At 33.8% G+C, this 72089-nt stretch overlaps 4 protein-coding genes and 2 pseudogenes across 5 annotated transcripts; 5 read left to right on the top strand and 1 right to left on the bottom strand.

Moving 5' to 3' along the window:
* Positions 1-1101: 1101 nt before the first annotated feature.
* LOC120070635 (zinc finger CCCH domain-containing protein 32-like) lies at positions 1102-4643 on the top strand. Of its 2 annotated transcripts, XM_039022459.2 has the most exons (4): positions 1172-1414; positions 1847-1957; positions 2739-3782; positions 3887-4643. In XM_039022459.2, exons 1-4 carry the CDS (start codon positions 1343-1345, stop codon positions 3980-3982), a joined length of 1323 nt encoding a protein of 440 aa, XP_038878387.2. In that variant the 5' UTR covers positions 1172-1342; the 3' UTR covers positions 3983-4643. The 2 variants fall into 2 exon arrangements, with proteins under 2 accessions (XP_038878386.2, XP_038878387.2); XM_039022458.2 differs by having other exon boundaries at positions 1102-1414; positions 2739-4643.
* Positions 4644-8789: 4146 nt separating this feature from the next.
* On the top strand, positions 8790-9471 carry LOC150037761 (uncharacterized protein At1g15400-like). Its single transcript, XM_090311202.1, has one exon. The coding sequence runs from the start codon at positions 8936-8938 to the stop codon at positions 9293-9295; it is 360 nt and encodes a 119-aa protein (XP_090167328.1). The 5' UTR covers positions 8790-8935; the 3' UTR covers positions 9296-9471.
* Positions 9472-22333: 12862 nt separating this feature from the next.
* LOC150037762 (uncharacterized) lies at positions 22334-23240 on the top strand. Its single transcript, XM_090311008.1, has 3 exons — positions 22334-22366; positions 22462-22547; positions 22640-23240. The coding sequence occupies exons 1-3, from the start codon at positions 22334-22336 to the stop codon at positions 23238-23240; spliced, it is 720 nt and encodes a 239-aa protein (XP_090167134.1).
* Positions 23241-38384: 15144 nt separating this feature from the next.
* LOC150037763 (uncharacterized) lies at positions 38385-39454 on the top strand (annotated as a pseudogene).
* A 5100-nt stretch (positions 39455-44554) lies between these two features.
* Positions 44555-49095, top strand: LOC150037764 (uncharacterized; annotated as a pseudogene).
* Positions 49096-52643: 3548 nt separating this feature from the next.
* On the bottom strand, positions 52644-54754 carry LOC120072266 (glyoxylase I 4-like). Its single transcript, XM_039024698.2, has 3 exons — positions 54513-54754; positions 54279-54384; positions 52644-53261 (listed from the first exon to the last, which is right to left on the bottom strand). The coding sequence occupies exons 1-3, from the start codon at positions 54653-54655 to the stop codon at positions 52935-52937; spliced, it is 576 nt and encodes a 191-aa protein (XP_038880626.1). The 5' UTR covers positions 54656-54754; the 3' UTR covers positions 52644-52934.
* Between the last annotated feature and the right edge of the window lie 17335 nt (positions 54755-72089).

Here is a 72089-nt window from a genome sequence, read left to right on the forward strand (position 1 = left end):
TAATCTAAAAAACTTATAGATATATGTATTATTTAAATTATATGGGTAGAGAGGCTGATTTAAAGAATGCCTGGTAGGATGAATGTGCATTTTTGGGCTTTTTTTTTTAAGTGGAGTCTAATCAACATATAATTGACAAAATTTGGTGGCAAAAATCCATTGATGCTTATAAAGATATACTGTAAATTAAGTTTCTATTATGTTCCTTTTTTTAAAAAATTAAATATTATATTCCATAGTTGTGTGTCAGTTCACATATCATAGATTTTTTTTTAAATAATGTTATTTTAATGTATATTAACAAAAAATAGGGTAGGATTGAAAATATTGACAAAAAAAGATTTAATCGTGTACCCGGTACACGATTACGCTTAAATTGTGTACTGATATATGATTAGATCTACAACAATATTCAGTGCAGCACAACTTATCAGAGTTGGATTCAATGTGTCACCAAACATTGGTCAACATAGAAAGTATTATTCAACAAACAAGACAACTTAATGTTGTTGATACTGATTGAAAATGTATTCGTTGTAAACGACAACGACAGGTGAAGCTAATTTAGAGGCACACGAAGACCTATGTGGGGTAAGGACCAAGGGTCATTTTTAAATTTCATGTAAACTTATTTTCAAATAAAGAACTAATTATAAATCTTCTTTAGTATCATGACATTTTTTTTCATTGTAGATTAAATATATAATTTAAGTTTAATAATGAAAGAATGAAGTCTGTTGTACATCTCTAATTAAAACAAAAATAATTAATCAATCTATTTTTTTAAAAAAAAAAAAGAAAAAAATTGTGGACCCAGTCCACAATTCCCCTAAATGCTAATAGTGTACCCGTCATGATTTCCCTAAATGCTAATCATGTACCCTGTATACAATTTTTCTACCCTACTTTTGTCCATATTTTCAATTTCCACCTATTTTTAAAAATATTTCTCATATATCATATTTTTATCAATAATTTGAAAATACAACATATTTTTTTACTTGATCCAAATTTATTGTAAAATATAAATATGTTAAGTATGAAATTGTGAAATTTATAATTTGTAATCTAATATAATGGAATTGGCAGCACGAAAAAAGCGAATTCGAAAATTGTCGAAAGTGAAAATGAAATGAAAAAAGAAAAAGAAAAAATTCTCTTTCGTTTTGCTAACACAACTTAATTTTAAAACGATCTCCGCCATGTAAAATCAAAATTCGAAAAATTCAATTCAATTCAATGGAAGGCCCTTTATGACGATGATTTTGTTGCTGCCATTTCACTTCTCAGACGCTTTCTCTTCTTCTTCTTCTTCTTCAAATTCCTTCTGAGAATAATCCCAATGGGGGAAGAATTGCGTAAACGTAACACTGATTGCGTCTATTTCTTGGCTTCACCTCTCACCTGCAAGAAGGTCAGCTCTACTTGCTTAAATAATCTAACCTCTTCACACAGTTCTTCGTTTTTTATCCCTTAATGTTAGAATTCCTTCTCGATATGCTTCAAAACTGGAGAATTTAGGTTATGATTACATTATTTTATCACCACTGTGAAGATCTTGCTCAGCATTTGAAGGGTTTTTAGTTGCATTCTGTCGAAATGCATCGGCATGATTTTCTGTTCGAGTTCTCTAATTTTACTTGTTAATGTTGAAGAGAAGTGGGATTGGTTTCTATGTTTGAATTTACAGCGCGTCTGTTCAGTTTCTACCCTCCACGATCGTTACATTTCTCGGTTTTAAAGTGGATTCTGGTTTCCGTATTTATGTTTACATGCTGCATATTGCATTGGGTTTAACCAACTTCTATTTCGTTGCGTGTTTCTTCTAACAACAACTGTTTTTCAGGGTTTTGATTGTGAGTATCGGCACAGTGAGATTGCTAGACTGAACCCTAGAGAATGTTACTACTGGCTGGCGGGCAACTGCTTAAATGCAGCCTGTGGATTTCGGCACCCGGTAAGCTGGTTATCTTTTTGTTAAAATTCCCTTGAACCTGGTTGCAGTCAGTTGTTGCTTCATCCACCTTAGTTATATATGTTTAGCTATGAAACTTGTTTGGTTAGAACACTTTCTTTGTTCTGTTCTAAGGGTTAAACATTTCTCTGGTGGTTTAATTGGTATCCACGAGTCTTTAGGTTGAATTTAAGTGCCATTTTGTTGAAATTGTTTTCTGTGTTATGGTATGAGTATGACACTAGTTATGGTGATGCAAATATCTATTAGTTGAATGATGGAGATATGTAAATATTTAGTGGAAGTGAGGCAGGAGAATACAGATCCTTACATGAACTTATTAGTTATTAGGCCTTCCAAAGAACCTCCTTGCATTCCAATAGATTGTTACAAATGTTATAATATTCTGTTGACGTTGTTCTAGGTGGAGAAAACACTATCGTGCAATCTTTATTTATATTTGAATGGAACTTCAATAGCCTACTTACTATCTATCTATTATGGATGCTTTGTCTTTAATTCGATGCTGAATCCTTAATGATTTATTCAGGTTGACAATTGACCTCAACCTGCTAATGGTTCTTTTTTATTTTTTGTTTGTATAACAATAACCTTTAATAGTTTTGATATTATCTTCTTCCCTTCGTTGAAACTAACAGTTCTTGATTAACTTTTGCCTTGTGATTGTTAATTTATGTTGATAGTCTTCCCGGAACTTGATCGTGCTCTCATCATGTAATAATATCGTTTCTAAATAATTTTTTTTTTCCCTTTTTCTCCTTAGCCAATGGATGGTCCTGCTGGAAAAGTATTAGAATCTTCTCAATGTTCTGTACCTGTGAACAAGACAAATATTCCCTGCTATTTTTATTTCAATGGCTACTGCAGTAAAGGTGATACGTGCTCTTTTTTGCATGGCAATGATATTACTTTTGCTGCAAGGTCTACAAAGACAGGATTTCCTAGTGCAAACACATCTTCCTTTGAAGATAAAACAGCTTCAGCAAACAAAAAAGGACTAGCCTCTACAGATGCAGATGCATTTTGTCCTCCATCCAAAAATGTAGGCGGTCCAACAATTAATGTGACATTGCAATGCGAAAGTCTCCATCAACCTTCTGCTGAAAATGTCTCACATCAAAGTCAAAGTGCCTCAACAAAGATCTCATTGCCTGAGTGTGAAAAAGTGGCTGTTGATGAGCCTGTTTCCTCACCTCCACCTGAAGAATCTAATGATAGTAGACCAGCTGTACATGTTGCTGCAGATCAAAGTTATGAGGAGCTAATGACGGACAGTACTGAGGAAGAAAACCTCTGGGAGTCATCCCCTGGCTTTGATGTTGTTGTAGGCGATGGATCAGAAAATTTGGATAGTGACAATGATCCAGAGTACGTCCTTTCAACTAATCTGGAGCGAAGAGAACTGGATACCGAATTATGCAGGGACAGCTTTGAAGACCCTATTGCATATGAGCCCATGCATTCTGATTTAGAACTTCTTTATGAGCGTGAGATGCATTCATATGATGATTTAGAGAGTGAACCTGTCCTTTACAAAGACAGAAACATAATCAGCTGCTCGAGAGGGAAATTGATAGAGTCCATGTTTTCTCGAAAGAGAAAGCTCGCACTCATGGATCTGGATTCAGAAGAATGGAATTGTGCTGATCGTCGAAGTCATCTGCTGAGAGACAATGTTCCTGGTAATCGTTCAATTATTGGTTTATCAAGGAGAAGAAACGATTTGTCTTTTCGAATTAGTAGAAACTTTCCGAAACCTTGGATGCATGGTTTATATCCACCCCCTGGAAGAAGACTGGCGTTACAGGTCAGGAAGATTTCTAGAGGAACATTTTCAGAAAGTTTAACTTTTTCAAACAGTTGTACTCGATATGAATCTTTAAGGCACTCAAGACAATACACGCCCTGCAGGCATTACGACGGATACAGACTGGCCAGACGACAACAACCATTTCTCAACATGTCAAGAAAACCCTACTTAAGGGAACCTGTTATAAGGGATCATAGATACAATCCGAAGGCTGTTTCATTTAAAGGACCAAAGACCCTTTCTCAGATCAAAGAAGAGAAGAGAAAAGTACAAGAAAATGGAGGATTCTCCAGGGAAAAATGTCGTTCGGTCGGATTTGCATCATCCTCAGCTGACTTCAGAGGGCCAAAACCTTTGAGTGATATCCTGAAAGACAAAAGGAAGGTGGAGCTCATGAAGGAAATCAAAACTTAGGTAATAAACTGGCATAATGGTAGTAGTTAATTTTTGCAAATCTATCATATGCTAACTGTGAATTGTCAAAAAAGAAATTAGATACTGTCACTGGTTGCTGGTAGTGTAGGGGCCAGAAATCATATCTTGTTTTAGTTAGTGGTAGCTGAACCAGAAGCTTAACTTGATAGGGTCTCCCTCATGTGTTGTGGACCCTCAATGACTTCGTCATTCTTTATCAGGTCTTCAATCAGTATGAGTATATGCATCCGATCCTTAAAACTTCCATATTGAGTTCACTAGCAAATCGATTTAAACAATTTGCTGATAGTACTTTTAGATTGTAGTACATAGTCAAGTAATGTAATATGGTTTGTCTATATATATAATCTGAAGCCTATATACTTGATTAGAATTTTAATACCATGATTTAATATACTATGTTGGTGGTTTGGCTATTATAAAGTTGAACCTGTTTGCTTTGTATCCTTTTACTAGCTCGAACCTGTTTAATAATGATTTTGTTTTTTGAAATTTATGCAAGTTGCTTCATATTTTCTTTACTATCATTTTCCCATTGCTAACCACATTTGAGTTATTAGTCCAATTCCAAAAACAAAACAAAAAATTGTAAAAACTACTTATTATATTATATCTTTTATTTTAGTTTTTCAAAATTTGATTTTGAAGACGTTTTTAGAAATAGATATCAAACCAAGGAAACTTGTGAAAATAGTGTTTGTAAAGCTTTAAGTTTAAATGATCAAGACAGAAAAAATCAATTGATTATTAAATATGGCCTAAGAAATTATAGATTAAGATGTTAAAACTTTTTATTTTACCATCAAGTATCAATAATTCTCAAATGGATTTCTTAGGGAAAAAAAGGGTTAAATTTTGGGTTAAAAATAATGTTTTGGTTTCTGTACTTTGAAACTGGTTATACCTTTGTTATTATGGTTTCAAGTGTCAAAATTTACTTCTCATACTTCCAAAAAGTTTTAAAATTAGCCTCTATACCCACCTATTTCTCTATAAATTTTGGATATATTTTTCACATTGTGCATTACATTGAATGAAAACTAATAATACTAGTTTAGAAACTTAAAAGATAAAAATAAAATTCAAACTAACTATGAGGACCTTTTAAATTAGGACAAATATCAATTTATACCCCTAAACTTTGGGAGTTGTATCGATTAAAACCTTAAACTATAAATTATATCAATTTAAACCTTAAACTTCCACGTGTGTATTCATTTACTCCTAGATTTTGTATTTAGTAAATTAAACTCTTAAATTTTCATAAGCAAATCAATTTAGACATTTCATTATGATTATTTTTTAAAATCATCTATGCATTGATTCTTAAACGTGTAGACTTCTTCAAATATTAGTTTTACAAAATTGACGATTAGAGTAAATGCATGGACAATTCTCAAAGAAAATTATGACTAAGAGTCTAAATTGACTTCGAGGTTAATAGTACAAGTATTATGTGAGTTGAATTATGCTCATTTTGACATTTTGACATTTTAACATTTTACTTTTTTTTTTTTTTTTTTTTTTTTTTTTTTTTAATACAAAGAAAGCAAAACTAATAGGATATCAAATTACAAGACACCGCAGAATCGATCCATGGGGAGTGGTCTTCAAGCCAAATATTAAAGGCTTTGGTTTGTCATGCATTACATGTTAGAATGTGAGCAATGATATTACATGTTCTTCAACAAAAAGAGAAGCCTGAAACAATGCCCCCTTGATGAAAAGCTCTAATGTCATCAACAAATTTTTGGACTTTATTGTTGAAACAATCCCAACCTTCAAGTAAGTTCCAAAGAATCATCAAATCTGTTTCAACCTAAAAAGGATAAATCTCAGCTCTATCCAAGAGAGCAGCAGCCTTGACAAGCTCAATAGTATTGATGAACTTTAGAATCTTTTGCGTAGATATCAAAGGTTCAACAATTAGCATTACGAACAATGGCTCTAAAGCTCACCTCTCCCATGGTGAAGGAAGTATCAAAGTTAAGCTTATATGAGTTACTATCTGAGAGCCTCTAACAATTGATGTGAACATCATCAATAATTGAAAGAGAGGGCATTTGGAACTGAGACAAACTCAAACTTCTCTGAGTAGCATGCTTATCCATTTTCTCAACAAACTTTAGATAGGGTCAACAGCCTTTTCTTGGCTATTTCAAAAGTTATGTTGGTACCAGATGGTAGCAACAGCCAATGCGAAGATCTGCATTTCCATCAAACTTCAAGCCTTTGAGACTCTATAAAAAAGAGAAGCAAAATTAGCCTATTTTGTGTTCATATATGAAAGCACAAGGAACCAACTTCTCCAAAATTTCCTTATTTGTTTATAATTCCATATAACATGAAGGTCTGTTTCAAGAGCATTTTTGTAGAGAGGGCAATAGTTTGAATCACAATTTTTCTTGTGACTAAGATTTGCCCTAGTAGGAAAAAGAGCTCCAATACAAACATGCCTAATATGAACTGACCTTGGCATAAAAGAAAAAAAATTGTTTTTGAAAGGACATTTATATTCCACAGTATACATCACATATCTCTACTTTAATGCTTCGTTGATGTAACAGCCGTGCACAAGATCTTCAGTTAACTTGTATCAACTTTTAACAAAGAATAGTCCTATCCGATCATAGTACCATAAAAAAGTGATCTATAGAAGGAGTGTGAGAAAAAAAAGTACACAGGATTAACTTTCATCTTATCCTACCACTTTGTAAGATAGAAATTTTTATCTTTAACAAATTTATCGAAAGTAAACTTTCATATATATATATAAATCTCACATTTGATGATTGTATTCTTTTTTTTCCTTCCAAATTTTGTGTGAATGGAAGAAAACGAACTTAACCAATCCAACCAAAATCAAATTGAAAGAATACCATTGCTAAATGTCCTTTCTCCTAGACCCCCACATGTTTGAATCTAATGAAAAAGGGAATCAAAGAACAACATCCATTTTTTGTACTTGTATTCCCACCAGAGATGGAAATTGATGGTGGCTGACTTGGTCAACTCAGTTTTATGTGGGTTCCATGACTTTGATTCCATTTTCCCATATGAGACATTTATTTTTGTTAAAATAAAAATAAAAATAAAAAATAACTTTCAGCCCCTTAATTTGTATGGTGAGAACAGTTTGTGTTGCAATTGCAACTATTTAATTTATATAATTTTTAATGGAAAAAACATAAAGTGCTATGAGCTGCATCCAACAAAAAAATTGACACTTGTCAATTTTATTTTTAAAAATTATTAAAATGATGATTTTTTAAATAGAAGATGGGAAGTGTGATACTTACGTACAGTCTAAGCTGCACATAAGTATTGCTCTTTTTTAATTTTGTAACCATATTATTTATGTAGGTATATGACAACTTAATCTTTATGGTTTCAAATTTGTGACAGTTTAATCATTATAGTTAAAAATTTTCATCAAAATTAAATTTCAGTTTTTATTATTTAACGGTTTAGCCTTTGTAGCTTATGTAATATTATCGACAAACAAAGAATCTAGAAAACATAAAATATAGAAGATCGACATGCAAACACTTCGCCTGGGGAGTACGGTTGCAAGACCGAATCTCGAAAGAATTGAGGAGGCTGCACAAGCTATAGCTAGAAAAGCTATTTCAATAGCAGCATCCAAACTGTCTATACGAACCTAATTCATTACTTTAGGATAAATAAAATCTCTATCCTTCGCTTTATCGGGCGTGTGAGAGCGTGAAGAATGACATTAAGCCAATAAGCCAGTCCATCCTTGTCTCCGTGATGGAAAAAGCGGCATCGTTGTCTTTGGCTCAAGCCTAAAAAAGGTACATACCGAATTTCAACAAAATAAATGGGATTCTTCATTAAATTCCCTCTGTGTACGTTCTTAAAGAAACGGAATTTCAAGGCTATCCATTAATGATTGGAAGATAAGCCTTGAGCAGTCAGACCAATTACGATCGATTCGCTAAACATTCGACAATTCCAGATGAGTTGCCAACCTTTTCTGAAACATTTCTGATTGTTTTAGTAGACGGAGACGATGACTTTCTGGATGTAGATGATGATATCTATACATGTGGATCTTATATATATCACACAATGAAGTGTTGAAATCCGTGGGTCAAGTTCCACATTCGATTACGATGAGCTATCATATATCAAAATTTCTACCGTTAATGCTTAGAGCTAAACCCTAGAGTCATAATCGTAAATAATCATAATTAATTAAGTATGCTAAATACAAATCCAATGTACTAATTATTCTAAATGCTTGATAACAGATTTAAGATATTTCAATATATACATATTGAGTCTCTAATTAATTTATTCATATATCTATATAAAAAGTACTATTGAATCTAAATAATAATTTCAAGATAAAGATTAAAATATAGAGACCAAATTATTAAAAATTAAAAATACATAGATTAAATTGTTATAAATCAAAATTTAGAGATTAATTTGTTATTTACCTAAAAATTTAGGAACAAGAGTGGTTAAAAAATTGAATTGGCAATAAAATTTGCTATTTTTAACCATACACACAGATAGATACCTTTTAAATATACCCTTTTCCCAAATTACATCTTTTTCTGTTTTATAAACCAAAACAAAGACCAACAGAAAAACATAAGAAAAGAAAATAAAAAGGAAAAAAAACACCCAAAGGGCCATATTCTTCTATTATTTCTTCTTATTGGATCTCAGGTTTTAGAATAACCATGGCCGGATTGCAGAGGTCCGCCGTGTCGTTCCGGCGACAGGGCTCCTCCGGCTTGGTGTGGGACGACAGATTCTTCAGCGGCGAATTGAAACCGACAAAACGCCGCCATGAAGAACAATACAACGTGGTTTTTCTTTCCGGTGAGTTGAGGCCTTCTCGAAGCATCGGATCGGGCGGCGCCACCCTTGAACGAACCCGATCTTCCACAGCCTACAGAATGGAGGCAATATCGCCGTCGCCGTCGTCGAGCACGAGGGAATCGTCACCGAAGTTCGCCGGCTGTGGGTTCTGCGGCGTGTTTGGTCGCCCCATCGGCGGGACTCGCCAACAGAAATCCAACAAGCATCGATCGGAGTAATTTTATTTCATTAATTTTCTTCGAGATTTCCTCTCCTTCTTCTTTTTTTCCTTTTTTTTTTTTTTTTTTTTTTTTGTGATCGGAATTATGGGATGTTTATTTGGAAAGAGAGAAATTACTGGAAGAACAAAATGGAATCGATCTGAAAATGAAAAACCTAACCTTTTTTGGGTGCTGATTTGATTCTTTTTTCTTCTTTTTCATAATTTACAATACTTTTCGTCTTCCCAAAACATTGGTAAATTTAATATGATATTAAATTTAATTTGCATTCATCCACCACCTTAATCCATTTTCGTTTTATGTTTTCAAAAACAACTTATAATATGAAAACAATGAAAACGTGTTTGATATAAATGATTCTAAAAGCAATCCTTACAAAAATCCATTTTCAAAAATAATAAATTATCGTTTTCTTTATTTTCAAAATTTATTCTAAAAATATTATGCAAAGAAAATACAATTAAAACATTTATGTATGACTATATAAACTCCAAATAGAATATTATAAAATTTTTCTCAAAAACCTATTTCTATTTACAAATTATATATCTTATCAATTTTTAGTGAAAAGTTAAATATATGAAAGAATATAAATATACCACTAATTTAAATGATTCAACATCTTATCAACATTAATCCTGCAAATTCTTTGATTCTCTCATAAATAATTTTTTATTCTCTTACACATTTTATTACTTATATTTCAATAATTCAAAAAACTTTTCATCATCATATAATCTCTCTTCACTATTTTCCCCTTATTAACAATATAATAAATTATTTTTTTAATTATATAAAATATTAAATTTTACCAAACACAAATTAATCTTTTCTCGTGTTTTCAAATTCACAATCAAACACAAATTTTTAATTTTTAATTCAAATTTCAAAATATTAATTTGAAACCAAACGTATTTTCGGATAAAAGAATTCATTTTTTTCTACTAATTTTTTATTTTTGAAAATAAATTTCGGATCACAAATTAAACAGAATTTTAAACTTCTAAATTTGATAATTTAAAATATTTGAATTCATAGTCAAATTAAATACTCCTTTAAGGGTAGGATGACTTCTTGTCCCCTTCCATGACCTATTTCATTTTTATCTTTGTTTTATTTTATTTTGTGGGATCAAGACGGAGATTTTCTAAAAAAAACATTGGTGAGAGTCAGATTCTCGAGGAATTATTCATTGTTTAATTCTTTTAGAAAAAAAAAATTTAAAAGAAAAATGTCCAATTAAATAATTCTTGTGTCCTCATTTAAATGAATGATTTATTATAAATCTTCATCGAAATAATTAATTTATAACCATTTTATTTTTAAAAATTAGACTCATAAATACTATTTTTAAGAAACAATTTTGGTGTGTTTCTTAGTGTTAAAAATAATTTTACAATCATTATATATAGTAATTTATATTTATTTTTAAAATTTGGCAAAGAATTCAAATATATAATTAAAAAAACGAAAAACACACTAAAGCCATTATGCGAAGGGAAACGTAATTTTAAAAATTAATTAAAAAACTAAAACGAAGTTATCAAATTGGCATAAGATTTTACATTTAACAATATATTGTCAATTTTGAACAGAAATCTTAATAATTTAATTAAAAAAATTTCATGTCAATATATATAGACTTTCATCAGCCAAAATGAGTATAATTCAACTAATATTAGATATGTATCATTGACCTCGAGATCAAATGTTCAATCATATAACCCATATTTTTTTATTATATTGGATGCAAGAGAGAGCAATTGGTTTACTTAGTTTTTTTTTAATGTTTATATAATACCAATTAATATCACTAACTATAATTTCAATGTTCTACAACAATCAATCTTAGTAACAAAAACTAAATTCATTATGTAAAAATCCCATAAAAAATTATGGATCAATTCTATGAATAAGACCAATTTCTTTTGATATGCATGGTTGGTGTTACGTTGATCATATATGTGTGCCAGTAGCTAGAATCCACTAAAATAAAAGTTACACATTAATATTCTTTTATTTATGCCACATAAAAATATAGAAGGAAAGTGACACAGACGCATATTCATTTATCACTACACAAATTAATTACCTTTTGAATCAAAATAAAGCATCAAACGATCCAGTTTGATGTCTCTATATAAGTGGTACAATTTGCTAAAATTATTATGCCTTTTTATTCTCAAATAATAAGGAATCTTACCTATCTTTCTTTCTTTCAACCCTAATTGCATTTTTTTTATATATATAAAAGACAAGGCATGAAATCATTTTTGGAGGAATCAACAAATTTAAGATTTTTCAGATCGACTTTCTAAATATTTATAAACACATTTTTTAATATTTGAAAACACTTATTTAAGCATTTAACAAGTAACACGCTACGAGTTCCTTGTAGACTTGGATCGTGGGGGCAGTACAAGATGTGGAGAAATTGATGGGATTTTGTTTGTTTGATAAGCTGCATTTATTTACTTTTGGGAGGGATGCCCGTTTTCATCAAAATATTAAAAGTGCAATTATTCTATTAAAATGATTTAAGAAAGTTATGAACTCCAAGCACTATAAAATGAACCTATATCTTTGGTTTCAAATGGTCGTAGTTAGAAACAATTGAAACTTGGGTGTGCAAATTCTAGTTAAATTCCCTTTTGCATTCTCTAATTTAAAAGTGGGAAAAAGAGTGTGAATATAGTCAAAGTTTGAGGGAATGATTTTGTAATTTGAGTCGGAGAGAGATTTCGGTGTGATTATAATAATTTTTCATATAGTGGGTTTTTTCTGGCCCATGTTTTTTCCCCGATTTGGAGTTTTTCAATGTAAATTCTTGTGTTTCCTATTTTATTCACTCCTACAAAAACTATATTACTTGACATTTTTTCACAGTCAAGTAATGTCAAGTAATTTCGTGTCAAGAATAAGATAAATTTTTTGACTGGCTAAAAACGTCAAGCTGTAATTTACTTGTTATGTTATAACCGTCAAGTATATGAAATTTGTTGACTTATTTTACGTGTCAAGTATCTAAATTTTTATATTTATTATGGATCAAGTTTTTTCATAACATTGAAAATTTTTACTTGTCAAATTTTTTTTTTTTATGTAAAAAAATTGACAACTTAATGAATATCTGATATGTTGCTTTTCAAATTTGTATGTTTTTTTTTTAAAAAAATTGTATTATTAGAAATTACCTATATAATTTCTCATGTTTTGAGATCCAAAAATTACATTGATATATATAATACAAACAATATTCATCACCCAAATAAACACACACATTTCCCAATCTTGTTAACCATATAAACAAATAATATATATTTACAATTTTATGTCTACAATGTTACTAAACTAACATTTATATGAATAACTCTAAAATTACAAATCTATATTAATACTTTCAATATTACAACACTAACGATCTCATGAAAATTTAAAAGTTACAAACTATCTCTCCCAACAAGTGAATAAAATCGTGGGAGAATCGAACTTCTGACCTCACCTCGAAGTCGATAGTACGAAACTATGTCAGTTGAGCTACGCTCATATTGGCTGGACACAATGTTACAAAAACACTCCAAGTCCCATCCTCCAAGTCCCACAACTCTCTTAGGTAACTCCAAGTCCCACAACTCTCTTAGGTAACTCCAAGTCCCATCCTCAAAAGTTACAAAAACGAGTTATGTTCCTTAATCATAAAACATAAAGCATATGTAATAATAAAAGAAAAAGAGACTGCACCATCCTCCAAGTTCCACAACACTCTTATGTAACTCTAAAGTCAAAACAAAGCCTCATTGGATATTATTCTCAACTCCTTGAAATCTACAAATAAAAGAGAAGAGCACTAAAACCAATAACTTTAGTCTAAATAGTGCCTCCAAAAAACGCTCCTACCAATTAGGGCTAGTCTTATATCCCTCAAACCACTTCAATCTACCATTTTAAATCTTGATGATTGAGCAACATGGAGATTAGATAACCACTCAAATAACAACAAAAATTTAGCAACATGGAGATTAGCTAATCACTCAAATAACAATAGTAGTTAAATATAAATTTGTTAAGTGAGAAGTGTTGAGATATTGATCAATTCAAAGCTTAGTATGAAAATACATTGTTAAGTGAGAAATATATCTAACCAAGGATAACAAAAAAAGAAAAACCATAAATGGGTTGCAAAATACAATCCTATGCAAATGGTCGATGAGAGAACTAATAGAAACAAATTAAAATTGTCTGTGTTTGTTTGCAAAATTGAGTTGAGTTGATAATTATTGTCTGTGTTTGTTGTGCAGAGTTGAGTTGAGTTGAGTTGGGGATCTGATATAGTCTTTTGTGAATGAGATTAGTTTTATTTTTTTATTTGTTTTTTATTTCATTCTTTTATTTTTTTGTTTTATGCTTTGCTATTGTTGATTAATTTTCAAATATACACGTATTTTCTCAAATCATTTATGACATAAACTGGACAATCTCAATTTTTTCTCAATCTGTAGAACATAATAGATTTTTTTCCATATATTCTTTTAAAAAACTGCGATAATTCTAATTCTCTTCAATCGGTAAAACATACCAACAAAATATATTTCATATTGCTACTAAATTAATTGGTATATTGTATATTGTATTTATATATATTGAAGGTAATTATCCCAATTACTAATTGGTATATTGTATGTATATATATTGTTGCTAACTTAACTTTATTATTTCACATATCATATAGTTTATATTTATATAATATGGATAGTATATTTGGAATTGAAATTGTACATAGGATAATTACCTTTCATTTGATTATGATAGTGAGAATGTGATGTAGTACAGTAACATTTTTCATAAGATCACAAAAATAATATGAACCGATTGAACATGTGGCCGTTTCCAAAAAAAAATTCATAAAATATATGTTCTTTTCGATACTTATAATATTCGTGTCATAATACAAACACAAAAATTACATGTCATGACGTATGAAAAAAAAAAGAATTAGATTTGGATCCAAACGGCAAAGATGAGGGAAGAGAGAAAGAAATGAAAATAGAATCCAAAGGTTTGACGATAAAAAAAAAAAAATCAGATTTGGATCCAAACGGCAAACATGAGGGAAAAGAGAAAGAAATAAAAATATATTGATTTTTAAGGTTAGTTTTGAGGAAAAAATGGGAGTTTTGAGTGGATAAAAAAGGGGATTTTAATAACCCATAGGTTTTCTTTATGGGCTTAACAAACATGGGTAATAAATACCCGCCCAACTCAATAACTCATACCCATTTATCAAATACCTTCTTAGTGACAATTCTTGAGAAACTAAAAAAACCACATGAAATCTATCATAATAAAACAATTTTCCGAAATCAAATGAAGATACCTTATTAGTTTTTCAGAAACAATTTCATCAGTTAGGAAAGTCTGCATCAAAAATTCAATTACAGTAATCTCAACCCTGAGTTAGTTACCTTCAACAATCAATTCACTAAGCATGGAAGGCTTAGAATCATATAACTTTGGTTAGGAAGGTATTCCAAATGACTAAAATTACTCAAATTACTGCAGCCATCGTCATTAAGATATATAGACTAAAAGTAAATGAAAGATGAAAATGAGGCCCAAAAGATCACAAACTATTAGTATTCCAAGATGGATTCCAAGATCAAACTTTTGCAAAATGATAATGTCTGCTACCCATATGAAGTCAATAAAATCCAATAATCAAATAAAAGTTTAGAGATCTATTAGATACTTGTTGAAATCTCTAGTAAAAGTGATGAAGAGAAAAGGAGAAAAGGAGAAAAGGAGAAAAGCGAGAACAACACATAGCTTACATGGAAACCATAGAACAGGGAGAAAAAGCACGATATAGATCTTTTTCTTATTATTGAATTGATATACTGAATACAAGGGAACACAGCGAATAAATAGATAGTAGAGAGCCTTAGGGATGAAGACAATTACATAAATACCCTTAGGTTAAAGACCCTGCTTTCAACACTCCCCCTCAAGTTGGGGCATAAATATCAATAAGGCCCAACTTGTTGATACAATAATCAAAGGTTGGTCTAAGTAACCCCTTGGTGAGCACATCTACCACTTGCTGATTTTAGGGAATATAGGGAATCCAAATACTTCCACTATCCAGTCTCTCTTTGATGAAGTGTCTATCAATTTCTATATGTTTGGTTTTGTCATGTTGGACCAGATTGTTTGCGATGCTTATTGTTGCTTTATTATCACAAAACAATTTCATTGAAGGCTCACTATCTTGGTGAAGATCAGACAACACCTTCTTCAGCCAGATTTCTTCACAAATCCGTAAGCTTATGGCCCTGTATTCAGACTCAGCGCTACTTCTGGCAACAATCCCCTGTTTCTTACTTCGCCAGGTGACTAGATTACCCCAGACAAAGGTGCAGTACCCAAAGGTCGACTTTCTATCAACAACAAAGTTTGCCCAGTCAGAGTCGGTATACGCTTCGATAGACCTTTTATCGGACTTTCTAAACATCAGGCCCTTACCAGGAGTCCCCTTCAAGTACTGAAGGATACATTCAACAGCAATCATATGTTCCTCATAGGTAGCCTGCATAAACTGACTTACAACACTCACTGCATATGAAATATCGAGCCTTGTGTGGGATAAGTAGATCAGCTTCCCAACCAACCTCTGATGCCTTTCCTTGTTAACAGAAATTTTGTTATTTGTATCACCGAGCTTTGCATTATACTCCACGGGTGTGTCAACTGGTTTATAACCAGTCATACCTATTTCTTTGAGTAAGTCCAGTGTATATTTCTGTTGCGATACTAAAATACCTTCTCTTGATCGGGCCACTTCCATTCCAAGGAAGTATTTCAACTTACCGAGGTCTTTAATCTCAAACTCTTCGGCCATTTTTGTATTAAGCCTCATAATTTCAACCTCATCGTCTCCAGATAAACAATATCGTCAATATATACTATGAGGACTGCAATCTTCCTTGAGCCTAACTTTTTCATAAACAGAGTGTAATCTGAGTTCCCTTGTTTATATCTCTGTGCTTTAACAAAGATGATGAATCTGTCAAACCAGGCCCTTGGAGATAGTTTCAACTTGTATAAAGACTTCCTCAGTCTGCATACCCCGTGTTTGAACTCACTCTCATACCTGGAGAGGGGGGGGGGGGGGGGGGGGGAGGGGGAGACTCATATATACTTCCTCTTCGTGTTCCCCATTCAAGAATGCATTCTTAACATCTAACTGGTGAAACGGCCAATCTTTATTCACAGCAATAGACAACAACACCCGAATAGTGTTGAGCTTGACCACGGGAGAGAACGTTTCAGAGTAATCTACTCCGAAGGTCTGATTGAAGCCTTTAGCAACAAGTCTGGCCTTATACCGGTCAATCGTCCCATCCGACTTGTACTTTACGGTGAACACCCATTTGCATCCAATCGTCCTGTGCCCTTTAGGAAAAACCACTTGTTCCCAAGTTTCATTTTTCTCAAAAGCCTCATTTCTTCCATAACAGCAGATCTCCATTCAGGACTCTCCATTGCTATACGTATGCTACTCGGGACCATAACAGTGTCCAAGCTGGTAGTGAGAGCTTTAAATTCGGGTGACAGATTACTATATGTCATGTAGTTGTGCATAGAATACTTCATGCATGAACGAGTAGCTTTCCTTAGGGCTATAGGAAGGTCGAGAGAGGCATCACGATTTTCCAACTCTTCAGGTTTCTCAGCATGATTGGTCATCTGCATATCAGGGATTTCAGCGATATCCTCCACATCATCACCAATTGTTCTAGTTTCATTACCAATTTCTGGCATATTTTCCCTACTTCTATCATTCTCAACTATCTCCTCATCTGTCACACTTTTGGTATTGTCACTTCCTTCGTCCTTATCTTCTCTGCATTTTTCAGTCTTCGTACACATATCAACATCATTAGTTTCAGGAATACATGAACATGGACCTGATGCAGCGTCTGACTCATGGATCGGAGCCGGCTATTCGACATGTGGCACTGCTTCCTTTCTAAGATTCTTCCTATAGTAGGTCATCCATGAAATCTAGTTGGTAGGAAGGACCGGAAAGACATTTTCAGAGTTGGGGGAAGGAATAGGGGCTGGTTCTAAGGGAACAGCATAAGAGGACTAGTTAGTCTCTTCACTCAAGCTCCCCCCCTAAAGAGGACTAACGGGAAAGAAGGGCTGATCCTCGAGGAAGGTAATGTCCATGGAGACGAAATACTTATGAGAAGACGGATGATAGCACTTATAAATATGTTGGTGGAGGGGATACCCAACGAAGACACATTTCTGAGCACGTGGAGTGAATTTTGGGCGATTTGGGCCATGTGAATGAACAAAAGCCACGCAGCCGAAAACCCAGAGGGGGAACATCGGAGATTAAGCAAGTTGTCGGATAAGATTCTTTGAATGGGTCCAAGGGATTATGAAACTTAAGGACACGAGAGGGTATGCGGTTAATGAGATGGGCGACAGTAAGAATGGCATCCCCCCATAGGTAGGAAGGAAGGATGGTAGATAACTTTAAGGACTAGACGACTTCCACCAGATGACGATTTTTACGCACGGCTACTCCATTTTGTTGGGGGGTAGAGGCATACGAGCTTTGGTGGATAATCCCCTTAGACAAAAGGAAGTCTTGGAAAGAGGTGTTAAAGAACTCTCACCCATTATCACTCCTCAAAATTCCAATCTTTGCATGGAACTGAGTTTCAACAATTGTATAGAATTGTTGGAAGATAGATTAGGGGTGTTCAAAAAACCCAATGAACCAAAAAAACCGATCAACCCTACCCAACCCATGTAGTTTTGGTTGGGTTATCAACTCATTTGTGTTGGGTTGGGTTCAAATAAATGAAATTTTTATGGGTTGGGTTGGTTTATGGGTTCACCTAAAATGACCCAAACCAACCCGAACTTATTATTAACTTTACAATGTATATTTTTTACTTATGATACAATCATATATACATATATTTATTTAAGTTTTATCATTTTTTTTGGATAATTTATTCTCTAACAACTCCTAAAAATAGTTTTTTAGCACTTTGGAAGAAAATATTCATTATATAAATTGAAATTGAGTTGTTAATCTCAATTCACTTTATGAAAATAATTAAATCAAATTTTTACATATTAACAACTTACTTTCTTTTAGAACAAAAATAACCCGATCAACCCGAACCAACCCAACCCAAATGTTTCATGGTTGGGTTCGGTTGGGTCCATCTTTTAAGAAGGATTATTTGAGTTGAAGAAATTAATAACCCGAACAATTGGGTTGGGTCCAAAAAGTCCTTTAACCCAATCTAACCCAACCCACGAAGACCCCTAAGACGGATGACACCTCAAACTTATCAGTGAGTAAGAAGACCCAAGTAAGGCGAGTGTGGTCGTCTATAAAGGTGACGAACCAACGTTTGCCAATGGAGGTGGTTGTTGGTGAGGGGCCCTAGACATTACTATGAATTAGGGTGAAGGGACTAGAAGGCTTATAAAACTAAGAATGAAAAGGAACACGACTTTGTTTGGCACGAATACACACATCAGAATTTAAAGAGGCTATATTAACATTGCAGAATAAATGTGGAAACAAATATTTCATATACTGAAAATTTGGATGTCCTAAACAAAAATGCCATAACATAAAGTTATTCTCAGAAGTAAAAAAATTTAAAGACATAAAACTAGTTCTATGATCCTCTCTAGAAGAAGTATCGTCAGAAAGGAAGTACCCCCTATCGTGCTGGGTAGTGCCAATCGTCATCCCCGACTTCAGATCCTGAAACAAAACTGAGTTTGGTGAGAAAATCGCCTTGCAATTCAGATCCCTCGTAATTTTACTGATAAATAAAAGATTATATGAGATCTTAGGCACATGCAGAGTATCACGCAATACTAAACTGTCAAACGGGGAGGTATGGCCTTTCCCTACAACTAGGGCAAAGGACCCGTCTTAAATTTTAATACGTTCATTCCCTGAATTCGGACAATATGAAATAAACAGATCTGAAGAACGGTAAGATGATATGTGGCCCATGAATCTACAATCCAGGGTTTCTTGCCATTAATGCTAATAAGGCCAAATGAGGGAAATGTACCTGATTGTGCAATAGCACTCACCCCGACCGCACTCAAATTGTTCTTATTATTAGCTGAGGACTGATGTTGTGTATTTTCATTAACTGAGTCACTTACGAGGGCACGGCCAGTGTTTGATTTGTCATAAGACTGTCATCGCCTATTGTTCGGGGGTCTCCCATGCAACTTCCAACAATGATCCTTTGTATGCTATGGCTTCTTACAATGCTCACAAACAGGAGGGGTTTTTTTTATCACCATCGCCACTGGGCGACTTTGTAAGAAAAGTCGTTGCATCAGTTGAAGCAATAACAAGGTTATTCATGGCATATGACCTATTCTCTTTCAGTCGTATCTCGGAGCAAACTTCTCTAAGAGAAGGGGTAGGTCGTTAACCCAATATGCGACTTCGAACACTATCAAATTTGGAGTTCAATCCTGCAAGGAAAACATACACGCGGTCGGCTTCTTCAAGTTTCAAGTATTGAGCCCCATCTTGCGCACAATTCCAGAAAATCTCTTGACATAGGTCCATCTCTTGCCAAAACACTGAAAATTTATTAAAATAGGATGTGACATCCATGGTCCCTTGTTTGCACTCATAGACCTGTTTGTATGTATAGCTGAGATGCATTCTGTCGCTTTGAGTACAGATCCCATGCCGCCTCCCAGATATCTTTGGCAGTTACAGCATACAGTAACGGTCTACCAATCTGTAGTTCCATATTATTAATGAGAACAGAACGTAATAGCGAATCTTCCCCTTTCCAGATCCGTTCTTGAGGATCGCCTGGGATAGGCTTCGAAATCTCTCTTGTCAAGTACCCAAATTTGTGTCGTCCCTCTAAGGCCATTCTGATACATTAGGATCGGGAGAAATAATTTTGGCCATTTAATTTTTCTCCCACGAGGGATCCTGTAGAATTTCCCATTGAGCCAGATAAATAAGTTGCATTGGGCAAAATAGAGAATGAATTTACCGGATTCTGCGTGTTGACTAGTTGAGGGTTTTGTGCCAAGAGTCGTTTCCAAGTCTGAAATTTACAATTGGAGGTATGCCAACCATCGTCGAACGTCATTAGGGCATTGAGCCGAGCCACCATGATTAGTCGTGGCTGAAAAAGACGCTGCTATTGATAGCTGGACGGAAACAGAACCAGTTGTGAGGGCTGGACTCGAGCCACCAACTGGGTTGATCACGAATGGAGGCTGCAAGTGATCATCGACTCGGCTTAGCACACGAGGAGGCAGCGACTGGATTGGGACTGGATCGATCGGGCTGGGAGCGATTGAAAGTCCCTGGCTGTCGAACGATGCTCCCGTCTGCAATGAACCACTAGATCAGCTGGGTGTGATTGCCCTTCTCTGATCGTCGAACACAGCTTGAATCGATCCTCCATCGATGGCTGGGTACGAACGTGGCTGGGCTGGGCTGAACTGATTTTCCATCAACGACAGCTAGAAAGCAGCGGCAGCTGGAATTAACTGTGGTAGGGCAACTTGGAGGTATTCCTTCACAGCCGCTTGAATGGTTGCTTTGATGTCAATGCATGGAGCTCTGTCGGTTCCCATGGAGGCTACTGAAGAAGTCTGTGGTTGATTCTCGTCTATGACGGCTAGGGTTTCGTCGCCATGCTCTGATACCATGATGAAATATAGAAGAGAAAATGAGAAAAGCGAGAACAACACACAACTTACGTGGAAACCTTAGAACAGGGAGAAAAACCACGATATAGATTTTTTTTCTTATTATTGAATTGATACATTGAATACAAGGGAACAAAGCGAATAAATAGACATTAGAGAGCCCTATGGATGAAGATAATTACATAAATACCCTTAGGTTAAAGACCCTACCATCAACAGAAAGAATGATAACTAAGCCTACACAAAGCAAAAATAAAAACTAGACGTCAAATATTTCCAACAATTGATAATTCTCTTGTACCATTCAGAAAACTATAGTGCAAGTATTAGAAAACTTACCACAAGCATTGTTAGTAATGATCTAACTAATGACATTAGACCTATGTTGGAAAAGTGTAAATCCAAAAGTTGGTACTCTTTTCTAATGCGAAAAGGTGATTAAGGACAACATGGAATTTTGGTCACCATAAAATATTATAATAGTATAAATAAATATGCTTATCAACAAAGGACAGAAAAGACGATCAATAAGGTAGAAATCAAAACAAAACATTTATACTTACACACCATCCTTACACAATTTACAAGCTATCTAATTATTTACTGGAGTTTCACCCTTTTGAACAGGGGAGCATATTCCAGATCATCAGGTTCTACAAAGTTGGACCAATATCATGAATGAAACAATAAAAAGAAAAAAAGCTTTAAGATGATAACATCAAAATAAAACAAATAACATCAAATAACAGAGATCTTTGAAGAAGTTGATTGAGTTTTGAAGACATTACATATTTGATATATCATTGTGGCATTCTTTCAAACACCTTGTATGTAGTAAATTGAGCTTAAATTTGCAAATATTTCAATCTTTAATCTACCAAGAATTAAGAAAATAGCAAGAGTATAAAAAACAAACAATGAACAACAATGTAAATTCAATTGAAAAGGGAAACAAACACTATGATATACTACATATAACAAACAAAAATAGATTGCATGATATTATAAATTCACCACTTTCGACAAGCTCAAATTATTCTCTTTGTTCGTTCGATTGTATATCCTTCAATGACAACACCTTTACACTCGAAACTCGACTATCTCTACTTCAAATAGCATTCTTCTCTATGTTTGTATTTTGGCATCATTCATTCGAAACTTGACTATCTCCGCATCAGGTAACATTCTTCTCCTTGTTTTTATTTTGGCATCATTCACTCAAAACTCGATTATCTCTGCATCATGTTCCTTGATATGCGCTTTCATGTTACTCGATACTCGACCAACATGGTTTTCATTTCTGTTTTCATATCTTGCATGGTTGGTTGGACTTCGAGTTTGTTTCATTTCGGTTTTCATATTTTGTTATTGCGGATCATCTAGATTTTAGGGTTTGAGTTGGATAATGCATGTAGGTGGAAAATCAAACTGAATACTCGATAATTGACCATCTAGTCACTTGTAATGTAGCGAGTAAGAGACACCATGTAACATATATCAGGTATCGAGAAATCAAGTATCTTGTATCGTGCATAGTGTATCGAGTATTGAACAGAATTTTTATTTACCTTTGTTTTTTGTTATTCTGTGCAGTATGGCTAGACAATTCAAGATTCCTCTCCAGGATTGTTTTCCAGGCCAAACGATCAACCTATCCTCTCACATTGGGAGGACTAACAAGATAGTGAAAGAGAAGCTTACTCCCATTCAGCTTGCCCTCTTCAGGAAGACGGTATTTGGGCTATTCGTGAACATGAACATTATCTTAAACAATTCGTTGGTACATTACATTATATCGAGGGAGGTTGAAGACGATAGGAAATATGCAATGACATTCGATTTGAATGGTACGATTATAACATTCACCAAAGAAGACTTCCTATTAGTGACGGGATTGTGGCGATCACCTAATCCCGTACTTGTAAGGAGGATTGAAGTAACTGGATTACTACGTAATAGGTACTTAGAGAATGATTTTGGTGGGGATATTCATATTGATACCTTGGAGACAATGTACAAGAAGATGAAGTTTGAGAATGATATGGATGTTGTGAAGATGACATTGGTCTATTACACTGAATTCGATATGACAGGAAAGGAAAAGACGAGGGCCTATGTCAACAAGACCTTATTAATTGATATGAAGGATTTAGATTACTTCAATTCCATGAGTTGGGGAAATGTGTTATGGTAGAGGACGTTACTTGGACTACAAAGAGGATTGAGTGGCAAGGAAGAGAACTACAAAAAAAAGGTCCAAGAACAATAAGAACTACATTGTCAAGTACAACCTACCAAGGTTTTCTCATGCTTTTCAGGTAATATCTATTCATTGGCCATATGAGATCTACTAATTATAATGTCAATGTCACTTACTACTTATGCTTCTATAATCGTTTATGAATTATGGTAGTTGTGGGCGTACGAGATCATTTCAAAGGTTGTCAGAAAAGTTGCAACCCGATTGAATGGACATGTCGTGCCTCGATTCCTAAGGTGGGAGTGTACATACTCACTGCCAACCAAAACAATAGTACGAGATGTGTTTGAGTCCATCGAAGTTAGTGTTTTACATCAAAATTTACTTGGATTTATGGTGAATGTCACATATAACTAACAAATTGTTTGTTGTTTTGTACAGACAAAAATCACACCCACACCATTGATCATGTCTGATAGGGAGAGGCGGTATAAGGACACTAAAGTTAATGAACGACTCGTATACGAGCACATCAATGCCGAGACAACCTCTTCAGAGACACATAGATCACACCATGATGAGGATGCTCGTAGTCACTAAGTCACGATCATCTATCCAACGAGCCAGAACTCGATGAGCATCAGTCTCATGAGCTCCCTACCGACGAGTATGAGATTCACTCTCCTCATAACGAGTCTCATGAACTCCTTACTGACGAGCATGTGCCTTCAATTGAGGAATGAGGGTCTCCTCGATCGAATACAACCCATTTTGAGCCCATGAGGAGTGTGGGCATTTGCACATCACTATGTGACATAGACAAGAGAGTGTCTATGATGGAGCATAAATTGGACGATGTACAGTCAAACTTGAAAGATGTGAAATTTGACTTGAGTATCCTTCAGGCCGACATACAAACAATCACCAGCCTACTGCAGTCATTATATCAAGTATGTAATATCATCTTACACTTATTCTAATGTAAATCTATATCATGTTGTGTTTGACCTAACATACTTCGTAAATGATATAGTGTTTACGCATAGAGTCCACTGAGACTATTGACCCTATTCCTCCACATTCCACTGAGTCCCATGACCCAACCCTTCCATTAGCTACTGAGACCTGTGACTCCATTCCTCCACCTTCCTTGAGTTCCACGACCCATTCCTTCACTCACCACCGAGACCAATGACCCCATTCTTCCACCTTCCACTAGGTCATATGATTCCATTCTTCCACCTTCCACTGACTCATATGACCCATTCCTCCACTATCCACCGAGATCCAGAACCCCATTCCTCCACCTTCCATCGAGACCAGTGACTCCATTCCTTCATCTTTCATCAAGTCCCATGACCTCATCCATCCACCCTTCTGTTGGGATTGGTATCCTAATTCTCTTAGAGTTCCGTTGTTTGTAATTATACACATTTTTTTATGAATAAAATAATTGTTATTTCATTCTGGCATTTACTCATATCCAATAAACAAAGCTCCATGGTTATTGTTGGGTCAGAAAAGGGAGAGAAAAACAAATATGCTTGTCTTATGTTATGTGTAGACCTACATGCGTCGACAATGATGCAATGGACTAGAAAATATACAAAATACGTTTAAGCACGTATGCCATGACCATGCGCTCCTGTTACAAGTTTTCTCGTTTTCTCGCCAAGTATAATGAGAACGCAAGTTTCTCGAGATGATCCGAGGTCGAACACAGGACTTGTAACTAAATAGTGTTTGTGAAGTAATGCGTTTGAGGCGATGAATTAAAAGTAAAAAGACAGAAGTTAAAGGATTATGCACTACTCCTACTCCTAACTAAACAAATTGAGCAATGGAAGTTTAACTATAAGAATTGCTAGAGATGAAGTAACTGTTAACTCATAATAATGTTCATTATGTTAGGTCGCTCGAGTAATCCCAGCTCGCCACACTAACGCATCGCACACCTCTCGGTGGCCAGTCGCATGCTTAGATCTCTTTAATGCATGGTTGCGCCGAGCATAAGATCATGCCTATCTCTAGGAACAAGGCTTACTTTGCTTTAGTGTGTTCCACTACTTACCTTCTCGGGCAGTTAGTTGTGGCTAGTCAACTCATAGACAAGCATTGTGACAGCTCATAGACAAGCATTGCTATAGCCTTACATTAAACGAAGAGGATTAACTCACTATACTCGTGTAATGCACACCTCTCGGTGGGTTGTTACATGTACCCTATCTCTAGGTTGCACATTTGAGTATGCGACTGTCTTTGATGCTTAACTAAACCGGGAATGTAGATGATGATAAAGAAGAAGAAGATGATGAAGATGGTGTTGAAGGAACTAAGATATGCATTGATTACAAACTGTAATAATGTCTTAAGCCAAAATGTAATACAATACAGAGATAAGAGGAGAAATGGAAGGCTAGATGAAAACAATCTCTTGTTTTTCATCCGAAATGCGTCAAGGCTGCTGGTGGCACCATGGATGGATGGTGGAGAAGTCTCTCTTGAGCTCTATCTCTGGCAAAACTCTAGTCATCACTTGGATTGGGCTGTGGAGGTGAAGAATCCTCAAAGAGTGTCTGTTCATGCTCTCATTTGTGATCACAAGGATCTGCCTTAAGACAGAAACTCGGATGATTTGAAGTGAAGATCCAAAGTGTTATTTATAGAGCTCAAATGTCGACAACATTGATGATTGCGTTCTGACTCATTGCTACCTTTGTCGCGGTATGGCAATGTCAATATCACGTTATCTTGTTGATATTCCCAAGGTATGCATTCAAGCTTGTTACTCCTGAAGTGTCAATGCATTCCACTCACTTGGCAATCAATCTTCCATTACGATTATCACTCTGTGGATGCAACATTCCAGCGGCAAACTAGTCTTTATGAAACTTTGCATGCAGTTACTCTTACGGTGGTATGAGATCGACGCATGCGGTCAATTCCTGCAATATCTGTGAAAATAGACACTTTGATGTGGAATAATGCATGATATAGGGTTAGTGAGGATTTTTGGTGCTGGTCAACGCAAGTTCACTTTTTTGCATGAATTCTTGGTATTATTAACGCTATTCTGCTTGTTAGCCCTCATAATTCTAAGTAAAAGTCTATAATAACTTGTATTTCTACAAGCTATCACACCCCCAAACTTAGAATCATGCTTGTCCTCAAGCATGTCTTATACATAGGAAATTCAAAATTTACCCTCTGACTATTCCCTCTGCGTTGATCAGCTTTTCAAAATATAATTCAATTGTACCTCTAACCTTGGCAGAAACACTCTCCTCAAATTTGGCTACTTCTTTTAAGAGATATTTTCTAAGTTTAAATTTGGTAACCCTCTGCTCAAAAACTTTTTACTCATTTCAGGCAACTTTGCTTTTAACATTTTACAATGCGTTTGTTTAATACGATTCACAGCTTCGCGATACATTATTGAATGAGGCGTTAAACCTGGTTACGCTCTTCGTTTTGGCTTGCCCACATGGGTGTCATGCGGGCATCTAACTTCGATTGCGTGCCATATTCAACTCAACACTTGTCTTAGCTTACTTCGGTTGAGCCATACAGAGAAGTTATTATTATGTATTGATTCTGGTCACCTACTTTCGTTTTGGCTTACTTACATGGGTGTCATACGAAATATCCAACTTTAGGTAAGTGCCTTTCACAACTTTGACTCTTATCAGCTTGGGTCTCTCCTTTGCATTGACTGTGGAGTTTTTATTATGATTTTTTTTTAAGTAAACATTCCAATGTTTAGACTGGACGCATTTGCCCAGACCATTGCCACCCCCAGGCAGGGGTCCTTGCCAAAAAGCTGAAAGTAAACTCTTTCAGGAATGCGGTAAAAGATGTTTGAGCAGAGGTTTACACATAATAAAACTTGAAGAAGTTACTAAAGTGAACCTTGAAGAAGTTACTAGAGTGAGGTGAGCCATGCGACGTTTAATTATTGGATATAATGAATTATAAGTTCCATCATGGATGTTAATCTATGAACGCAAAAGAAAGTAAGCGAACAAAAGAGAATTAAAGAAGGATAACACATAAAAGATAACAAGAGAAAAGACCTATGAGCAGAGTATCAATTTCGTCAATACTTAGAACTCATGCGGAGGACATAGCCATGCGTTGAATGATGGAGAGGATTCTTCCTTTGAAACAACACATCGAGAGGGATTATTAACGCGCCATAGGGAGCGGATGCATATCACATCCAAGAAAGCAGCCGTAAATGGCAATAATTAAATAACTAAAGTTAACTAGGAAAGTACAATAAAGATACAGTAGAAGACGTTCCTGGAGAAATTGGAGTGAAATCATCGTAAGGAGTCTTCCATGCAGGAGATTGAACTCGACTGCTTAGGTCAAGGAACTCGTTGTCCTAACCATCGAAGCTTCCAGCTTTTGTTGGCCGCATGTTGGTTAACATGCTTCTAAGACTGCTTCTGGCTTGTGCGACAGATAGCCTTTCTATCTCAGGGTCAATATTGACTTTCGGTGCATCACCTTCACTCAAATATCGCACAAGCTACAATATGCCCAAGACTAAAAGGGATGCCTGCGAAAACATAAAACTTAAAAAACTATTAGTTGCCAAGTTCCCCAGCAACGGTGCCAAAAACTTGTAGGGTCGGAAAAGGGAGAGGAAAATAAATATGCTTCTCTTATGTTATACGTGGATCTCCATGCATCAACGGTCATGCATTGGACTAAAAAATATACAACATGCGTTTAAGCACGTATGCGATGACTATGCGCTCCTATCACAAGTTTTCTTGCTTTCTCGTCAAGTATAACGAGAATACAAGTTTCTCGGGATGATCCAAGGTCGAACACAGAGACTTATAACTAAATAGTATTTGTGAAGTAATGCGTTTGAGGCGATGAATAAAAGTAAAAAGACAAAAGTTAAAGGATTATGCACTACTCCTACTCCTAACTAAACAGATTGAGCAATGGAAGTTTAACTATGAGAATTGGTAGAGATGCAGCAAGTGTTGTTCATTATGTTAGGTCACTCGAGTAATCCTAGCTCGCCACACTAATGCATCGCACACCTCTTGGTGGCCAGCCGCATGCCTATATCTCTATAATGCATGGTTGCGTCGAGCATAAGATCGTGCCTATCTGTAAGAACAAGGCTTACTTTTCTTTAGTGTGTTCCACTACTTACCTTTTCGGGCAGTTAGTTGTGGTTAGTCAGCTCATAGACAAGAATTGCGACAGCTCATAGACAAGTGTTGCTATATCCTCACAACAAGCAAAGATGATTAACTCACTATACTCGTGCAATGCACACCTCTCGATGGGTTGTTACATACGCCCTATCTCTAGGCTGCACGATTGAGTATGCGACTGTCTTCGATGCTTAACTAAATGATGAATGTAGATGATGATAAAAAAGAAGAATATGATGAAGATGGTGTTGAAGGAATTAAGATATGCATTGATTACAAACTGTAATAATGTCTTAAGCCAAAATGTCATACAATATAGAGATAAGAGGAGAAATGGAAGGCTAGATGAAAACAATCTCTTTCTTTTCATCCGAAATGCATCAAGGCTGCTGGTGGTGCCATGGATGGATGGTGTAGAAGTCTCTCTCGAGCTCTATCTCCGGCGAAACTCCGATCATCACTCGGAGTGGGCTGTAGAAGTGAAGAATCCTCAAAGAGTGTGTGCTCATGCTCTCATCTATGATCACAAGGATCTGCCTTAAAGTAGAAACTCAGATGATTTGAAGTGAAAACCCAAGGTGCTGTTTATAGAGCTCAAATGCCAATAGTATTGATAATTGTGTTTTGACTCACTGCTACCTTTGTCGCAGTATGGGCAATGTCAACATCACCTTATCTTGTCGATACTCCCAAGGTATGGGTTCAAGCTTGTTACTCTTGAAGTGTCAACGCATTCTTCCCACTTGGCGATCAATTTTTCATTACGATTATCACTCTGTGGACGCAACATTCCATGTAGCAAACTAGTCTTTATGACCCTTTGCATGTAGTTACTCTTGCGGCAGTCTAAGATCGACGCATGCGGTCAATTCCTACAATATCTGTGAAAATAGACACTTTAGTGAGGATATTTTGTGCTGATCGAAGCAAGCTCACTTTTTCGCATGAATTCTTGGTATTATTAATGCATATTCTGCTTGTTAGCCCTCATAATTCTAAGTAAAGGCTACATTAGCTTATATTTCTACAAACTATCAGTTATCTTATGTAAACTTAAGCACATATATCAGATATACAAGTGGATCATGCCTTAAGTGATAACCTAAATAGGTTTATAGTATAAGGATCAAGGTGGGATACCTAATCCTGGTGACACTATGGATACGACCCACTTTGTAGAGGTTTGCAAGTATTGTAATCTACTACAGATGGTAGATCCTGACTATTCATGTGGAGACATGCGAGCGGGGTGTCCTATACAAAGAGTTTATATAAGATCGGACCACGATATGACTAGACTCTATATATAATGTCATTGATATTGGAGACTTACATCTCACCTAAACGACCATAGGTGACACGACCTCAATCCTAAGTATTTTGGAAATTTCTGCCTTTTAGATGTTCTTTGATTAGTATGGGTGAGAGTGGCCAGATTGTCAACTCAACAAGCCTACCTTTTTAGGGACTTATCTGATTTAGGAGCTGGAAACTCACTTACACAAGATGGAATTCACTTCTTCCTCGAAGTAGGGGTATATAGATAGATTGCTCCCTTAAGGGTTAATTTTGAGGCTTGAACATAGTGGCCACAGCTTCTCTTTGGAAGAGATGACTCAGTCATAGTAAGACTATGACTTATGTTCATTAGAGGATTCAGTGGTACTTAAGAAGTTAGATGTAACTACGGGGGCATAACGGTTATTGGTCGAGCTATACTTACGGGTGATCTGTGAAAGGTTCTCGCACTGTTGATGGGTTAAGATGGACACATAATATATCTGTGGTAAGAAGAGTTCAGCTGTAGGTCTTTAGTAGAGTACCTGCCAGTTAACGGATGGTGGATCCTACAACTAAAGAGCTTAGTCAGTTATTCACGTACCGTTGGAGCTTCGAGCTACAAGTCCATAAGGTCCCCTTGGTAGCTCAATGGATTCAAGTTGAGGATCAGTTCTTGGTGTTGATTTGAAATATTCAAATTGAAAAGAGGTAATTCGATTATATATGATATGATCAGTGGTGTATGAGATACATCAAATGGAGAATTAATGTAAATGAGATTTATATTAAGTGCCATGGAATAGAAAAAGAGCTATGGTTTATATGTTTCATGAGATGAAATATTAAAACTATAGATTATAAGTATTGTATGATAAGTTGGTTATCATCTATATTTATAATAATATTAATTATTGGATAATTATCTCTTTTTCTCTAATAACCAATTGAGTGGGAGGTTATTGGTGATTTCATGGTAACCATGAGATAAAAGGAAAAATATTTTCCTAATTTTAATAAGGATTTGCAAAATTTTTGTTTTGAGATTTTTGAATCTCGGAAAATTCTCATGGAGAAGTTGTCAAGTAAATCAGATTTACTAAGCGACAGCTTGGAGTTAGCTAAACAATCGTGGAGTGTTCTTACACAATAGATACTCAGCTAGACGATGATTAAACGACCGCATAGCTTTTCCTAGATGATCGCATAGCTTTTCCTAAACGATTTCCTATACGATAGGTTGTTCCATCTCCCACTTGCTCAATCGTTTACACGATTGTGGTTCCTCCAGTTTTCTGCCTCAAACCAAGTCCACACAGAGCCCACCCTCTGGATTCTCACAACGAGAATACCAAGGTAACCTTCTTGGTGGTGTCATACTCAACTCGACACTGTCGAGGTTCTGTGGAGGTCATTCACGATGTTCGTGACCTTGGCAATCGCTTAGTACGAGTGCGCGGTTATCGTGCAATGTAGTAGTCGTGTTGGACGAACGTTCGTGTGTTGCTGTGATCGAGTGTTCGTGATCAAGGAACTTAAAGATTACAAAGGTTTGTTGATTCTTCCCTTGATCTATAGTAAAGCATGCTGTAATTTCTATTTTATGCATAACCGTATGTTTTCGTTTGTGATTGTAATTGTAAAGTTTATATACGATTAAAATTTGGAAAGATCCTTCCGCTGCTCATGAAAATCTTCATGTTAGATTTCCTTCACCTCCACCAAGACCGTGAACTATGAGGGGGAACAAAGACAGATAAGTAGGAAGAGGAAGCCGACACAAGTGTACACCCCTCTAGTTGACACAGTAAGGGCGATAGGAAAAAAACAAAAATACATTTAGCTCGGTGAACATTTGATTGATATCGTTCATTGTTTTGTTGACTAGCGTGGATATGGGTCCTCAATGGCTGGGAAATGAAGTCCTATTCAGGAGGAATTGCATGATGAAGAAGTTGTTCTGGGAGCTAACACGTGATAGTAATTGGGTTAAGAACGATGTAAGTTAACATCCCTTATTACATTTATATGCTTGTTAATTACTATTCTCATTCTTTGACTTAACTTGCAAACTACAGGTCCTCGATTCTTTATTCATGTTTCTCCGACGGAACTTTATTAGCCGGCCAGAGATATGTATTCATTGATTCACGATATTGCCATGTGGCCTATTGGTATGTATTATAGAGGGTTTAAATTTTAATGTACAATTTTGCATTATTGATATACACTTGAACCTATTGTTATCTATTTTGCAGAGTCACTTGAACCTCTAAGGTCCAGATAGCTTGTTTTAGGCCATACTTGGGAAAACAATGGAAGAAGCTACTAAAGTATGGGAGAAAGAACACACATATGTCGATTATGTGCTCAGACTGGTACCTAAACATCAACCTAGATTGGCAAATGTCGTTTACATCTATAGCCCAGTCAACTACAAGCAGCATTGGTTTATTTTGGTGGTGGAGATAAACATCGGACGCACCCTTTTGTATGACTCACTCCCCAAGTACTTCACACCAAAGGATTTGCTAAATTTTTGGCGTTCATATGTTTTACTCTCCCTTCACTGGCACAATTCTGCAACCTATATGATGTAAAGCCCGATCTTGTACCCAGTCCTTGGAAGCTGAGCCATATCAATACAGGCGCACTACATGAGAATACATTAGACTGTAGGATATTCAATCTCAAGTACTTTGAGTACTTGGTGACTGGGTCGAGTAGGGAGAGCTTACGACAGGATAAGATGCATGATTTTAGGTTGCAGTATGGTGCTGAGTTGTGGGCAAATCAAAGTTTTTATTAGGGCTTTATATGTAGATTTTGAGATTGTTTGTAAATCTATACAATCTATGTAGATTTTGACATTATTTATGATTCTAAGACAATATTTTGACATTATTTGTAAATCAAACCGAATCCAAACTATATATAATATGATGTCAAGTTGTGGGCAGATCAATTTTTTTTATTAGGGCTTTCTATGTAAATTTTGACATTATTTGTAAATCTATACCACCTATGTAAAATTTAACATTATTTGTAAATCTGAGACAAAATTTTGACATTACATGTAAATCAAACCGAATCCAAACTATATATAGTATGATGCAGAGTTGTGGGTAGATCAATCTTTTTATTAGGGCTTTCTATGTAAAGTTTGACATTATTTGTAAATCTATACCACCTATGTAGACATTATTTATAAATCTAAGACGATATTTTGACATTATTTGTAAATCAAACCAAATCCAAACTATATATAATATGATGTCGAGTTGTGCGCAGATCATTTTTTTTTTTATTAGGGCTCTCTATGTAAATTTTGACATTATTTGTAAATCTATACCATCTATGTAAATTGTGACATTATTTGTAAATTTGAAACAATATTTTGATATTATTTGTAAATCAAACTGAATCCAAACTGTCTCAAGTATCGAGTAACATGCACCGAGTATATAGTATTTGTAAATCTATACCATCTATATAGTTAATGTTTATCGAGTATTTTCGAGTAACATGTAACACGTATCAAGTATAGTGTAACGAGTATCGAGTAACGAGTATAGCTTAACGAGTATTGAGTAACGAGTATTGTGTATCGAGTATTTATCAGAACATCTTTACATTACAGAATGAATAATCTATATAATATAGAGTAGTAAATTATCAAGTATTTAAGTTTTGACGTTTACTGGGTCCCCTAGTTATCCTTGCCCGTTTGTTGAGTTTGGACGTATCAAGTGGTTCATTGCACTTTTGTCTGTTATGTCCTAATTGGCCACACCGTCCACATTTCTTTAATGTGACATGCTCTCCAGCAGGCAGTATCATATTTACCCTTCATCTACCAACCTATACCACTTTTTTCGGTGGGAGTATTTTTACCTCGGTAGACCCTGGTGGCTTTTTCCATTTGGATACATGACCAAGCTAGTTTATTGATTCCGCATATGCTAGTACTAGGGAATCAACACTATACAATCTACTACATAGAGTAAACAAATTGATATTACGCTCTCTAACTGCAGCAATAGCGTGTGAACACGGAATCTCCAAACACTGAAATTGCTTGAAACTACATTCTCAAATGTTAAGGCTGACTATACCATCTAATCCACCGTCCTTGACATGAAATCTATAACAATAGATTGGATTTATTCGGCATCGCCTAGCTTTGTCACACTCTAAACCCATTATTTCCTCTCCATACATTGAGTGTGTCGATGTACTATTAGACCACATTGTTCGCCACTCATGAAATCAACCTCGAAGTAGACTTCTTATGTATTTTAGCAACAAAGTTATAGGTAACACTCTTGCTTCTTTGGTAATAGCATTGAAACATTCGACATTATTACTGATCATGTTATCATATCAGTTCCAAGACTGGTAACATCGTGCCCACTATTGAATACCGAAATCCTCTAAATATCTAGCAAGGGAATATTTCTTATAGTTCACTATTTGGACCCAGTGACACTTGAACTCTGATTCTCGATACATTCTACAAGCATCATGGAACAATTTTCTAATAGCCTTGTCTTTGAAGTATTTCTCCATGTTCATTTCCAAATGGAAGGTACAAAGTGTGTGGTAAGAATTAGGGAATACGATATCAATGACATTAGTTATACTTTGTTCATGGTCTGAGATGAATACGAGGGTAAGGCATTGTCCAATTGCTATTTTAAGGTTCGACATCAACCACTTCAGGGCTTGGTCATTCTCACCATCAACAATTGCATATGCTAGTGGGTACAATTGGTTATTACCATCCATTGCAACATCAATTATCATTGTTCCCTTATACTTACCCTTTAAATGAGTTCCATCTACAATGATCATGGGTTGACAACTTTTAAAACCTCTTAAACTCGCACCTAGTGCCATGAACACATATTTGAAATATTTTGATTTTTCAAGCTCGGTCTCAAATACAGTTCTAAGATTTTCTATCTTCGAAGCCTCACCATATGCGTGCAAGACAACATATGATTCCTCTGGCGTCCTCCTTGCAAGAGCAAAAGCAGTTTCTCTTACACGTCATGCCTTTTCATAACTAATATTGACACCGTATTGATGTCTCATATCCTCAATAATATGGTGCGGTTTTTCCCCTGACCAATGTCGAACTTGTCCTTGATTAGGTGATGAATAACAAATGTGCTAGCTTGCTTATAGTCACAATTCAATACTTCAATACTTCTCCATCCTTCAAGAAAAACTATATAGAAAGTGAGTAGTTAGGAAAATAGGTAACTGTTAAATACTCGTTATACTCGCTACTCAATGCTCGATGCTTGTCACTCGATACTCAGTATTCTCAACTCGATGCTTATTGTTTCATAGCTCTCTCCCCTCATCCTCGCTTCACTGGGAGCTACTTGCGTGTATCAATGCACACTCCCAAACTTACATTCGTTCATTCTCTTTGCTATGTTCGTATGTCTCGCACATCATTGGAAAAGTAAAATGACTGAGCAGGAAAAAAATATATTTACTTACTTGAGGTGTGAGACAATATAGGGAAATGATCTCAATGCGTTCATAATTTGATCTCCGTCAAGAAAAACAAGTTTTATGAAATGGATTTTTTGAAGAGAGAGTGATCCCGATTTTCTCTTTTGGGTTTCAGTTTTGTTTGTTCTCAATTAATAAAAGAAAGTTACTTCTCATTTCAAGAAATTGATTTGAAAGAATCATGTATATTGTCAAAAATTTTCCCAATTTGTGTATGTTCGTATATGAGCATTAACTACAGAGCAGGTTTCGACGAATAAGAGAATTCAAAAGAATTGAGGTTGAGTATAACATGGATCTGATTGAGTATACACGTGTCGATTTTAGCCGTATCGAGTGACTATGAAGCTAGGTATCGAGTGATCTTGTATCGAGGAATTTATGATGAGCCATCAAGTATCGAGTGACGAGTCATCGAGGATCGAGTAAATTCATATTGGCAGGCACACAGGGTCATGTACAATAAGAAATTACAGCATGCTTTAGGAGAAATCAAGGGATAGAGTATGCATACCTTTGAAGAAACATTCTTCAAACTCCCTTGATCAAAATCCAAACGTCCAAGAACAGCACAACTCTCGAACGCAACGACCAGTGCAACACAAACACAACGAACACAATGATCACGAACCCAACGAATGGCCTCCATGAATCCTCGAAACTAATCAAGTTGAATGAGGATACCACCACAATGGTTACCTTGATATTCTCGAGTGAGAATCCAGAAGTTGTGGGCTCTGTGTGATCTTGGTTAGAGAAAGAGACTGGAGGACAACAATTGTGTAGACGATCAAGCAAGTGGGAGATAGGATGATGCCTATCGTATAGACGATATGTTTGATCGTGTAGAAAATGACAACCTATTGTATAGACAATGCCATGCGTTTATTTAGCTATGATCAGTTGAGTGAACTATCGTATAGTTAATCTCTATGATCGTTTAGTCTCTTTACTAGCTATCACTTAGTGAAACACTTTCACTTGATAGCATTACTGTGACTCTTTTTGAATTGAATAATTCTTAATTTTAGGAAAATATTTTTCCTTTCATCTCACGGTTACCATAAAACCACCAATAACCTCCCACTCAATTAGTTATTAGAGAAAAAGAGATAATTCTCAACTAATTAATATTATTATAAATATATATGATAACCAACTTACCATATTATATTTATAACCTATAGTTTTAATATTTCATCTCATGAAACATATAAATCATAGTTATTTTTCTATTTTATGGTACTTAATATAAATCATATTTACATTAATCCTCCACTTGATGTATCTCATACATTATACCAATTATATTATATATAATTGAATTTCCTCTTGTCAATTTGAACATTTCAAATAAAACCCAAGAACTGATTCTCAACTTGAATCCATTGAGCTACCAAGGGGACCTTATGAACCTGTAGGTTGAAGCTCCAATGATACGTGAATAACTGACTAAACTCTTAGTCACAAGATCCATGATCCGTTAATTGTCGAGCACTCCACTAAAGACCGACAACTGCACTTTCTTCACTACAGATATATTTCTGTGTCCATATCAACCAATCAATAGTGCGATAACCCTTCACAAATCACTTGTAAGTACATCTCGGCCAATTTATCATTTTGCCCCTGTAGTTACATCGAACTTCTTAAGTACCAAAAATTCCTTTAATGAACATAAGTCATAGTCCTACTATGGCTAAGTCCTCTCTTCCAAAGAGAGGCCATGGCCACTATGTTCAAGACCCGGAATCAGCTCTTAAGGGAGCAATCTATCTACTTACCCCTATTATGGGGAAGGAGTGTATTATGTCTTGTGTAACTGAGTTCCCAGCACCCCGATCAGACAAACCCCCAAAAAAGTAGGCTTGTTGAGTTGGTAATCTGAGCACTCATACCCATACTAATCAAAGGACCATCCTCAAAGGCAGAAGTTCTCAAAACACTCAGGATTAAGGTCATGTCATCTATGGTCGTTTAGGTGAGATGTAAGTCTCAAGTATCAACAGCGTTATATGAAGAGACGAATCATCTCGTGGTTCGGTCTTATACAAAATCTTTGTATAGGACACCCCCGCGCGCATGTCTTCACATGAATGGACAGTATCAGACCATCTGTAATAGTTCACAACACTTGTAAACCTCTACAAATCGGGTCGTATCCATAGTATCACAAGGATAAGGTATCCCTCTTTAATTCTTATACTACAGACCTTTTAGGTTACTACTTAAGGCATGATCTACTTGTATATCTCATATATATGCTTAAGTTTACATATAATAACCATGGAGATTTGTTTATTGGATATGAGTAAATACACAATAAAATAACTCTTATTTTATTAATAACAATGTGTACAGTGTTTATCAACTACGAGACTCTGGGAGAATTTAACCAAAGCATTGAGTACAGATGAACATTGGGGACGTGTTAGAAGAGTAGGTAATTCTATTTTCCATTCCCAATATTTCAAATTAGTAAAACCAAAGTCCTCAATGAGCCAAGAAATTGAAAGAGGCTCTAATGAAAAAAAATGTTCGACATGGTAAAGTGTCAAGAGAAAAAACTCATAGCAGACAATCTCATCAGTCCAAATCATCTGTTGAATGTGTCACACTAAGTGCATCTGAAGAAGAAGATACTGAGAAGATGCGTAAAGAAGATTTGGAGATAATTTATTTATTGTGACTTTTAAAATTTTAATCATATTGTGCTTAACCATGTATGACATTAGTTCTTTTAAATTTGTTAAGGGGACACCATGCTACTTGGCTATAGGAACTGTAGATAATATTGTTGCAGTAGTCACAACATTTGATGATGATGTGTCATGCTTAATTGTTAAAGTTCTGATTGACATTGTCATGGGAGAAGATTTGCCAATACCAATTCCTGTGAAGGAAGAAATAGAGTCTTTAAATTAAGCAATGAGCAACTTCGTAACATGGCCTCGTGAACTTGTAATTATGGTTGACGAGAAAAAAGTATGCCTCTTTTTCAGTATATGAGTTTGGTTATTTATTATTTTTCGTACTTTGAACTTTTGTAACTTTGGTTATGGTAGGACCATTCAATAATTAAGAGCTTCACCACTCCTCTAAATATACTGATGCCAATGGTACCATCAAACTCTTGAACGGACATGCCATGCATAGCATGAAAAATGTAGACATGATCCGTATCAATTTGAACGAGCATATATTTGGAAGAGACAAATTTGTTTATTTAAGCTGTGATGATCTAATCCAGTATTGATGGTTGAAATAGGTTACATGTGTATTTTTACATATATTACGTAAGTATTACTCATCTAGATTCACTCATGTATATTTTGTTTCATGTTTAAATAATAACTTTTACTTTGTTTAGGTATTTTTGGGATGAATGTGGTCGTGATATTACGAAGAAGTTTTTTATAATTGATTAAGCAAGAATGTCGCCACATGTGAAGTCTCAAGATATTCGATCCAGAAATTTAGCCAACCAACTAGAATTGGCTAATTAGGACCAATTAGTTCTTATTCCATATAACACAGGGTAAGTAAGTACAAGTTCTTTAGTTATTTTTAATTTGCATTATACGCATACTAATATTTCAAAATTGTTTCTTATTATAGTTATCATTAGATATTGATTGTAATCAATCTACAAGAAAATTGTGTTTATGTTTTGGACTCTATTCGAAGTAAGGTTCAAGAGGATTTTCATGGAGTTATAATCATGTAAGTGTAATTTAACTTTCTTAGCTCTTAATTGAAGTGTCTATGTTTAACTAATGTTTTCAAACTATTTAGTGGATTGAAAACATGGCAATCCAAGCACGATTTCCAACACCATCGGTCTTCTCCAAAATGGAAACCTGTAAAGGTAAATTTGCATTCATTTTTTAACAATTTATGTTCATTCGAATACAAGAATAATTGTTTTCAACTTCTTTATATGCAGTGCCCCCATCAATTAGATTCTGTAGGATGCGGGTACTACGTGGAAAAGTATATACACGAAATAGTGCATAATCCTATTACTCCCATTACTAGCCTCGTACATAAATTATTTATTTTTTATATACTAGCTTTAATTTAATAAATGATGTAAACTTATGTTGAGTTTAACTTTTTTTTTTCTTTTTGTAGTTCAATACAAAAAATGCATATACCCAAGGAGAGATTGACGTAATTCGAACCCAATGGGCAAGTTTTGTTGGCCGATTTGTGTAAGGATGTACTTCTTTTTTTTTGTCTCAATAGAATGTAAATGCTAGCTTAGAATGAATGCAAATTTATCTAATCATGATTTGTTTATTGGAAGATTTATGTATAATTTTTTTTGTTTATGGGGTATTTGGTATAAGTATTCATGGAAGTACTAATTGATATTCGTGAATTTAAGAAATGATTATCATAGAGGTGGTTGATAATTATAATTATTGTTCTATGAAAGTGTGTTATCGATATACAAATGTTGGTGATTAGTGTGTTTATTTCATATTTGATGAGTATATAGAATGGATTGGAAATATTAATTCTTGTTTGTAGATAAAGTATTATAGAAGTGTGCTTCATTGCAGGTAACTTTGTATTTAGTTTTGTGGTAGAATGTATTGTTTTGTCTATTGTTATATTTCAGGTTTGAGTTCAGTGAATTCATAAGTGGAAGACAAATATTGATGGCTTGCCATGCAAAAGATTTTATATATTTTAATAAAAAAAAACAATGACGGACATTTCCTAACCCAACACGAGACATATAACGTCATTTTTAACTTTTTAACCGATATTAAAAATGGATTCGACAACGAAATTTAAAAAAACAGACAATAATTGAAAAAAAAAAGGGACATGGATTATGGGCTTCAATGTCGGTTTAAAGGGCTTCAATGGATTTTGGACTTCAGTTGACAAACGACATTAAAGGGCTAAACCGACATTAAAGCCCAGAATCTTGTAGTGAGTTCTTTCTTTGGGTGATCCTGGTATGGACTTGATGGATAATTGTAAAATTTTCGTAGTTTAGTTTTTGAATGGTTTGTCTTTGATAGGCTTGATGAAGTTGGTTCTGGTATGGACTAGATGTGAAGTCTTCATAGCTCAGTTTTTCAGTGGTCTATTGCGATAGACTTGATGAAGCAATTAACATGATTGCGAAGGCGTGATCTCCTTCTATGGAAAGGTTTAGGAGTCTTTTCCTAGAGGTTTCACGTTGACTCGAAGTTCTATGTGCATGGCCTTAAAGCGGAATCGATGAAAATTGAAGGACTAAAACGTGTTGTGGAGGTCTCAACCATAGTTATTGAAAGTTTAAGAGACAACTCACTCTATGTAACAAAGTTGTTTCCCTACTTCACAATTATCAATGTTTAAGTTTGTTCTCCTATCTTTGATTAAAAAATAGGTTTTATAAAATGTCCTTTTGTTTTGTTTGCTATATTAGTTATTCATGTGGGATTGTTGTGAATGATTTTAGACTTTTGGCCCATAGTGTTGAGAATCCCACATTGGAAAAACCAAGGGGACTCACACTCTTTATAGGATAGATGGGTTACTCCTCTCATTGCCAATTAGTTTTGAGATGGAACCCCATACTATCTAACATGGTATAAGAGCCCATAAAGCCCAAACGGGTGATGTCGATCCAATAAGAAGAAATTGTGATCTGATCAATATTGGTGAAACCAAAAGAGGCAGCCAAATTTTCTTTATAATTTGTTGTATCTTGAAATGTACATAGGTATACTACATAGGTATACAATATGGAATCCGTAATTTGGGAATGCAAGAATAACTCAACAAAAAATGGTTAGACACTTGTTGTAATCATCCTATTCTTTTGGTAAAGAAGTAAGACTGTAATTTATGAAGTCTTGCACTGCTGAGTGGATTTTCCTTTAGTGACGTGGCTTGTGTTGGCATCCTTAACAGATACAATGTGGGAGCATTTAGATAGATTTTTATGTAATAACTCCTTTGAAAGCCTCTTCAAGAATTTTGTTGTTTTTCATCCTTTATATTGGGCTCAGATATCGCATTGGCAATGGCAAATCTACAAAAAAAATTCAGGACCTATGAATTCCTAGATTATCTACATTCAAACTAATACCCATCAACTGTGATTCTAGAGAAAATGTGGCCTCTTCCTATATTAATGGTGATGGAAGCTGAAATGAAGAAAGTTTGAAGAAGGATCTTCTAGTGGATGAGATGGAAATAAGTAGAAGAATCCCTATAAATAAATCCATAGAAGACAAAGGATATGGCATTTTGAGAAGAAAGTGAATTATACTGTCAAAAGTGGTTATGAAAATCAATCCAAAACATTTTGGCTATAACATGTTGGGCCTTATGGAACAATAGAAATAAAATATGGTTACGAAAATCATATCCAAATTATGAAATCAGATGCTCGTGGAGACTGTTTAAAAACATACCATTCAGACAAAAAGATCAATCGATCAATCGATCAATCTTACCTCGTTCACAGGAAATTGTGCCCAAGTGGCTTTATAGTAAAATTTAATTTTGTTTCCAAAAGAAAAAAAAATCCTCTCTTAAATGCATCAACAAAAGTAGGTGCACACCAAGTAAATAACCCTAGAGAATAATAAAATTACTGAATACATTGAAACCTGTGTAATACATATACAGTACTAAAAATAAAATAAGTAGGCATAAATAATAAGAATGTGTTTGACTCACCAACATGAGTTGAGTTGAGTTGGTATAATATACTAATTCATTGTTTGGTCCAATAACTTTAAATGGGTGATGGAGTTGAGTTGGTATATTTTACCAACTTACCCCAACTCTCCCTTCTTCCCATGACCCACTGTTACACTCCGAGGATTAACTCAGGGATCCGACAACCATCTCCGATGACAACTCCGGCAACTAACTCCGGCCTTCGACAACCACCTCCGATGACAATTCCGGTGATGAAATCCAGACTCCGACAACCACCTCCGATGACAGCTCTGGCAACCAACTTCGAGCACCGATAACCTTTGTGCGACCAACTCCGACAACCAATTCTTGCCTCCAACAACAACTTCCGGTGACCCAACTCCAATGACCACCTTCGTGCTACTAACTCCATGACCAATTGGCTCCGACAACGAACTCCGGTGACCCAACTCCCACGACCACCTTCGCGCTACAAACTCCGGAGACCAATTGGCTCCGAAAACAAACTCCGATGACCAACTCTGACTATAAACTCCGATGAAAATCAACTTCAATCACCTTCAAGCAAGAAATGACAACCAACTCTGGGCTTTGACAACCACCTTCGACAATAAACTCCGACAACCGACTGTAATACCACCTTCATGTAACTAACTTCGGGCTCCGACAATCACCTCCAACTACAATCTCCAACAAAAATTATCTTCGATGATCAACTTTGACGACTTTCGCCCGACCAACTCTGGGATTTGAAAACCACCTCCAATGTAAAACTTTGACAACCAACTCCAATACACTTTCATGCAACCAACTTCAGGCTCCGACAACCACTTCCGACTATGAACTCCAGTAAAAAAATTATCCTCGATAACCACTTCCGATTACTATAAGACTGATGACTGTTAAAGTATGTTGTGGGGTTGTTAATTATATAAAAAATATTATTCTCTACATTAAGTGCAATATTTATAAGTAAAATTTTGTAAAAAAAATATTTTTATTTAATTGAATTCACATATCAAATGAGTGTTAAGAATATTTAGACGAAAAGTATGTATCTAGTGGAAAAGTATGTAACATATTAAAAAAAACCATAAAATGAAAAAAAAATTCTTGAAACATTTTCCAGCAAAAATTAGTGGGAAAAAAATTGTTCCCTGATGATCCTCCAAATTTAGAGGAAATAAAAGTGAAATTGTTGAAGAAATGTGGTGACATTCCTATTGAATGTGAAATTTTGGACCAATCACAAGTCACCACGTCGTTTGCTAACTTAACGACGAATTTCTAAATCATTGACTTTGGGTGCAATTAGAAGTTGACACATGTCCCGAATTGAATTGAAGACAAGTTTCGATGACGTCACGTGGATGAATCAGATAAGATTAAATTGATCCAATTTGATATTACTATTTGGGCTTAAAGTCCAAACTACAAAAAAAGTTGAATTGGACCCAAATTCCAAATCAGGCCTAAAACCAACTAATTGGGCCTAAGGGTCAGGCCCATAGACCAACCGAGCCCACGAAGCCCACCTGAGAACTCTATAAATAGAGAAGTTCTCTTCATTTGTAGAGGTAGCATTTTTTACACTCAGAAGACCCAGAGAGAATTCACTAACAAGCAGAGGACTCCCAAGACTCTTGAAGCTGCACTCCTATAAGGCAGAAGACCTTTGAAGACATAAATACTCTTCCAAGACTTCTACTTCAAGCTTCCAAGACTCCTGAAGCTGCACTCCTAGAAGGTAGAAGACCTTTGAAAACACAAATACTCTTCCAAGACTTCTACTTCAAGCTTCCAAGACTCCTAAAGCTGCACTCCTACAAGACAGAAGACCTTTGAATACACAAATATTCTTCCAAGACTTTTACTTCAAGCTTCCAAGACTCCTGAAGCTGCACTCCTGTAAGGCAGAAGACCTTTGAAGACACAAATACTCTTCCAAGACTTCTACTTCAAGCTTCCAAGACTTCTGAAGCTGCACTTCTATAAGGCAGAAGACCTTTGAAGATACAAATACTCTTCCAAGACTTCTACTTCAAGTTTCCAAGACTTCTGAAGCTGTACTCCTATAAGGCAGAAGATCTTTGAAGACACAAATACTCTTCCAAGACTTCTACTTCAAGCTTCCAAAACTCTTGAAGCTGCACTCCTATAAAGTAGAAGATCTTTGAAGACACAAATACTCTTCCAAGACTTCTACTTCAAGCTTCCAAGACTTCTAAAGCTGCACTTCTACAAGGCAGAAGACCTTTGAAGACATAAATACTCTTTCAAGACTTCTACTTCAAGCTTCTAAGTCTCCTGAAGCTGCACTTCTATAAGGTAGAAGACCTTTGAAGACACAAATACTCTTCCAAGACTTCTACACTGAGCTTCCAAGACTTCTACTTCAAGAACGTTCGATGCTTTCCTTCTCTAAGTCAAGCATATTCACCCAACTGAGAGAGAATCAGAGGATCAAGTATTAGAGATCGAACCATATCGCATCAAATCAACTCCAACATCAATATCAACTCAAGTTCAACTCCACAAAACACGTTTCTCCGGAAATCTCGTGCGAACAAATTGGCACGCCCAGTGGAACATCTCTACCTCTCATCTCTCTCTCGTCATCCAAGTCTAACGAATCTACAAATGGCACCAAAGAAAGTTGCATCCAAAGCTACCATCGCAAGCAAAACTTACATAAGCTCTGTCATCACGGAGGAAATCTGGGACCAGCTGATGGAATCTCTTAAAGGCAGGATCGTCATCAGAAAAAATCCCTTGTTCAACAACTATGCTTTTGCTACTGATATATTAGAGAAAGAATCACATTTTGATGTAGTATCTGTCATGATGACTGACGTAACAACTGAGTCGACCATGGCAGAGATGGAGGTAAAGATAAATCTCCTAATGAAGGTTGTAGAAGAGCGAGATCATGAAATCGTTGCTTTAAGAGATCAGATACAAGCTCAAGATACTGTTGAATCAAATCAATCCCCATCTACAAAAGCCAATGACAAAGGAAAAACTGTCTTGCAGGAAAGTCAGCCACCACAATCCACCTCTGTTGCCTCCCTGTCAGTTCAACAGCTCTAGGATATGATCACAAACTCTATAAGAGCTCAGTACGGAGAACCGTTGCAAACTTCCTTTATGTACTCGAAGCCATACATCAAGAGAATCAACAACCTGAGAATGCCAGCTGGGTATCAACCTCCAAAGTTCCAGCAGTTCGATGGAAAGGGCAATCCAAAACAACATGTTGCACACTTCATTGAAACCTGCGAAAATGCAGGAACCAGAGAAGACCAGCTAGTCAAGCAGTTCATCCGTACCTTGAAAGGAAATGCTTTCGATTGGTATATTGATTTGGAGCTAGAAGTGATTGACAATTGGGAACAACCAGAAAGGGAGTTCTTAAACCGCTTCTATAGTACAAGGTGCACTGTTAGCATGATGGAGCTGACAAATACCAAACAGTGGAAGGGAGAGACAGTCGTCGATTACATCAACCGATGGAGAGCTTTAAGTCTGGATTGCAAAGATAGACTTACTGAATTATCTGCAGTGGAGATGTGCACTCAAGGCATGCACTGGGAGCTTCTTTACATCCTACAAGGGATAAAACCTCATACGTTTGAGGAGCTGGCAACACGCGCTCATGATATGAAGCTGAGTATTGCCAACAGGGGAACTAAAGATTTCCTAGTCTCTGAAGGGAGAAAATACAAAAATGATGCCAAGGGCACTGAAAAGATCGTGGGTAGTGCCACAAAAGAATCTATGGTCATTCATGTGACCCCGCTGAAATTTTCCTCCAAAGGAAAACAAACAAAATTTGAAAGAAGGCACAATAAGGGCGAAAAGCGTCGTCCAACTCTTAAAGAACAACAAGAGAAGGTTTATCCATTCCCTGACTCTGATGTGACAGATATGTTGGAGCAACTACTAGAGAAGCAACTTATTCAGCTACCGGAATTCAAGCAGCCGAAACAAGAAGGAAAAATAGATAATCCTAACTACTGCATGTATCATCGGGTCATTAGTCACCCAGTTGAAAGGTGCTTCATGCTGAAGGAACGAATTATGAAGTTGGCTCGTGAAAAGAAGATTGAGCAAGATTTGGATGAAGTAACTCAGACAAATCATGCTACAGTAGTGGCAACTTCAAATGTTCCATTACTATTTGTGTCCCATGCTCAAAGACAAAGCCCGATTCAGTTTGGAGAATTCGAGCCTATAGTTGTTCGGTTCCAACAAGAGATTCAAACAGAAAATTCTGAAAAGAAAGTTAAGCTTGTTGAAGATGACAACGAAGGGTGGATAAGTGACTCATCGAAAGAGAAGACAACTAAACTCCACCAAAAAGAGTCGCGTTCCTATCGAAGCTATAGAAGAAGAAATAAGACTCATAAAAAGAAAGGTAAAAAAATGACACGGAAGCCTAAGTATGCTAAGAAAGAAGACAAAGACTTCCCTCAATTCCGATGGCCGACAACTTTGGCAGAATTTCTCCCAAGAAGCTTTCTCAATAATCATCCAGAGAAAGTATCAGAAGTTATTGCATGTCACACTATCGGCATAGTGGAAGTCGACAACAATCATGTGACTCCTGAAGAAGTCAAAGACTCAGAAGAAATGAAGCAAAGAACTTCTATCTTCGATCGTATTAAGCCTTCAAGTGCTTGATCTTTAGTCTTTCAAAGATTAAGTATGGCTACGGTAGGAGAAGAAGACTAATGTCCAACGACTACTTCTGCTCGAACTTCAGCCTTCAAAAGGCTAGGTATATCCACATGAAAGAAAGATCAACCTCCAGCATCTGCTTTTGATCGTCTCAAGACAACAAGCGATCAACATAAAGAAAGGATGAAAATCTTGAAGCCAACGTCATTCCATGAAGAAAACAACGACGAAAAGATTCACAGTCGTGTCCCTTCACGCATGAAGAGGAAATTTTCTGGTGACATAAGTACAGAAGGTTCCTTGATAGTGAAGCCAAAACTCATCATATTGACAAATCCTATAAATGAAGAGGATAATCAAAACCATGATGAAATAAGAGCTTCTGAAGTTTAAATGAAGAAGCTCCTCATTGCAAGAGCCTAAACTACATGATGCTCCTAGCCCGTATGAGCTTAAAATGTAAACGGCGCCAAAAAAAAAATTGTATGAACTACGTTACGACTTAATCCTTTTCATTATAAAGGGTATGTAGGCAACTTAAAGAAATTTAAGTTCAGTCGCACATAAAAAGAAAAAAAAAATCTCTTCAAACTACGTTATGACTTGATCCCTATCATTAAGAAGGGTATGTAGGCGGCTTGAAAGAAACTTCAAATTCAGTCCAGTTAAAAAAAAAAAAACTTGAACTACGTCATGATTCGATCCCTTTCTTTAAAGGTACGAAAGAAACTTAAAGAAATTTAAGTTTAGTCCATCAGAAGAGGTATCACAATCACCTAAGTATAATACTACAAGATTGATGCTGATCATCCCTGTCAAAGAATGACACTTCATATTGAAGATGTTCATCCCTATTGGGGGCAACACAATAGGTTGAAGATGTTCATTCTCGTAAGGAGCCAACACAGTAAATAAAAGGCACATACGTGGAATGCGCTTCGCTTCCTCTTTAAAAGTAAACTTATACACTTCTTCATCTTCAAGTTTAGAGGCTCCATCAATGCTCCATCTTCACGCTTAAAGTCACGAAGTCAAGCTCAATGTGAAGATTCATCGATGCTTCATCAAACTCAAATGCAGAGGATTTGCCGATGCTTTGTCAAACTCAAATGCGAAGGTCCCGTCGATGCTTCTCCATCTTCAAGTTTAAGGTTGGTGTGCATGGCTCGGCTCCATCTTCAATGACTCGGTTTACAAAATCATGACATAGTTTCGCTTTATCTCCAAAGTCGTGGTGCAGTTTCGTTTCCTCTCCAAAATGTTGGCTCGAATTTGCTTCATCTTCAAAGTCGCGACGTGGCTTCGTTTCATCTCCGAACTGATGACACAGTTTCACTTCATCTCCAAATTGATGACGCGGCTTCACTCCATCTTCAAAGTCGTGATGCGGTTTCGTTTCCTCTCTAAAATATTGGTACAACTTCACCCCTTCTCCAAAATTGGTGTAGCTTCGCTTCCTCTCCAAAAATGTGGGTGTGGTTCCACCTCATATGCGAGATCAAGTTTGGTTTGCCTAGCTTTACCTCATATGCGGTCTGGTCCGTCTGGCTCTGCCTTGTACACGAGATCGACTTTAGCCAACCTGACTCCGTTCAAAATCTTAATGGCACATTCTTCTCATCTTCAAGGTTTGATGGCATATCCGTCTCATCTTCAAATACTCAATGGCATATTTCCCTTATCTTCAAATTTTGATCAAGGAGTAACATAACAAGGCAAACCTTTCGAGGATCCTCCCTAGGGTGATCGAATGGGAGAGTTGTTTGCTTTTGCGGGGCTTCTTCCCATGACGATCAGGATACACGAGCGGCACTACAAGGTAGACCTTTCCGAGATCCTCCCGAGGGTGATCGAATGGGAGAGTTGTAAGCCTTTGCGGGGCCTCTCCCATGACGATCAAGATACACGAGCGGCGCTACAAGGTAGACCTTTCCGAGATCCTCCCTAGGGTGATCGAATGGGAGAGTTGTAAGCATTTGCGGGGCCCCTCCCATGACGATCAGGATAGAGCGGTGCTACAAGGTAGACCTTTCCGAGATCCTCCCTAGGGTGATCGAATGGGAGAGTTGTAAGCCTTTGCAGGACCCCTCCCATGATGATCAAGATGTACGAACGGTGCTACAAAGTAGACCTTTTCGGGATCCACCTAGGGTGATCGAATGGGAGAGTTGTAAGCCTTTACGGGGCCCCTCCCATGACGATCAGGATACACGAGCGCACCAAAGACGGGTCGATGAGATTAAAAAAAACTTTTTTTGTTGTGCTCCTTTGGTTGCACCGTAACTCCTAAAAAAAATAGTAGGGGGCAAGTTAGTAAAAAAAAAAATAATAAATAATAATAATAAAATAGCAAAAAAAAAAAAGAAAAAAGAAAAAATATATATATGAAAACAAAAAAGGAAAGGAAGCTCTAGTTCCCCATCTTTCCTTCTTTCTCCCTTCTCCTTACTTACAGCTTCCTACTGCAATTCAAGGCTGATTTGCAATCCGAGTCCGATTGACAAAGGATGTAAAGAATGTAAGATCGAAAGAGAATCACAATTCAAACTGCAAAGGACATAAGAACGAAGGAGATCACACTACAAGATGAAGAAGAGCATGCGTCTTGCCAGTATTTATATAGCTAAGTTCGATGGGATTTTTTTCTACTAATCAGTTGAAATCTGATAAAATCACGGGTTACTCGAACTGAATACTGTTTATTTTGGTGTGGAACTCCGATTCTTGCTGAAATTAGTTAAGAGTCAACAAAAAAAGATCATGCTCGATTGGAGGCTGCCTGAATTAGGGGTCACGGTGGAGTTTTGAATCTCCAGATTCAACGACGAGGAGTTTTGAACTTAAGACTTGAGAGAATTTGGCATAAGCCAACAGTATGGAGAAGAAAATCTCGCTAAGGCTGGTATCGCTAGCCACAAAACATACGGCTGCCTGAGATAAAAAATAAAAGAAAAAAAATTTATTAATAAAATAATAATAATAATAAAAAGGGAGAATCTCGCTGGAAATCCTCTCGCTAATGTTGCTCTCTTCCACAATCTCGCTCAAAATGCTCTCGCTGATCTCGCTCTCTCCACTCTCGCTCTCTCCCACTTTCTCATCACAATCTCGCTCTCTCCCACTTTCTCGCTCACAATCTTGCTCTCTTCCACGATCTCGCTCTCTCCAGTGTCGCTCTCTCCCACAATCTCGCTCGAAATGCTCTCGCTGATCTCGCTCTCTCCCACGATCTCGCTGGTAATGGTTTGGTATCGCTGATAATGGCCTGATCTCGCTAGTAATGGCTTGGTATCGCTGGTAATGGCCTGATCTCGCTAGTAATGGCTTGGTATCACTGGTAATGGCCTAATCTCGCTAGTAATGGTTTGGTATCACTGGTAATGGCATGATCTCGCTGATAATGGCTTGGTATCACTGGTAATGGCATGATCTCGCTGATAATGGCTTGGTATCACTGGTAATGGCCTAATCTCGCTAGTAAGACATATCTTCCAATACGTTGGCTCTCCAAAATCTCTTCCATTTAAGTTCAAATTCATATGCCATTCAAATTGGAATTAAAATCAACTGTTATTCCAAATCTCAGTCTAAAGCCTCTAATCCAAATTTTTATTCTAAATTCAAGCCAGCCAAATCGAGTGAGATAAATGTCAAATCCGTCCCAAATTAAAATTTGGCCATATCCCAAATTTTATCAATATTCAAATGGTTAACCTTGATATTGAGTTAGGAATAAAATGTCGAGTCAAAATTTGGCTATATTCCAAATTTTATCTCAAATTTAAATCAACCTTAGTTTCTATACTCATTTCCAAGTAAAATTGAGCACATCCCAAATTTTTATCTCAAACCAAAATTGATCCAGATTCAATTTCACCCCAAATTCTAGTCCGAATTCGAATTAAATTAAAATTGCAATTAAAGGGGAACATAAATTCTACTTTAGCGAAAATGTGTCAAACGAACAAGATTTCAAATCAAAATTTTGAGCTAAATTCTAATATTTTGATCATGATGATGCATCAAATTAAAAGAGTCAAAAAATCATACTTTGATCTCAAATTACATTTTTTTTCGAGATTCATCCACCCATATACGTGCATAAATCTCGAAAATGGGGCATTTGTTGAATGAAAAATTTTGGACCAATCACAAGCACCATGTCGTTTGCTAAATTAACGATGAATTTCTAAATCATTGACTTTGGGTCCAATTAGAAGTTGACACATGTCCCGAATTGAATTGAAGACAAGTTTCGATGACGTCATGCAGATAAATCAGATAAGATTAAATTGATCCAATTTGATATTACTATTTGGGCTTAAAGTCCAAACTACAAAAAAAGTTGAATTGGACCCAAATTCCAGATCAGGCCTAAAACCAACTAATTGGGCCTAAGGGTCAGGCCCATAGACCAACCAAGCCCACGAAGCCCACCTGAGAACTCTATAAATAGAGAAGTTCTCTTCATTTGTAGGGGTAGCATTTTTTACACTCAGAAGACCCAGAAAGAATTCACTAACAAGCAGAGGACTCCCAAGACTCCTGAAGCTGCACTCCTACAAGGCAGAAGACCTTTAAAGACACAAATATTCTTCCAAGACTTCTACTTCAATCTTCTAAGACTCCTGAAGCTGTACTCCTATAAGGCAGAAGATCTTTAAAGATACAAATACTCTTCCAAGACTCCTACTTCAAGCTTCTAAGACTCCTGAAGCTGCACTTCTATAAGGTAGAAGACCTTTGAAGATACAAATACTCTTCCAAGACTTCTACTTCAATCTTCCAAGACTCTGAAGCTGCACTCCTATAAGGCAGAAGATCTTTGAAGACACAAATACTCTTCCAAGACTTCTACTTCAAACTTCCAAGACTCCTGAAGCTGCACTCCTATAAGGCAGAAGACATTTGAAGATATAAATACTCTTCCAAGACTTCTACTTCAAGCTTCCAAGAATCCTGAAGCTGCACTCCTATAAGGCAGAAGACCTTTGAAGACACAAATACTCTTCCAAGACTTCTACTTCAAGCTTCTAAGACTCCTGAAGCTGTACTTCTATAAGGTAGAAGACCTTTGAAGACAAAAATACTCTTCCAAGACTTCTACTCCGAGCTTTCAAGACTTCTACTTCAAGAACGTTTGGTGCTTTCCTTCTCCAAGTCAAGCATATTCACCCAAAAGAGAATCAGAGGATCAAGTATTAGAGATTGAACCACATCACATCAAATCAACTCCAACATCAACACCAACTCAAGTTCAACTCCACGAAACACGTTTCTCCGAAAACCTCGTGTGAACAATTCCCTTGGCTATTACAGTGATGGGGGAGATTTAGTTAAAAAAAATTCATGACATAGTAAAAATATAGAGCAATAATAGGAAGTAGAAGAGAAAAAAAAGAAAAGAAGATGGATAATGAAATTCATGGAGAAAAATTAGTTAAAATCAAAAGTTTTGATTTTGTTTTGGTTTCTCATTTTATTTAAACATATTTCTAGAAGAAATGTAATGGGTTAATTGTTATTCATTGACCAAAAAAGAAAGGAAAAAAAAGAAAAATTTTAAAAATTAAAAGAAAAATTACAATCCATATTTTTTTCAAACAAATATGGGTAGAATTATTGAACAAAAAAGTTTCAAAACAAAAATAATAATCATAAAAGCATATTATTGAATAAAAAAGTATAAAAAATTGCATACGATAGCCAGATATATGAACTTTACACCCTAAACACAGACATATGAACTCAAACCAAATAACTCTGCATCCCAAATGAACTCCACAGATATATGAATGATATATGAACTCCAGACATTCTATCTCAATTCTGCACCCCAAATAGCCAATAAAACTGTTTACGCCGTAGAAATCGTTTTTTTTTTTTTAATAATGATGTATTCATAATTTAATTTGAATTAATTATAATTATTAGAAGTTTCATTGATTACCATATAAGTAAGCCACAAATAATATATTACAAAGTTACCAAATAAAAAGCCTAGCCTTTAAATAGATATAAATATAAAAGAAAGTCTCATTTGGTAACCAGTTCGTTTTTTATTTTTGGTTTTTGAAAATTAAGCCTATTTTCTTCCTATATCTTACAATAATTTACTTTTTTCTTTAGATACAATGGTTGAATTATTAGTCAAATTCCAAAAATAAAAACAAATTTTTAAAAGCCACTTTATTTAGTTTTCAAATTTTTGATTGATTTTTCTAAACCATTGATAAAAACACATAGATAACGAAGGAAGAAATTTGGAGGAAAACTAATATCTATATGCTTAATTTTCAAAAACAAAATAAAAAAAATCATATGGTTATCAAATGGAATCTTAATTTTCATGCGATGTTGATGAGAAGTTGTTGGAGCTGCATCCTCTGAACGGTGCCGTTTTGAATTTGCTGTAGCTTTTGTTCTTGCTCATTTTGTTGAATACTCCACAAACGAGCTGCATCGGCGGTGGTGGTGGTAGGGAGTCACCGCCTCCAGACACCGGCATTACAGGGAGGTTCTCGCAATTGCAGACTTCGATCATTAGGCCATCAGGGTCGTGGAAGAAGAGCTGATCGATGAAGATCCCGTCGTCTTCCACCTCGCATTTCACGTACTCGATTCTCATCTCTTTTAGTTGCTTCTCCGTTATCGCCATGTTTTCGCTCTGCCATATTAATGATAAAAATTACGTTGAGACTACACATATATGTAACATCTCTATTTTCCGTATTTTTCTAAAATTTTGTTGGTTTAAATTTCAAATGTCATCATATTCTAAACAATAGTTTTATATATATATATATATATATATATAATATGCATTTGGTTCCGTAATAATTTAGTCTTCCCAATTTAGGCTCAAGTTGTTTTATAACTAATTATTTTTTTTTAATTTTAAAAAATTAAGATTATAAATACTACTTCTACCTATAGATTTATGTTTTGTTATAAATTTTCTATTCATGTTTTCATAAATCAAATAAGAACTTAGCAAACTAGGGTCTCATTTGATTGCCTATAGATACCCATTCTACTTCAAGGTTTCTTGTTTGTTATCTACTTTTTTTAGTTCTACCCATGTTTTTAAAAACCAAGTCAAATTTTGAAAACTAGATTTTTTTTTTTTTTTGGACAATTCACAAAAAGTTATGGGATCCATTGGCGAATCCAAATATCTTAATTAGGTTGACACATCTTTAGTGTCCTCATCATTTCCCGTGGCCAAAATTAGTTTTTTTTTTTAAAATATTTTTTAAAAACTTTGTTTTGCTTTTAGAATCTGACTAAGAATTCAATTCTTGCACTTAGGAAAGATGCAAACTATAGTGACAAAATGAAAAAAAAAAATAGGCATAATTTTAAAAAACCAAAGGCATGTTTTGGTAACCATTTTGTTTAATATTTTTTTAAACCTATGGACACTACTTTCACCACCAAATTTCTTTCTTTGTTATCTACTTTTCACTAATAGTTTAAAAAACAAAGTAAAATTTTGAGAACTAAAAAAAATAGTTTTTATTTTTGAAATTTGGCTAAGAATTCAACCATTGTACTTAACAAATATGCAAATCATTTATAAGATTGTGGATTATAAGGCTTAATATAAAATACATTATTTTTCACAACAATGACTAAATCGTTATATCCTAAAATTAATTTAAAAATGAAAATAAAGAGGGACCTGAAATGAAAGATGATTATCTTTAGGCTTGATGACTCTTTTCTTGGGCATGTTATCAGGTTCATCAGATTGAAGAAGATGTATTCCAATGCCATAGTTGTACAACCTATTTCATTAAAAAAAAAAAAAAAAAAAAAAAAAAAGTCATAATAATTTTTTGAAATAAAAATAAAAATAAAAATAGAAAATGATCTTGGGTTTAGAGAGAAAAAAAAAAAAAAACAAATACAATACCATGCACCATGGAAGGTAAAGGAGGTAGGTCTTTTAATAGGATAAAACCCAAGGACTTTCTGATAAAATTCCAAAGATTTCTCCAATGAATTGCAAACTATTGAAATGTGATTCACAGACTTGAGAAGAAGAGGGTTCTTCATCTTTACTCAAAGAAATTCAAAATCAGAAGGTTGTGTTTTTTATAAATTAAGAACCCCAAAAAGAGGAAAGGAGCAAATGGAATTTGTTGTTGTTGGATTGAAATTTCTGCACTGCCTTTGGGGGTTTATATATTGGATTGAGTTGGAGAGAATTTTTAATTTATTTGGTTTTGATTGATTAATTAATTTAATGTTATGGTTAGATGATCTTGTTGGAAAGAATTATTATTTGATTAGCATAACTTTTTGTCTGCTTTGATTTCCAAGTAAACTGAAGAGCTGGAAGAGAGATGTAATCTTTTTAATTTTGACTTTGTCAAAGTATTAGGTGCGTACATAAGTTGGATTGAGAGTATTTTTTGGATCAATCTAAAATTTCAAGTTCGTTAGATTGGCAATCCAAAACATTCAAATAAAGTCTCCGATCCAACACTTAATTAAAAATATGTAAATTTATCTACAACACAGGATTAATAACTAAAATCTCATAAAATTCAAATGTTAAATATCAAATATTTATGATATTTATTACAAATTTTAAACAAAGACAAATATCACAAAAATTTTAAAAATTAAAAATTCATAAATTAATTAAGCTTTAAATGAATATATATATTATAGATTTTTTTAACCAATCCACGACCCACCGAACTCAACAAAAATAGAAAAAGTTTAACATTTAATCCAACTTAACCCTTACATTTTTGGTTGGATAGTCTAGGTTGTTCAGATTGTAGGGTCATTTGAATACTCCAACAAAATATAATGAATTTGTTTGCTTTTAATTTGGGATTTTAGTGGGATTTTTTTTGGTTAATTTGCATCCATGATTAAAGGGGAAGAAAGATTTTCTTTTCTTCATTCAAATACAGAAAAATAATCAAAATATTTATAAATATGGTAAAATTCCACTATCTACATGTGATAGACCGTGATAGACTACTATTTATGTCTATTATGTCATAATAGACATAGATAAGTCTATTGCGATCTATCATCGATGAACTGTAATATTTTATTATTATTTATAAATATTTTCAATAATTTTATCATTTAAAATAATTTCCATTACTTAAAAGCTCATGGTAAGTAAACCTATTTTAAACTTAGTACTTTTCTTTAACTCAACAGTTGCAGGAGTAAATGAGAAAAACACGTCGATTTGTAAAATGATAATAAGTGCATCTTATCTTATTCCCTAAATTATATTAAAAATTACTATTTTTCAGTATATTGTCTCATAAAATGGTCTATTAGAAGTCTGTGTCACATTTAAACTGTTTTTTTTTTTTAATTTAATTTTATTTTATTTTTTTGTAATAAGTGGTAACATAGTTTTTTAACAAATTATTCAGAAAAAAAAATTAGAAATAATTTTAAGGACTAAAAAATGGTTTTTGGAAAAGTGTGTTTTTACTTCTTGAATTATGGTTTATTAAGATTCCAAGATTATTCTAAAAAGTAAAACTATAGACATGGAAGTTGGGGAGATAGGTTAAGAAGCTGAATTTAAAATAAATAAATAAAATTAAAAACAAAATAATATTAGCACCTGAAAAAACCAATGAAAAAAAAATTGGTGAACAAACTCAGTCAAGAATTAATTGGTCAAACTTAGTTCAATGGATTAATAAAATCAAAAAGTGTAAAAAAAAAAAATCTAAATATTTAGGTTTTGGATTTTACTAACGCTTCTTCTTCTTTGGAAGTTTATGTTTCCTTAGTTTTTTCAGAGAATTTTTCCAACTTTTTTTTTTTTTTTAATTTTATGAGGGACAGATGGAATAAGTAGCAGACATTTCAACATAATCATATCCCAAAAACCAACTTGTAGTTAAATTTAATTTAATTTTTAGTTTCCTTATTGGTTTATTATTTTTATTTGGTGATATTGTGAGTCAATATATTTATAATATACATTTTAAATATTGCTAACATGATAAAAAAATGAAAAGAAAACAAATGTATTTATCATTTTTTTTTTTGGAAAATTGTACCCGTGACAAATATATTTAGACAAATAAAGAACGTGACTTCAAATTTCTTGAAATTGCAGGTATGGCAAACACATCTTTCTCCTCTGTCCCTTTGATTTATGGGTTTCTTCTTTTATCATCATATCTCTTCTTTCTTTCTTTATTTAATTTTTTTAACCAATCTTTACCTCTTTATCCTTTTTTTAAACCATGTGATGATAGCATTGGCATTGAGTTTGCAATTCTAGTGTAAGTTTTAGTGTTAATTTTAGCCTTTTAAATGAATAATTTTGTTTAGAAAAAATAATACTATCAAATTAATAGGTGGCCTTAGCATTAAAATTCTTGTATTTTCAAACCTTCTAATTTAGATGAAAAAGGCATAGATTGGTAGTATGACTATTGTTAGCCTATTGATGATTTGCTTCTTCATTCCTTACTCCCTCCCTGCTGAATATATTTGCAAACTCATTCTATCATCACATTCCCTCAGAGTGAAGAAGAAAAATGTGATATATTAACAACATATCTTACAATAATTAACATTTCAAGTGTGTCGATAAAAAATATAATATCAATCAACATTCAATCAATAACTTATTTTAAAGTAAAACATGTATGTTTTATTTTATAAACATGATATTCTAAGTGTATAAATTCTAAACATGTGTGCTTTTATCCTTTTTCTTTTCATATATATATTGTTTTAAACTTCAAATTTCATAGTAAAACCCATAAATCAAAATTTTCCACTTCAATTTTAAATTTCTAAATTACAAATCTTTCAAAATCTCCAAATCCTCAGTTATCAAATCTCATATCAAATTACGTCAAATAATTATTTTTTCAGCTATCCTAATTATGGCTCCAAACATCAAATAGAAATTTTATGATAATCAAATAGCAATCACAAAGTACTCAGTATCAAATAGCAATTAGATAGCAATCAATAGCAATCGAAATCACTGATTGCTATTTGATTGTTTTAATTAAACAACAATCAAGCAACAATATCATTGATAATTTGACTATCATTATCATATAGCAATATGTATTATTGACAACCAGTGGTTCAGTATTAGATAGCAAATCAATATAAGATAGTAATTGGATAACAATCAGTATAAAATAACAATCAAACAGTAATCAGACAACAACCAGTATCATTGAAAATTAGTATATCATATAGTAATCAGATAACAATCATGTAACAATAAACATCAAATGAAAATCAGATAGCAATCAAATTTTAAGCGAAAGTCAGTCAATCATGATTGCATAGGTGAGATTTACCATATTTACAAAAAAAAGCAAAAACTAGGGACACATGTCTAATTTTCAATTTATTTATTTTTATTAAAGTTGCAATTACCACTTTTATTCCTTGTCCCCAACCCATTATTTGTCTATAAGAATTTTGTATTTTGTAACTTTTTGAGTAGGAACGATTATTCTACCAAATAAAATATGAAATTTTTTTATAATTGGATTAAATTATATAAAATATCCTTAAACTTTATATTTTATGTCAAAAATACGTTTGAAATTTTAAAAGTTATAAAAATACTCTTAAACTTGCTAAAAAAGTTCAAAAGTACCCTTATCGTTGGTTTTAGATGAAAATAGTTAGTGTTTTGTTTAAAAAATACCTCTGAACTTTAAAAACATTAAAAATATCCTTAAACTTAAAAAAAAAAAAAAATAACCTCGAACTTTCATAGGTTGCATTAATACTTGTAGCCTTATAAAAACAAAGTTTCAAAATGTTCTCACTGTTGGTAGAGTGATCAATTTGTGTGAAGTTTTCCTGAGTTTGAAATGAATCAATTTTAAAACAAATTATATAAATATTCTTTTTTTTCCCTCTATAGATACTTTCAGTTTATCCTCCCATTTATCCAATTTTACACTAATTTCCTAACAACAAAATATAAACCAAAACATGCAACAAAATCTTACAAGATTAGAAATTCAAAATATTCCCTTACCAAAACGATAAATAGCTAAATGCATAAAGAATATAAATATATTTGGTTATTAGCACACAATACTCAACTAATACAACCTTGTTAAAACACATAAGACTTAAGGTTCCTTTGGTGGTTCCATTATTCTTTTTTCTTTTTATTATAATCTATATACTTTAATTGAAGGGGTATTTCTTTTTTTTTTTAATGACATAGACAAAGGTCAAAAAGTCAACAAGAAGGAGAGTAAAAAAGGAGAAAAAATAGATAATATAGAGAAGTGTTACGTCATAGATTGAAGTAGGAGAGTTAGAGGATATGAAAGAGAGAGGTAACACAGTGTTAATAAATTATATATATTTTTTAAGATAATGGTACTATTGCAACTTTTTTAAAGTTTAGAGGTATTTTTGCAATGAGGTGTTAAAAACAACTTTTGTTCATATATTAAGTTAAACTTTTCCATAAGTTTGTAAGTAGTTTTAAAACTTTTAAAGTTTAAGGATATTTTTGAAATAAAATTTCAACGGTTTCCATTCAAAACTAATGGTAAGTGTATTCTTTTTTAACTTTTCTTGAAAATTTAAGGATATTTTTTAACCATTCTTAAAAATTTAAGGGTATTTTTTAAATTTCTGAAAGCAAGAATATTTTTTACACAAAAAGTGAAAAATTCAAAGGTATTTTTAAAAATAATTTAGCCTAATTATTTCTATTGATGTAGAATTAGGGAGACAATCTCATTTGATTTACACTGATTTAATTCGAACTGAGAATTTGTTGATTTATAAAATATATGATACGTACAAAATAAAGAAAGCCTACACCACGCTGGTTTCAATTTCTTGAGAATGTAGTAAAGGATTATAGATTCATTTGAGTTTGATGTAGCTTTTAAATTGGTTGGCAATTGTACTTATAGAAAAACTAAAGTAAATTATTATTTAGTAAATTTTAAATTTAAAAAATAAAAAGTAAGTAACAACGCTGGTAAGTATAAATATTAAATTAAACATAATATACAGTATATATAATTTGATAATTAATATAGGAATTTCATAACTTATTTATTTATAGTTTTTATAAAAGTATAGAAAAAATCATTGCTATATAAATTTGAAATGAAGATATATTATATCAATTAAAGTATTTAGTTCATTTTTTTAAAAGAATTACATGATTTAAATTGTAAAATATTTTATTTAATATAAATTGTTTATACAAGTTTAGAAAAAACAAATTGTTACAAAAATATTGAATTGTCCAAATTTTATTGATATAAGATGAAAGAGAGATGAAAGAAAAAAAAAAATATAAAAGGATAAGAGGTTAATTTAAAAAGTTAGTACGAAAGCTAAAAAAGCTTTCGAATGTCCAAAGAGATTGAAAAATGATTTTAAAAAAATAAAGAATAACTTGTTTAACCAAACGTACAAAAACAGTAATAAATAATGTGTATTTATTTTTTTAAAGAAAAATAGAACCCATACCTTACCTTTTCCTATGAGGTTAATTATCCTATACAAGTGAGTAATAAATATGATTGACCCAATTATTTATTTATTTATTTTTAATTTTAATTTTTGAGTCTTTAGCTATTAATATATGGTATGGTCTATGTCGTTAAGTTCAATTTCATCCTTTTAACTTTTTCTCATTTCGTTTATAATAATAATGATTTTTACCCATTCAAAAGATTCAAAAAGGGATCCCTTCCCACAAAGTAACAACAAAATAATATTTGTCATAGATGATATTGAGATTACTAAAAATGATCCCTAATTAATTGAAATATAAGTTCAACTGCTACTTTTATTATTTTATGATTTTGATTTTAATTTTAGGGTATGTTTGGAATGATTTAGGAAAAAAATATTTTTCAAAAATACATTTTCATTTAAACGTTTTTATAAAAACTCCTTGAATAAAAGTACACATGTATTTAAAAATTCTTTTTCAAAAGTGTTTTTATGTAAAGGTGTGTTTGGTTTATTATATATTAAAAGTGTCTTTATTAATTTTAAGGTACTATAAAAGAATTTTTCAGTGGAGGTGATGGCCGGAGTTGATTGACAAGCATAAAAAATGGTGGTCAAAAGTGGCCGGCAATGGACACCAAAGATGGTGGTCTGAGATTGGCTAATGGAGGTTGACTGTCGATGATCATCGGTGATGGTGGTCAAAGATTGTTGGCAGCAATCATTGGAGAACAGTGATCAAAGATTGGCCACTGGCCGGAGATCGTGGCTGGAGGTAGCCGACGACAATTGCTGGAAATGGTGGTTGGAGGTTGGCCGACGACGGTTGCTGAAGGTGATAACCAGAGTTTCTCATCTAATTGAAGAAGAGATTAACCATTAAACACTCAAAATTCGTTTTTCTAAAAGCGTTGGTTTCAAGTGTTTATCCTAACCCAACTTATTTTATAAAATAGTTTTTTTTTTCAAAATTCATATTAAGTAGTTGTCAAACACAAGAATTTTTTTAAAATAACTTATTTTTTTATTTAATCACTTAAAAAGATATTCCAAATACACCTTAACTTTTCAACCCTATAAATTAAAATCTTATGAGTTTCAATTTCATATTTTTAACCAACTTTTTAACAGTCACTAATTGTCAATGTCGTTATAAAAGTTGTTAATGCAATAATATATGTAATTATTGTCAAGTTTATTTCCTATACTTGTATAGCTTATGACCTAATAGTTTTTAACAGTCACGAATTGTCGTTATAAAAGTTGTTAATGCAATAATATATGTAATTATTGTCAAGTTTATTTCCTATACTTGTATAGCTTATGACCTAATAGTTTTTAACAGTCACGAATTGTCGTTATAAAAGTTGTTAATGCAATAATATATGTAATTATTGTCAAGTTTATTTCCTATACTTGTATAGCTTATGACCTAATAGTTTTTAACAGTCACGAATTGTCGTTATAAAAGTTGTTAATGCAATAATATATGTAATTATTGTCACGTTTATTTCCTATACTTGTATAGCTGATGACCTAATAGTTTTTATTTGTCTAATTATTATCTAAATTGACAATAATTAGGATTCAAGATTTAGGTAAATATGATTGGATTTTTTTTATGGAAAAAGGTGAAAATTTTAGATCAACGTAAACTATGGAGACTAAATTGAAACAAAATGATTGGAACAAACTTTTAAAATTCAATCAATAAAATTGAAACCTGTTAAAGGAATCCAATGAAACAAGTAAAAAAGTTTGAAAATAAAATTTGTAGTTTAACCCAAAAAAATAGAAACGGTTGAGTAGCCATTTATTTTTAAAAATTAAACCTATAAACATTACTTCACCTCCATATTTTTTTCTTTATTATCTATCTTATACCAATAGTTTAAAAAATCAGGTCAAATTTTGGAAATAAAAAAAACGTAACATTTAAAAAGTTGTTTTTGTTTTTAGAATTTGGCTAAGAACTCAACATTATACTTAAAAAATATATAAATCATAATAAGAAAGGAAGAGAAACTAGACTTAATTTTCAAAAATTAAAAACGAAAAACAAAATGATTAATAAACGAGACCTAATGATAAGGATTTTAAATATAAAAAGTTGTGATCAATTAACTCTCTAATTTTATTTGTTAATTGTTTCTCGAATTTATTAATTAGAAAATAATTTATAAAATTATCTTCATAAGATATTAGGGAAAATGAAGGTGATAATAGACATGCACCAAATAAAATTTTGTACATTCATATACGACATGACTAAATTGATGTCAACTTGAACCAATATAATTCAATATATTATTTTAAAGGTTGTTTATTCACGCACTTTCATAATTAGTAAACTAAAACAAAAAGGTGAAACGAAAACCTAATATAAACAAAAACATTGTTTATCTGACTTTATCTTGAATTAAAGTATGTCGGGAATACCATAAACCAACTTTGACCTTTGGCCGGCACCACACATACATACATATATATATATATATATATGTGCGTGTGAATGTATATGTGTATGTATTTATACATACATATGTATATATATTTACTTTTTCTTCATATCCCTGTTATTATTATTGGCCCATGGTATTATATAATGTTTATTTTTCTTCATAATAATGATTATAATAATGATGGCAATTTTATTTGTGTTCTCTGTATGTATAAAAAAATGGAAAAAGAATTAGATAAAACTTAATCAGTTTGAAAAAAATAAAGTCACAAAAAACTAAATTTGATAACAAAAATATATAAACAAATAGAAAAAAAAAAAAGATAAAATCGAATTTAATAAGAAAATATATAAATAAATTGAAAAAGAATAAGATAAAATCAAATCTGATAACAAAAAAATAGATTTGAATAGATATTTAGGTAGAAATATAAAAAAGATACAAAATTTAGTTATAGTAACTAATCATTAAAAAAAAAATATGGTTGAAGTCTCATAATTTTACATTACTATCACATTGTATTTATAAATAAAGATTAGTTAAATTTCATAGTTTGATATTATTATTATACTGTATGTGTAACTATATGTTAGTTAATTATTAGAATATATTGATATTAATGGAGAAAATTAGAAAAATACAATATTTTGTTATAATCAAGAACATGAAAAATGAAAGTTAAATCAGGTAATGATCAGAGACTGATTTTTTTAATGGATTCGAAAAGTGGTTATACAAATCTAATATGAGGAAAAACTATCCACATGAAATTTAAATTGGGCAAAAAAAATGGATCACTCCATGGTCCATTTAAACTGTATTTCTATTTCGGATTGATTCATGCTATAACAATTACAATGTATTCAATATTTCTAAGGAAGACCACACGAATGGTAAACCAAGTATTATAATAAAAAATCTCATGTGAGTGTCACACGTTTTACCAAAACTTTTATTATTTCTAGAATTAACCAAAAATCCAAATAAAATCCGAATTCTTGCTATTTTGCTCAATTTCCTAGAAACTATCTAGTATAAAAACTATCCATTAATTTTATATAAAACAAAGGAGCTTTACCCTAATCTACCGGCCTACAATTGGGCGAGCCCAAGCTACCATTGGCTTATTTTCCTTTTAAGTTCATTAAAATACGACGTGGAGACTAAAAAAGAGAGGTAGAATATGTCTAAAATTGAGAGTTGATTTAGATAGATGTCTATTTTTTCATTTTTTTTTTGAAAAATGTCTAAGGTGAATAGATGGGCCTAACAATTACACCCTACTTTTCCTTCCTATCCTCCTTGTACATCGGATAAGATACGGGGTAAGATATTATTTCTTTAATGATTTTAAAAATAGAATATTATTTTATTTAATTAATTAATAAAAAAAATTAGAAAATTCATAGAAATAGAAAAATCCAAAAAATATTTACTATGTCCAAAGAATTATTATATATAGATTATTTAGTTACATATTATTTTTCGTTTTTACTCTCCATGTACCTATAAGCATTAGATGCACGAGAATTTATATCTAGATGATCTCTTTTATTATATATTTTTTTACTTGATTTACACTGGATGAGATATGAGGTAAGATATATATATTTTTTTAATAATTTTGGAAACTAAATATTATTTCTTCTTAATTAATTAATGAAAGGAATTATTATATCTAGATTATTTAGGTGCAACTTTTTGTTAATGTTAGGTCAGATATCATCATTGTGTCGCATTTATTCTCCTAATTTACTATGTTTGCAAATCTGTCATGGTCATTAATCACATTGATCCTTTTCAATATAATTGTGTTAAGACTACGATAAACATGATCATCTCTAATGTTTAAAATTATAACATGTGGTATTTTTAGTACGATGTAAGTAGAAAATTAGATTTCATATGTTTATTAGGTGTGAGTCATTAATTATAAACGTGTTTGTGAAAATGTCATCTTGTACAAAAAAAAAAAAAAAAAAATCTCCAATCCAAGCTCCAACAACACTTCAAATCTAAATCATTTTTTTAAAAATAGGAATATCTTCTTTTTTTTAAAACAATTTTAAAACGAATTTTTTTAGAGACAGAATTAAAAAAAATTAAAGTTGTGAAAAAACAGAAAAAAATATTAAAAATACCACAACTCTCGGTGTATTTTTTTTTTTCTAAATGTCACAACATCTTAATGAAAGAATATGTCTTTTATGTAAAGGTACAACATCACAGCATTTGAATATGCACAAGTAGTCTTTAAAAACAAAGAGAAATCCAGAAAATATTGCAAAAAAAAAGTTTGATTTTATTTTTTTAAAAAAAATAATATGTCATTGAAACATATTTTAAATTTTTAAAAACAAAAAGAAGAAATTTTTTTATCAAAACATGTTTTTACTTTTCAATTTTCAGAAAACAGAAACTAAAATAATTAACAAAGATGTTTTTAGTTTCTTATTTTTTAAAAACAGAAAACCAAAACCATTGCCAAATATATATAAATTTTGTTTCTTAAAAACTAAAAATCAAAATAGACTTTCAAAACCCAAAATAAAACATAAATAGTTATCAAATTTGTATATTGACTTTTTGTTTTTGAAATTTAAGCTTATTACATGTCAATTTCTTACGGTGATTTTCATTTTTCTTGTAAAAGAGATAAATTATTAGCTAAATTTAAAAAAAATAAAAAATATTTGTAAAAATAGATAACAAAGCAAGAAATTTAGAGCCTATTTGGTAATCAATTTGGTTTTAGCTTTCTATTTTAATTTTTGGTTTTTTTAAAAATAAGTTTGTTGGGTAATATATATATTTTTTTTTTGGTTTTTAAAACTTAAAAAGCGTTTTTGAAATTTAAGAAAAAGAATCTGAATAAAAAGAAAAGGTTTTTGAAATCTGGTTTCTGTTTTTTAACTATCTGACCGAGGCTGGGAGGGGAGGGGAGGGGTGGGGAAAGTTTATTGAGTTTGTAGTTGACTTCAAGTTGGTTTTATTTATTTATTTATTTCTTAATTGCATATTTAATGCAAAAAGTGTTTTTTTCATTCAAAACTAACAGCTTTTCTTTTAAATATTTATATATATATATTTAAGAATAATATGTTATTTTGAGTTTAAAATTATTGTAATTATTATTAACTAAAAAATAATAAAAATTTATTTTTTATCAATAAAATATATCTATAAATATTAAGTAGTTTAAATACAAATTTGTAGTATTCAACTTATTTGTTAAAAGCTGAAGTCTGAGGAATCAATCTTCGGTTCAATTAAGATAATACTGTGTTAAAAATATATATTTTAATTATTTATATGAATAAATATTATATTATTTCAAGTGCATAATCACCTATTATTTTTCTTACCAAATTTTTTGTTTTTATTAAACATTATGAATAGTGGTATTGTTATTATGAATAGATATTATAGAGTTTGTTGAAGTCAACCAATGGATCTAGAAATCAATCTAGAATAATCAAAATTTATGATTATAATTATAATATTTGAGATCATGTTCGTATAAAATATTTACTAAAAAGTTATTGTCAGCCTCCGAAATCATACTTTCCACTTAAAAATTTTGGTACGAAGTTAAGACGATTTAATACAACTTGGTTAAGTGAATATTCTAATAAGTTATAATATAGCATTTCAAAGGATGCTACATTTTGTTTATATTGTTATATATTCAAATAAGAAAATTCTTAGAGGGCAATTGTAATTTAATAAATTAGTTAATATATGAAGTTATGAATATTTTTTTTACATTCATTTATAGATTTTTTTTTTGTTAGACTTGTACATATAGCGTCCCTTATATAAAATTTCTGGCTCCGCCACTAGTTACACTAGTATTATTACAATGGATGCACCACTCAAATTCTCAACATCTTCTTCATATGACCTATCTGTTATGAATACGGACAATTTTAGCTTCAATCGCTCAACTGAGCTCTAAGCTCCGCTAGGCTCTATGAGGTACTACAAGTTTCATTAGACTCTCCTCCTAAATCCTACTAGGCTCCCCTAGGCTCTTTTAGGCTTAGGGTATTCTAAGCTCTCTTAGACTTCTCATGCCTAGGCCTTCTTTAGATTCTCCTAGGCTCATCATGCTTAGACTTCTAAACTCTCCTAAGTTGGGCTTTCCTTGATTGCTCTAGGCTTTGACTTCTCATGCCTAATCATTCTTAAACCCTCCTAAGCTCTCTTAGGCTCTCTTAAGCTCTCCTAGAGTCCTCTCGAGCTGTCTTCTTGGCTTTCCTGAGCTCCACTAAACTCAACTCTGGGTCCAACTGAGCTCTCTCTAAGCTCTCCTAGGCTCCCCCCATGGGTCCCCTTGAGTTCTCTTTTAGGCTTCTCTAAGCTCCACTAGACTCTCTTATAGGCTTCCCTGAGCTTCACTAAGCTTACCTCATGGATCTCAATGAACTCTAAGCTCTCTTAGACTCTTCCATAGGTCTTCTGAGCTCCATTAAGTTCTCTCCTACATTCCTCTAAGCTTTACTAAGCTCATCTAATGAGTTCAACTGAGCTCTCTCTAAATTCTCTTAGGCTTCCTATAGATCTCATTAAGCTCTCTTAGGCTTATCGCATGGGTACACGAGCCGGCTGAATTTGCCCATAATAGAGTTGTTTTTGTCTTATAATCGATGAAACAGTTGCAATAATGCAAACAACATGGGTTGGTTTTGCTCGTACGCATATTAGATAAAATAAGATTATAAAAATAGTTTGTTATTCATTTTATAGTAGGCAAAAAATTAAATAAAATGAAAAACTAAAAATAGTTACAAAGGAAGTTTTAGTTTTTAGTTTTTCAAAATAAGAAACAAAAATCAGTTACCTAACATATATAGTTTTTGTTGGTAAAAAAAAACATAAAACCAAAAAGTAAACATATATTGAAAAGCCATAAACGAAAAACAAAAATAGTTATTAAATGGACTTTTTAGAGATCAAATAGTGTCTATAAACTTAATTTTGAAAAACTGAAAACTAATATCCAAATTGTTGCCAAACGAAACTTAAATTATTCTATTTTAATTTTTTCGAACTTTCAAAAATTATATTCTAATATTTAAAATTATAGTGTATTTCATTTTTGTCTCTCTTAAACTTTAGAAATATCTAAGGCTTGGTTTGGTAACTATTTCATTATTAGTTTTTGGTTTTTGAAAATTAAACTTATTTTCTCCTCATTTCTTACAAGGATTAATTTGTATCTTTTTTAAGTAGAGTAGTTGAATTCTTAACCAAGTTTTTTTTTAAAAAAATTAAAAGTTACTATTTTTAGTTTTTAAATTTTGATTTAATTTTTTAAAATCAATGGTAAAAAATAGATAATAAATGAAGAAATTTCGAGGTAGAAGTAATGTCTATAGACTAAATTTTTTAAAACAAAAACTAAAAACCAAATAGTTACCGAACATACCCTAATTTATTTCGTTGTTTTTATATACGTATAACCGTACCGCTGCATGCTTTGCTTTTAAGTATATGAACAATGTGACTTTGGGCATGTATTAATGTGTGATAACAACATATCGATAGATATGGACATATGGCACATAGGCTAAACATGATTATTATGTACAATAATGATATTAAATGAAAAAAGTTAAACAATATCTTATTATTTTTGAAGGTCAACCAAAAAATATTATTATTTATTATGAATATTATAATAGAAAATAGATGCCCATTGCTTAGTGTCCCAAAGACCACGTGTCACCATTCATGTTGTCCATTTGTCCATGTGTCATGTAGTTATTCATGCTTGGTGTTTATGTAAGTACACATCTACTTGCCACTTTGCCTATAAATAGTTACATTTTATGGATCTTAAGAACATACCTATATTGGCCAGAATTCCATTCCCACTAATTTCATATTATTCAATTTCATGATTTTGGTTATCTTATGTTTTAGTTATTTTATTTTATAATTTTAGTTTTTAATTTATCTATTATTATTATATAAAAATATTATTATATTATATTTTTCATATCTGTATTCCCGTTGTGCTCCTCAATTTCATAACACGTTATCATTACGAGCTCCTGTTGTTTTCTCCGCTAAAGGTAGGTCCTAAAGTGTTTCCATGACAAACCTTACAAAATTAGAATTCGCAGCCCTTGACATTAATGGCAATAATTATTTGCCATGGGTGCTCGATGCCGAAATTTATTTGGATGCTATGAACTTGAGAGAAACAATTAAAGAAGAAAATACGACAACAAGTCAGGACAAAACAAAAGCGAAGATTTTCCTTTGTCATCATCTCCACGAGGGATTGAAAATGGAGCGTCTTATAATAAAAGATTCCCGTATCTTGTAGAAAAATTTAAAAAAGAGGTGTTGGGATTGGTGTCCTAATTCTCCCGGAGTCTCATTGTTATGTAAAGATACACATTATTAAATGAATAAAATAAGTGTTATTTAATTATGGCATTTACTCATATCCAATAAACAAAGTTCCTTGGTTATCTTATGTGAAGTTAAGCATATATATGTGATATACAAGTGGATCATGCTTTAAGTGATAACCTAAATCGGTCTGTAGTATAAGGATTAAGGTGGGATACTGATCCTGGTGACACTACGGATACGACCCGCTTTGTAGAGGTTTGCAAGTGTTGTAAACTAATATAGATGGTTGATCTTGACCATTCATATGGAGACGTGGAGCGGAGGTGTCCTATATAAAGATTTTGTATAAGACCTGGACCACGAGATGACTAGACTCTGTATATAACGCCGTTGATACTCGAGACTTGCATCTCACCTAAATGACCATAGATGACAAACCTCAATCCTGAGTGTTTTGTGAACTCCTGCCTTTGAGGGCGGTCCTTTGATTAGTATGGGTGAGAGTGGCCAGATTGCCAACTCAACATGCCTACCTTTTTGGGGACTTATCTGATCTGGGAGCTGGTTACTCAATCCACAATATGGAATTTACTTATTTCCCCAAGTAAGGATAAGTAGAGAGATTGCTCCCTTAAGGGCTGATTTTGGGGCTTGAACATAGTGGCCATAGCTTCTCTTTGGAAGAGAAGACTCAGTCATAGTAGGACTATGATTTATGTTCATTAAAGGGATCAATAGTACTTAAGGAGATAGATGTAACTACAGGGGCATAACTGTTATTGGCCCAGTTGTACTTATGAGCGATCTGTGAAGGGTTGTCGCACTACTCATTGGTTAAGATGGACACATAATATATCTGTAGTGAGGAGAGTTCAGTTGCTAGTCTTTAGTGGAGTGCCTGGTAGTTAATGGATAGTGGATCCCGTGACTAAAGAGTTTAGTCAGTTATTCACATACCGTTGGAGTTTTGGATCTACAGGTCTATGAGGTCCCCTTGGTAGCTTGGATTCATGTTGAAGGATCAGTTCTTGGTGTTGATTTGAAATGTTCAAATTGACAAGAGGTATCTTGGTTATGTATGATATAATTGGTATGATGTATAAGATACATCTAGTGGAGGATTGATGTAAATGAGATTTACATTAAGTACCATGGAATAGAAAAAGAACTATGGTTTATATATTTCATGCGATGAAATATTAAAACTATAGGTTATAAATATAGTATGATAAGTTGGTTATTATTTATGTTTATAATAATATTAATTATTAGATAATTAATACTTTTTCTTTTAAATAACCGAAGTAGTGAGTGGTTATTGATCATGGTAATCGTGAGTTTAAAAGGAAATCGATTTCCTATTTTAAATATGAGGTTTTACAAAAGTTTGAAAAGATTTGAGTTTTCTCTCTGACGAAAAGAAACTCACGGAAGTCGTCAAGTAAATACAGATTTACTAAACGACGGCTGGGCTAGGTAAACGATCGTGCAGGTGCTAGCTAAACGATCGTGCAGTGTTTACTAAACGATCGCATAGCTTTGCTAGACAATCGCTGGCCCAAGGTAAACGATCGTGTAGAATCGACCAAGCTAAACGATCACATAGCTTTTGCTAGACGATCGCATAGTTTTATCTAAACGATTGGGTATTGACCTATACGATATGTCTCCAACTTCTCCCACTTACCCAGTCATGTACGCGATCGTTCTTTCCTCCGTTCGTCTGCCTCACACCAAGTTCGAACAGAGCCCACCTTCTGGATTTTCACACCGAGAATACTAAGGTCGCCTTGTTGGTGGTGTCAGACTCAACTCGACATCGTCGAGGTTTTTCAAAGGCCATTCGTAGTGCTGTGGAGGTCGTTCATGTTGTGGAAGAGTTCATGACCGAGGAGATCGTTGAGAACGAGTGCGAAGTGTTCATGTCGTGTTCGTGCGGTGTTGCGGTCGTGTAGATCGAGCGCTCGTGATTGCTGTGATCAATCAGAGTGCACATCGGAGCGTGGAGACGCTTCTGCCTTTATTAGTATAGTTTTTCCTTCTGTACTTTTGATGTTCATGCTGTAATTTCTCTGTATATTTGAATACCCGTTTGTATTGAAGTCAACTGTAAATGTATTGTTGATTCATGATTGTAATTTGGAATAATTTTACTTCCGCTGCTCACGGAAATCGCGTTTCCGATTTCCTTCAATTGGTATCAGAGCCAGGTTCTCTGATATTCCAAATTACAATTCTGAATCGAACGATTTTTATAGTCGTGATGGGTGTCTGCATTTGTAGTTAACCGTTTTCTGCACTTGTGGATGAATTGATGAATGTTTCGGGTTTAAATTTCCTTTTTGTTAAAGATTTCGTTATTACAAAGTGTTAATTATAAGGGCCCCTACGTTTTTGGGTGTAATTAACTTTGCAATCGAGTCTGTAATTCAGAAAGTTCAAGTTCGTCGAGTCATTCATGATGAAGCTTCGACGCATGGCGATGCAGTTCTCAACGAAGAAGAAGATCAAGCGTTGATCGGATCGTGTAGCCTCAGGTAAACGATCATAGGGATTTAACTAAGCGATCGTTTAGATTTTCGTTCTAGACGATCGTGTAGTATTTTCTAAATGTTTGTTTAGCTAATGTTAAGCGATGAGGTAAATCGTTTACCATATCATGTAGCGTTGGTTGTGCGATCGCATAGTGGGAGCATGCAATGCTCATCGTGGGGTTGCGATCGCTTAGTGGGAGCATGTGATGCTCGTCGTTTAGTAGAAGGCGCGCACTAGATGATCGTATAGTTAGTAAGCTTCATTGTTACGTTACTACCTATGCGATCACACATATGCGATACCGAGACGCTAGCTAAGCGATCGCTTAGGCGATGGTGCTTTGCGGCATCGTAGTCGCTTAGCCGACTGTGGAAGGCGGGCGTCGTGCGGAGCGCGCTAAGCAATCGTGTACTTCAGGCTTCATTGCTTAGTAAAGGTACATGATCGTGTTGTAATGGCTAAAGGATCGTTTGGATTTTTCTAGACGATCATATAGTAATGCTAAACGATCATTTAACTATGGGAGTGCGGGTAAGCGATAGAACGAAAGGTTTGTTTTATCGTGTAGACGATCGTGGGGTGCTTTGTACACGATGGATGGTTGTAGAAGCGATGCTTTGCCGAGCGGTTCAAGAACCGATTTGCCT

The sequence above is a fragment of the Benincasa hispida genome, chromosome 2 (genome assembly GCF_027475165.1).
Source record: "Benincasa hispida cultivar pf3 chromosome 2, pf3_genome.v1.1, whole genome shotgun sequence".
In the NCBI taxonomy this organism is placed as follows: Eukaryota; Viridiplantae; Streptophyta; class Magnoliopsida; order Cucurbitales; family Cucurbitaceae; genus Benincasa; species Benincasa hispida.

Excerpts from the sequence above, each read along its gene's own strand:
- LOC120070635 (XM_039022458.2), top strand. The coding sequence starts at position 1,343 with ATGGGGGAAGAATTGCGTAAACGTAACACTGATTGCGTCTATTTCTTG. Across the intron at positions 1,415-1,846 it reads CACCTCTCACCTGCAAGAAG|GGTTTTGATTGTGAGTATCG; the intron begins GTCAGCTCTACT and ends ACTGTTTTTCAG. Across the intron at positions 1,958-2,738 it reads CCTGTGGATTTCGGCACCCG|CCAATGGATGGTCCTGCTGG; the intron begins GTAAGCTGGTTA and ends TTTTCTCCTTAG.
- LOC150037761 (XM_090311202.1), top strand. The coding sequence starts at position 8,936 with ATGGCCGGATTGCAGAGGTCCGCCGTGTCGTTCCGGCGACAGGGCTCC.
- LOC150037762 (XM_090311008.1), top strand. The coding sequence starts at position 22,334 with ATGGTTTTCATTTCTGTTTTCATATCTTGCATG. Across the intron at positions 22,367-22,461 it reads CTGTTTTCATATCTTGCATG|GTGGAAAATCAAACTGAATA; the intron begins GTTGGTTGGACT and ends TAATGCATGTAG. Across the intron at positions 22,548-22,639 it reads CACCATGTAACATATATCAG|TATGGCTAGACAATTCAAGA; the intron begins GTATCGAGAAAT and ends TATTCTGTGCAG.
- LOC120072266 (XM_039024698.2), bottom strand. The coding sequence starts at position 54,655 with ATGAAGAACCCTCTTCTTCTCAAGTCTGTGAATCACATTTCAATAGTT. Across the intron at positions 54,385-54,512 it reads TTTACCTTCCATGGTGCATG|GTTGTACAACTATGGCATTG; the intron begins GTATTGTATTTG and ends TTAATGAAATAG. Across the intron at positions 53,262-54,278 it reads ATAATCATCTTTCATTTCAG|AGCGAAAACATGGCGATAAC; the intron begins GTCCCTCTTTAT and ends TTAATATGGCAG.